This window comes from Humulus lupulus, chromosome 8 (genome assembly GCF_963169125.1).
Source record: "Humulus lupulus chromosome 8, drHumLupu1.1, whole genome shotgun sequence".
Lineage (NCBI taxonomy): Eukaryota > Viridiplantae > Streptophyta > Magnoliopsida > Rosales > Cannabaceae > Humulus > Humulus lupulus.
The window spans coordinates 5,086,801-5,158,889 of NC_084800.1; the positions used below are offsets into that span (position 1 = coordinate 5,086,801).

The 72,089-nt window shown below is 35.4% G+C and overlaps 5 protein-coding genes, 2 long non-coding RNA genes and 1 pseudogene across 8 annotated transcripts in view; 2 read left to right on the forward strand and 6 right to left on the reverse strand.

The window, feature by feature from the left end:
* LOC133794911 (cysteine-rich receptor-like protein kinase 10) overlaps window positions 1-281 on the reverse strand; it is a 1,085-nt gene extending 804 nt beyond the window's left edge. The window contains exon 1 of the mRNA XM_062232353.1: window positions 271-281. Within this exon, the coding sequence (XP_062088337.1) occupies window positions 271-281 (11 nt within the window). The remainder of the gene's footprint in view (window positions 1-270) is intronic.
* A 6,827-nt stretch (window positions 282-7,108) lies between these two features.
* LOC133794303 (uncharacterized) lies at window positions 7,109-9,331 on the forward strand. Its single transcript, XR_009875183.1, has 3 exons — window positions 7,109-7,190; window positions 8,413-8,527; window positions 8,800-9,331. It is a non-coding gene; the product is annotated as an uncharacterized LOC133794303 (long non-coding RNA).
* A 6,805-nt stretch (window positions 9,332-16,136) lies between these two features.
* Window positions 16,137-16,959, reverse strand: LOC133794912 (cysteine-rich receptor-like protein kinase 29). The gene is made up of 3 exons (XM_062232354.1): window positions 16,956-16,959; window positions 16,846-16,883; window positions 16,137-16,607 (listed from the first exon to the last, which is right to left on the reverse strand). Exons 1-3 carry the CDS (start codon window positions 16,957-16,959, stop codon window positions 16,137-16,139), a joined length of 513 nt encoding a protein of 170 aa, XP_062088338.1.
* Window positions 16,960-18,473: 1,514 nt separating this feature from the next.
* Window positions 18,474-21,836, reverse strand: LOC133794914 (cysteine-rich receptor-like protein kinase 29). The gene is made up of 6 exons (XM_062232355.1): window positions 20,664-21,836; window positions 20,375-20,506; window positions 19,795-20,076; window positions 19,416-19,653; window positions 19,032-19,182; window positions 18,474-18,955 (listed from the first exon to the last, which is right to left on the reverse strand). Exons 1-6 carry the CDS (start codon window positions 21,493-21,495, stop codon window positions 18,629-18,631), a joined length of 1,962 nt encoding a protein of 653 aa, XP_062088339.1. The 5' UTR covers window positions 21,496-21,836; the 3' UTR covers window positions 18,474-18,628.
* A 13,950-nt stretch (window positions 21,837-35,786) lies between these two features.
* LOC133794915 (cysteine-rich receptor-like protein kinase 10) lies at window positions 35,787-36,871 on the reverse strand. The gene is made up of 4 exons (XM_062232356.1): window positions 36,861-36,871; window positions 36,436-36,517; window positions 36,122-36,332; window positions 35,787-36,025 (listed from the first exon to the last, which is right to left on the reverse strand). The coding sequence occupies exons 1-4, from the start codon at window positions 36,869-36,871 to the stop codon at window positions 35,787-35,789; spliced, it is 543 nt and encodes a 180-aa protein (XP_062088340.1).
* Window positions 36,872-43,698: 6,827 nt separating this feature from the next.
* On the forward strand, window positions 43,699-45,921 carry LOC133794304 (uncharacterized). Its single transcript, XR_009875184.1, has 3 exons — window positions 43,699-43,780; window positions 45,003-45,117; window positions 45,390-45,921. It is a non-coding gene; the product is annotated as an uncharacterized LOC133794304 (long non-coding RNA).
* A 9,143-nt stretch (window positions 45,922-55,064) lies between these two features.
* On the reverse strand, window positions 55,065-58,425 carry LOC133794298 (cysteine-rich receptor-like protein kinase 29). 2 transcript variants are annotated; one of them, XM_062231501.1, is made up of 4 exons: window positions 57,261-58,420; window positions 56,968-57,099; window positions 56,009-56,246; window positions 55,065-55,548 (listed from the first exon to the last, which is right to left on the reverse strand). In XM_062231501.1, coding segments are annotated over exons 1-4 (1,203 nt in total). In that variant the 5' UTR covers window positions 58,093-58,420; the 3' UTR covers window positions 55,065-55,547. The 2 variants fall into 2 exon arrangements, with proteins under 2 accessions (XP_062087485.1, XP_062087484.1); XM_062231500.1 differs by lacking the exon at window positions 55,065-55,548 and adding an exon at window positions 55,591-55,775 and having other exon boundaries at window positions 57,261-58,425.
* A 1,648-nt stretch (window positions 58,426-60,073) lies between these two features.
* On the reverse strand, window positions 60,074-63,448 carry LOC133794296 (cysteine-rich receptor-like protein kinase 26; annotated as a pseudogene).
* Between the last annotated feature and the right edge of the window lie 8,641 nt (window positions 63,449-72,089).

The following is a 72,089-nucleotide window of genomic DNA, read 5'->3' on the forward strand; positions in this document are numbered from 1 at the left end:
AGCCAGAAAATTCCATTTCTATAAACCATCACTTTATAGTATGTACGTAATGATTGCAAGTTTTAAAAAATATAATACATAATATTATATTTGACTCTAGTAGGGCATATATCTATTTGTATTGAGATATTATTGAGATATTCTCTTAATGATTCTTATGGATAACTGTGAGTTTAGGAATTAGATTAGAATTACAGCTCTAGTTTCCTATTTTCTATTCTTTTGTATATATATACGGCTAAAATATATCAATAAGATCAAGCCGCTCACGATTTCTTCATTGTACCAGAGCCACACGGCTAAGAATCACGATCGGCAATGGCTGATGGTAACGATACCACTAAGCCTCCACCTCCACCTATCCCTTCTCGAAATGACCACACATCTCCTTTTTGCCTTGGCTCATAAGACAGGCCTGGAGATCTCATCACTCCGGTTCGTCTTCGACACGAAAATTATGATGAATGAGCAAGGACTGTGCGTCTTGCTCTGCTATCTCACCGGAAATACGGCTTCGCCAACGGCACGATTATGGAACCTCAAGCACCTTTCACAATGGAGGATTGGCTTACTATCCATTCGATGCTTGTTTCCTGGCTAATGAACACTATTGATCTAGAGGTTAAGTCTACTATTTCTTTTTATGATGATGCTAAACTTTTGTGGGATGAATTGCAGGCTCGTTTCTCAGTTGTTAATGGCCCCCGAATTTAGCAGTTAAAAACTGATTTGGCTAAGTGTGAGCAATCCAAGATCATATATGTTTCTTCATACTTTGGAAAGCTAAAGGTTTTATGGGAGGAATTGGCTAACCATGAACCCATTATTACCTGTAAGTGTGGCAAATGTGAATGTAATTTGGGTAAAGAACATGAAAAACAACGTAGTAATGAGCGTTTTCATCAATTTTTGATGGGTTTAAATTCTGATTATTATGCCCCATTACTTACTACTTTGTTGTCTCAAGAACCTCTGCCTTCTCTTGATCGTGCCTATCAACAAATTGCTCAAGAAAAACGTGTTCGTGGCATTACTCATGCTCGTGAATCTCTACCGGAAGTGGTGGGTTTTGCTATCCGTTCGGAAGGGCGTAGCCGAGCGAAACCAGATAAGATTGATAAATATGGGCTATTATGTCTCACTGTCACCGATCTGGTCATGATATTGTTACCTTTTTTCAGCTTCTTGGGTATCCATAATGGTGGGGCGATAGACCTCGCACTCAAGGAATCCCTCATGCTCGTAGCAAAGGAGGTGGTGGCCGTGGTATGGACTCACCCGCGGCTAGTCGTGGTCGAGGAGCCACTGTGCGAGCGGTGGCGGTAGAGGCAGCCACACTATGGTTGGATCTTCGGTCAATGGGCAAAGAAACTCTTCCAATGATGCAGCCACCACGTCAAACACTGTTGCCTCTCTTCCTCACCTAAGTGCAACACAATGGCAAACTATCGCTACTATGTTTGGTAATACTCATTCCTCTACCGACCGTTTACATGGTGAGTTTTCCAGGATTTCTTGGATTATTGATACTAGTGCTTCTAATCATGTGATGGGGGATGAATCTTGTTTGTTTAATGTTCATGATATTGCCGCATGTCCCGTCGGACTCCCTAATGGCCAAAAATTAATTGCTACTATGTAGAGTCCAAGAACTTTACTTAGCTAATTATTTAGTAGTATTATAGTATGTATAGTATTATCTTTGTTACTGTGGATTTTTGGTTCTGACCGGGAATTATTTGGACACTCATAGTAGTACTTGTAGATTTTCTAAGTTTAACCTATAGTTTAAGAATATTAATTTTAACCTAAGGATTGACTAATATGACTGATATTGAGGATAATATTTATTATACTATAAGGTTTAGATAAGAACCAATAGGATTTTAAGCACATGTTATGTATGGGTGATTAAGGATTAAGTATTTTGAGGATTAAATTTAATAAGGAGTAAAGTTTGAATGCATTAGGGTCAGTCAGCAGCTTTGAATACGTTGAGGGCTTAGTCAAGGCTGTTTACTTCATTCAAACTTAGCTAAAAATGTGTAATTTCGTGTTTAATTAATCAGCGTGTGCCGATATATCGTAGCACGTAGATACGGAAAACATGAGACGATGCACGACAGCCTCGGGCATACTGGCCCAGGCGATATATCGCCTACAGGGGGCGATATATCGCCTCCTTCAGCATATTTTGAAACATTTTGAATTTGTTTCCCATTCAGCCATTCAACCTCTTGATAAGTCCAGCACCTTTTTGAACGAGTCTTCAGCCTCTGCTGAACGATTATTCAAATTATTTTCACCTAAAAAGCTATTATTTTTATTCAAGTAAAATTAAGATCCTTTCATTCATAAACTCTATAAATAGGACCTAGTACCCAGCCATTATTCATCTTTTGCTCTAAGTTCAGAGGTTGCAAGTGCTAAGTGAGTGTGAGAGTGTAAACACCTGGGTTGGGGAATCATAAGCTTATCAAACACTTTGGGAAGTAAGGTTTTATAGTATTTCGGTTTGAGGTGTAGATTGGTCTTACAAGTCTTTGAGGTAAACCAAAAACTCTAGTTCATTTGTTTTATGTTATGTTTCCTTCTCTTAGTCTTCTACTTAGTCTCCTAACCTCATTCTATTTTGGTTAGGAAATCTAAATTCTTGAGCACATAAGTTTTGGTAAGTGTGACTTTCAATGGTTTAGTCTTTCCATCCCTTTCATTTCATCTCTTTTCTTCAAATCTACTAACCCTTTATATATGGTTTTAGGAGAGTTCCAAAAGTCCCAACTCAGTCCACATATCCCGGTAACTTTGGTAAGGAAAATAGGCTAGAATCAATATGTTATATGTTTATGTTATCTTATGTTTTATGTTACTAAATGTGTTATGATATGTATATATGTTTGTAGGCTTGGGCATATGACCCATATGACTAACTAGACCCCAAATGACATATGACCTACTTAGCTAGTAGGACCCCACTAACCCCATGGGCATATGACTTGTTTAGTCTATGGGACCCCAAGTAATAATGGCCATTATAATAAGTGTATGTAATATGTGTTATGATATATCTTTATGTTTATTACGAAATTTAAGTTTATGACTATGTGTTAGATTTTCCTTGCTGGGCATTAGGCTCATTCCTTTTTGTTTTATGTGCAGGAAAATATCATAAGAGGCGGTAAGATTCGTGGACGCTTGGAGAATGTGTATCGATGGTGAATGGAGTCAAGGAGCCGAGCGTTATTCGATTCGAGGATGTAGTTTTGTTTTATGTCTTTTTACATGTATTTTCCGCACTATTTATGTAATGTCTTTTTATTTTAAATTATGTTTTTTTTTAAGACAATGGGATCCCATATCCTACTTATTTTATGAAAGTAACTCTATTTTTACAAGTTACTTAATAAAATTTATGGTATTTTCGCAAATGTGAGTTCTATTAAGGATTGTATGTACAGTTTCGTTAATGGTCCAAAAGTCTAGATTAGTGGGTCACTACATACTAAAGAGGGAAGTGTGAGACTCTTGGAAGGATTATTTCTTAAAAATGTTCTTTATGTCCCTAAATTGCACTGCAACTTAATTTCGGTTACACAACTCATTGATGACATGCACTGTTTTGTACAATTTGCTTCTAATATGTGTGTTATATAGGACCGTCATTCGAGGAAGCTTATTGGAACGGGTGAACGGAGAGATGGACTTTACTACTTCCGGCCACCGTCTACAATGCAAGCTATCTCAGTGGATGGTTCTTCATCTTCGTTGGAACTTTGGCATCAACGTCTTGGACATCCTTCAAAGAAAGTAGTAAATTCATTACCTTTACTACGTAATTCTAGTGATAAATTAAATAAGGCATGTGATGTGTGTCCTCATGCCAAACAAACTCGTGATTCTTTTTCTCTTAGTGACCATAAGGCCTCTTGAATTTTTGAATTAGTACATTGTGACTTATGGGGTCCTGACAATACTGTTTCTTCATGTGGGGCTCGTTATTTTTTTACTATTGTGGATGATTTTTCCCGAGCTATATGGGTTTATTTGTTGATTGATAAATTGGAGGTGTTTAAAATGTTTATGTCAATTTTTGCTATGGTTGATCGACAATTTGGTCAAAAGGTTAAGATTGTTCGGAGTGATAATGGGACAGAATTTAATTGTTTGCAAGATTATTTTCTTTCAAACCTCTTGTGTGGGGACTCCACAACAAAATGGTAGAGTTGAACGTAAGCATCATCATATTTTAACAGTGGCAAGGGCCTTACGTTTTCAAAGTCATCTTCCTCTTTATTTTTGGGGTGAATGTGTCTTAATAACTTCTCATTTGATCAATCGAACACCCTCAAGTGTTCTTCAGAATAAAACACCTTATGAAATTTTATTTCATACTTTGCCAATTTTTGATGAATTGCGAGTGTTTGGTTCCTTGTGTTATGCCCATGATCAACGAGCAAAGAATGATAAATTTGCAAGTCGCAGTCGAAAAATGTATCTTTGTTGGGTATCCTTTTGGTAAGAAAGGGTGGAGACTTTTTGATCTAGAAAATAAAAGTTTTTTTGTTTCTAGGGATGTTAAGTTCTTTGAAAATCAATTTCCTTTTGCTGAAAATGATCCTTCTACTATTAGCTCTACATATAATTCTGGCAGCGTGAGTTTAGGTGATGATGACTTTGATTTTAATCTTTTTGGTGATTCTGAACCATTGTCTAATGAACCTGAACCCACAAATGAATCCTCCCCACTACATGTCACCACCCAAATTCCAACAACTACCACTTTAGAGCCTACTCTCCCTTTTCCTGTCGCACAGTCTAGCCCGACTGCTGCACAGAGTCCTGTTCAGTCCACATCTCCACTCCAACATCCATCTACAAGGGGGGTAGCAAGGGCTGCTCCGAATTCTATCAATGACACTCACATGGGACGTGGACTCCGTGAAAAGGTTCCATCCACTCGGCTTCATAACTGTATTACTAATACTGTTATCACACAAAGTCCATCTGCTATCTCTCTAAGTTCACCCGCGCCGTCAACTCCCTCTGGTACGCCCTTTCCTATAACACATTATATTAACTGTGCAAAATTTTCTGCTAGCCATCGGCAATTTCTTGCCGCTGTTACTGCAGGTTGTGAACCAAAATCATTTAAAGAAGCTATGATAGATGAAGGATGGCGTCATGCTATGCACACATAAATTCGTGCTTTAGAGGATAATGGTACTTGGACTATGGAAAAATTACCTCCTGGTAAACGTGCTCTTGGTAGTCAATGGGTCTATAAAATAAAGTACAACTCTGATGGCATGTTGAACGGCTTAAAGCCCGTTTGGTTGTTTTTGGTAATCATCAAATTGCCGGGATCGATTATAACGAAACTTTTGCACCTGTTGCAAAAATGGTCACCGTTCGTGCTTTCTTAGCAATTGCAGCATCTAAAAATTGGGAGCTGCATCAGATGGATGTGCATAATGCTTTTTTGCACGGGGATCTCAACGAAGTAGTCTATATGAAGCTTCCTCCTGGTTTTGGGTCTTCTCAACCTGATATGGTGTGTCGTCTTCGAAAGTCCTTATATGGCTTGAAACAAGCACCAAGGTGTTGGTTTTCCAAACTTGTCACTGCTTTAAAAGAGTATGGCTTTCTACAATCCTATGCTGATTATTCTCTCTTTACTTATACTAAGGGTGATACTCAAATCAATGTTTTGGTGTATGTTGATGATTCACTACTACAAAATACCTTTTACGGGACACTTTTTTAGGACACGCATATAAATGCAAGTCCTTAAAAATAATTATGGAGTTTTTAGGACTCTCAATGAGAGTCCTGAAAAAACACAATTTAGGACTCGCAATGAGTGTCCTAAAAAAATATGGGAGTCCTAAAAAAATCTAGGCTAAAAAATGAGTGTTTTACTTAACAATTTTAAGGACTTGTTTTGGAAGTCTTTAATACTCTTTTAGGCGAGTCCTAAAAAAATATCAAAGACTCTCAAAGCAAGTCCTTAAAATTATTGTTAAGTGAAAAAGCATAAAATTATTTTATGTAACAATTATTATAAGTTTTAAGAGAATTTGTATAATTTTGATTTTTAAAATTATTTTTTATAATATTATGAATATCACATTTTTTTTATTTGAATAATATACTCTTATTTGTATTTATAAAATAAATAAATAAATAAATAAAATATAAGTGCCAAAAATTCCTTTCTCTCTCCCACCCTACTCGATCCATACTTGCATTTCTCCATCTCACTCTGCTCTCCTAGGGCCGAACGGCTGCCCTCCGATGGTCGCCGGCGTGCAGACACCCGATCAGGAGTACCAGACGCCGCTGAAACTCCAGCTTCGCGAGCCCTTCGTTGTCGTTCTCCGCCGCGAGCAGAAGCCTCCAGCTGGTGGAGCGGTGGCCTCGCAGGGGTCGCGACGGTGGGGGCATTGAACAATCAGAGGTATGCCGTCACAGCTGGTGGAGCAGTGGCCTCGCAGGGGTCGCAACAGTGGTCTCTGCTCTAAGTATGCTTTCTTAAACAATTTTTTTTTCCATATGTATATAGATTTGAGAAATATATGTATAAATATTATATATATATGAATAGATTTATAATGCCTATATATTCTGTTTTGTAAGGTTTTGTATGAAGTTGTTTGGAGGCTTTGATGTATTCCAATTATTTGGCTTAGTGTATTTTGAGATTTGGGATTTAAATTTTTGCTTGTTTATCTTAAAATTTTCTTGTAACTCTAGGATATTTTCTGGTTAGTTTATGATTTTATCTTTTGGATGTTTTTTGTCTTGAGCTGGAAAGTAGTGTAAGGAAACCATGGCATATGGATCTCTTAAACTAATGGTTGATGCTCTTCAAGTGTTTGAGAAATTGATGCAAAGAAACTACAGAATATGATTTAATGAAACTATGAGTGATTCTAGTTTTTGTGTGCTCAAATTACTACTGCCTTTTGTTATTATTATTGTTAGATGATTAAATATAATATATATTTATAATTATATAACTCTTTCGTGGCCTCTCTTTATTATATTGAGCTTTTTCTTAGTATATAACATGGTAGCTACTTGTGTGTATATACTGTATATATATGCTATACTATACATATGCAGAAGTGCTTAAATGGAGAGTTTCTTCAAGTTGGTCTCAAGTTTGTTCCACTAGCTGGATATCACTGGTATCTACACATCTTTTCTTTTGATCATTTTATAAGTTGTATTAATCAAATTATAGGTAGTGAAAAAAAGTTGTTACCAATTTTTTAAGTTTTGGAGGCAATGCCACTGCCAAAGCCATTGCTTGAAGTCTTTTTCTTTTTTCTCATTTAATATAGCTTTTTCCCAAAACCCCAAATGTTGTTTATATTTTTTGTAATCCTTATAACGCTATTACACTATGTCATTCTCCATATTCTTATCCTTCTTTACTGTTTGTTGGGATATTATTACTAACTAGAACTAAAATAGAGTAATAATGGATTCGTGTTTCTCTACCTTGTTAACTGGAAAGAATTTGCTTCTTTGTCTTGGTATTGTATTTAATTGAGCCTATTGGTGAAGTTGGAATCCAGAACCTATAGAATAACAAAGAAATAAAGTTTGTTGACATTAGGAAGAAGGTTCTAATTTGTTTAATGTGTTTGTTTGTATTAAATGCTATCATTGTGTTTCCCTCTCGATTTTTCAACTATAAAGAATTTATATATTCAAGTAATACTATTTTTATTAGGTGATGAGGATGAGGTCACAGAAATGGAAAATAAACTCTATGTCTGACTGTTTTGTTCTCAATTGTGCTTGTTTAGTTTTGCTCTGTTTTCGCAGTGTGCTTCTGTTTTTGGTTTTAGGTATTTTAATAATTTTATTCATCACGTTTTGGTCTCTTGAAAACCATATTTTTGATAGATTTTGAGCTTAGTTTATTTTATTTCGAAGGGTCACATTTCTCTTTTTGTCATTTAACCTCCTTATTGGAAAAATCATAGCGTAATAATTTTTCAGAATAAATAAATAAATTAACTAGTTCAGATGTAAAACTATTATTAGGTGGTTGTCTGATAGTTGGAAACAAAAGATTTAACTTAACTGAAAGCAATAATAAAGAGAAAAGAGTAACAACAAGTCTTGAGCTTTCAAAACTCTCTCAATGATTTTCTTACTTTGAATAATGTAAAATGCTAGTCTACAGATAAGAAACTAATCTGGTTATTATACATGGGACTTAACCAAACTTACTAAAATTAGTAAACCTAGGACTAGTAACTGAATAGACAACCTTGTATTTTATATAAAAATAAAGTCTTCTTGAATTGAGTGTTGTCATCTTGATCATTTGAAACTAACTTGTATATTAGGTGTCGGATTTGGACACTGGTTTTGTTTCCTTTGCTCTGTGTGCAGGTTTGATGGAGATGGGTATATATATTGACTTCATTATTCTAAAAACTTATTTAATGATTATATATATTGACGTCTTCAACAAGAATAATACTTTGGAGCTCCCAAATTCATGAAGGTAATAATAACAAGAATTACTTAAGAATTTGATTAATTTTCAATCATCATTTAGGCTCAAGTTGTGAGGTGATTGAATATTCATGAAATCAAAGTTTTCTTCAAAATTATTGGCTCTCCCTTGTAATAATAATGCTTATGAAAGATTAATTAAAGTATCCAAAGTAATTCTGAGTTGTAAGATTACAAAATTTGGTTTAATTAATTGAGCTTAGATTTCAAATTAATGTTTATTAGTTTCAAACTTCATTTGATTTTAATGCAAACTTTCAGATTGGAGACCTGAAAGGGCATTTTGGATTACTCGCGGTGATCATGCAAATTCTGAGAGCAAAGCTCAAAGTATTAGATATTTCGTATGGAAATGGAACAGGTATAATTAAGCACAACTCAACTACACATCTGGTACTGAAATATCTGTCTTCACGTGAATGTAATTTTAGAAATTAGTCAATCCTAAATGTAGAATATAAATAAGGATTGGTAAAATAAAGTGAAGCCTAAGAATGCAAACTTCACGCCATTGAAGTTTGGTACACTCAATCTCTATTAACAATTTTATTATTTTTAAGTGAGTTATGTCGGCAAGGATAGGAATGTCCTATGGAGGCTTTATGAGTGATCTTTTTCATGCCATATTAGTAATCTCTTTAAACTGTATATTAGTCAAAATTTGAAACTTGTGTGCACAAAATGTTAGTTGTTATTCATATCTTGGCTTCCTTTGTAACTGTATAACATGAATTTGTTGAGGATTATGTAATTTTTCTTGAAATGTACAACTAGTAGTACTACTGTAAAACAATCACATATAGCTTCTTAAGTGGACTCAATCCTCCTTAGCTTAGCTATACTCAAAACTCAATTAATATTTAACTAATCTTTATGATTTGATTTACCTTAATTATTGTTGTGGTCTACAGACTACTCGTCTCTAAATTAATAAGTGTAATTATAAATAATTAATATAGGAATATCTTGGACCATGCCATGGCTATATTTTACTAATTTATATTTTGATGCTTTCATTAACTCATTATTTTGAGCAGCACGAGAACTAGAAGTTGTACAGTGTTGGAATTTTTTCTTTCTACATATGCATATGCAAAACAGCTACATCTACTTGTTGTAGTATCATAAGGAAGAATAAATTGTCAATTTCTTTTTCTTGTGTGATGGTTTTGATTGCTGGAGTCTTTTTTAGTAGTTCATGCTATTGTGGATTTTATTCCTGCACTGCAGCAATAACATTTAGAATATTTGTTTGCTTGAAATTGGTCTGTTATTATAAGCACTATGAATTGGTTTTGTAAATATTCTCACTGCCTTTACTTCTCACGTTTGCCACTGTTAATAGGATGATGTGGACGTCCATGATAGTTTAGCTGCTGAAGCTGAACATGGTGATGCTTTCAGAAAGGAAAGGTCCTCAGTTCAAGGTGTAGAACAGGTAATTAATACCAAACATGTTTCATGTAATTAGAAATTGATTGCAGTTTTACTTTCATAAATTTTAAAGATTTTTATTAGAGCTTATCTGAGTTTGAATTATAAAAAAAAATAGTTTCCTTGTTGAGTTAAGACTTCTTATTTATAGATATCTGTCAAATATTTTTGTACTTAGTGCAGTTTGAATATCTTAGATATTCATCCGTAGTGAAGTAGGTTCTGGGAATTCTGTGTGCTGCGGTGATAATGGAAGATTGAGAACTTGCATGTCTTAGTGAAGTAGGTTCTGATAATTTTGTGTGCTGCGGTGATATATGGATGAAAACCTGTGTGCTGTTTGATTTGTTTGACATGTTGGTGTTGATTGTGACAGATGGCTAGGCTAGTAAATTAGGGGATATGTTGTCCGATTTTCTATAGATTTTTTTGTACTTAGTTTTGTGTGGAAATATGAAAATGATAACTGCCACAATGATAAATTTGTGATCCGGATATTTAACATTTGACCGTCTAATTAATAATTAAGTTGAATTTCAATTTTGCTACTAATCACAAAATTTGCTTAATACGAGCCTCAAAAGAGTCGATTTAGTATATATTTTTTTTTTTTGGATTGATTACATATGTTTGCATACTTATATATTAATTATTGTTTTAAGTTGTGTACAAAATTTGATAGTAAGATACTAAGTATATATGTGAGTGAAATTATATGATACCAAAAATTTATATCTTTGTCCTATTAAAAATTTAGAATTATTTTATTATTTTACTATTACATTAAATTTGGTAATCACATTCTAGTTGGTATATATGTGATTGATTGGATCTTAAAATCCAAATCACTCATTGTGATTTGGATCCTATTTTTTACAAAATTTTGATGATTTCATGCATTGCATGGTAAAAACATAATAAAAAAAATTGGATTTGGATTTGATTAGGTAATATTATGAGATCATTCATTATTAGTATATATACCAAGAGAAGAGAGATCAAGGATCTATATTTTATCACATCAAGGAAATTTCTTTAAGTGTTTGCTTTGTTTAATTTAAGTGGAATAATGATGAAGCTAAAGTAACTTATGTCTTACATTTATTCATCTTTCTAGTATTGTTGAAATCAATGCATATAAACACAAACCATTATTATTAACAAACCATTAGTATTGTTGAAATCAATGAAATCAGTGGCTTTAATCTTTCTTGTGTTACGTGTCGATGTAGCTAGGATTTAAGTTTAAGGGCTTCTTATTTGATGGATTCTTGGCATTCTGTGATGGAAGGATGCTCTAAATTTAAGGTGCCAAATGCCTAGTAGTATTAAACCGGGATGTATTGGCATGCATTGTGGTTCCTATGTCTGTTTTCATGCATTGGCATTTTGTTGGAATCCGGGATGTAATTTTTTCATATTTTGGTTACAAGTAAGTGTTATTGACAATTATCCCCATATTATTTGGCATGTGTTAGAATGTAGATCCTTATAAAGTATTTCATGTTTTTATGTTAGTGATCGATACTAGCTCTTTATTTCTCTTCTATAGTAACTAGAATGAAAAGTGAACTTCATTGGATTCAATAGTCATTACGTTATGAGGATGATGAAGAATGTACTTATCAATGCCCCTCATATCAAGCATTTCTTGTCGAAACAGGTACCAAACAATATACAACTACATAGTATTAATCTAGTATATATGCTTTGAATTTATTACCACTAGTATAATGATAATTAAATTTTTGTTTTCTTTTCTTTTCAGTTCACCTCCGACAAACCATATACTACTCAAGAAATTGACGAAGTTAGAGAAGAATGGGCAATGTCATATTTACAATTGGTTAGAGCAAAATGAATGATATTATAGCTAGCTAATTACAATACATGTTTAGAAATTTTAAATTTATTTCGTAAAATTTTTTTGCCATTTTTTTAGTATTTTCTTTTCAAAATTCTTTTGATACATATTCGACACTCAAATGGATATATATTTTTAAATCAAAATTAAAATTGTAACTGTATTTTTTTTTTAAAAATTACTTTTAAGGGCATGCAAAGCGAATCCTAAAAAATTACCTGTGAGTCCTAAAAAATCTGGTTGAGTGCCTATAATTAAGCTTTTAGGACTCCCTTTGCGAGTCCTAAAAAATTTGGTTGAGTGCCTTTAATTAAGTTTTTAGGACTCGCAATGCGAGTCCTAAAAAGAATGTTTTGAGGACTCGCAATGGGAGTCCTAAAAACTTAATTAAAGGCACTCAACCAGATTTTTTAGGACTCGCAACTTAATTATAGGCACTCAACCAGATTTTTTAGGACTCGCACAGATTTTTTAGCGCTCTCAAATAGAGGACTCGCAATGCTAGTCCTAAAAAACCTTTTTTGTAGTAGTGATTCAATTATATCTGGGAATGATTCCGCTGCTTTGAAGATCTTTAAGAACTATTTGAGCACGTGTTTTCATATGAAGGATCTCGGGGTTCTTAAATATTTCCTCGGGATTGAGGTAGCTCGAAGTCCTGATGGTATATTTCTTTGTCAACGAAAGTATTCTCTTGACATCATTTCTGAGACTGGTGTTCTGGGTGCTAAGCCCGCATCTTTTGTAATGACCCACTACTCTAGACTCTTGGACCATTATCGAACTATACATACAAATTCTTACTAAAACATACATTTGCGAAAATACCATAATTTATTATAAACTTGTAGAAACAAAGGTTACTTTCATAGAAATAAGTAGGATATGGGTACCCATTGTCTTTAAAACAAAAATAACTTAAAAACTAAAAAGAGTTACATAGAAAATGCGGAAAATACATTTAAAACCATAAAAACATAAACAAGACTACATCCTCGAATCGAATAACGCTCGGCCCCTTGACTCCATTCACCATCGATACACATCCTCTAAGCGTCACGAATCTTTCCGCCTCTAAAGCTTATTTCCTGCACATAAAACAGAAAGGAATGAGCCTAATGCCCAGCAAGGAAAAATCTAACACATAGTCATAAACATAAACATAATTTCATAATAACGTAAAGACATATCATAGCACATAATACACTTATTATAATGGCCATTATTACTTGGAGTCCCATAGACTAAACAAGCTTATGCCCATGAGATTAGTGGGGTCCTACCAGCTAAATAGGCTTATGCCCACAATCTTTTTGGGGTCTTGTTAGTCAAATAGGGCATATGCCCCTACAACATACACATCAATAACATATTCATAACATATGAAAACATAACACATAAGATAACATAAACATAAACATATAGATTCTAGCCTATTTTCCTTACCAAAGTTACCGGGATATAATGGACTGAGTTGGGACTTTTGGAACACTCCTAAAACCATAATGAACAAGAGTGAGTTGAAAGAAGGAAAGAGATGAAATGAAAGAGAATAGGAAGACTAAACCATTAAAAGAAAATATGCTTACCACAACTTAAGTGCTTAAGAACTTGGATTCCCTAACCAAAATAAGAATGAGGTTAGGAAATTGAGTAGAAGACTAAGAGAAAGGAAACATAATACAGAAAGGAACTAGAGTTTTGGTTACCTCAAAGATTTGCAAGATCAATCTAACCTCCACCGAAATACTATAGAACTCACTTCCCAAAGTGTTTGATAAGCTTATGATTTCCCAAACCCAGGTGTTTAACTCTCACACTCTCCTAACACTTGCAGCTTCTGATCTTAGAGTAAAAGGTGAATAATGGCTGGGTACTAGGTCCTATTTATAGAGTTTTGGAATGAAAGTATCTTGATTTTACTTGAATAAAAATAATGGCTTTTTAAGTGAAAATCATTTGAATAATCGTTCAGCAGAGGTTGAAGACTCGTTCAAAAGATGCTGGACTTATGGAGGAGTTTGAATGGCTGAAAGGAAAAGAATTCAAAAACAATTGAACATATGCTGAAGGAGGCGATATATCGCCCCCTGTAGGCGATATATCGCCTGGGCCAGTATGCCCGAGGCGACCGTGCATCATCTCGTGTTTTCCGTATCTACGTGCTGCGATATATCGCCCCCTATAGCTGTGATATATCGGCATACGCTGAATAATTAAACACGAAATTACACACTTTTAGCTAAGTTTGAATGGGGTAAACAGCCTTGACTAAGCCCTCAACGTATTCAAAGCTGCTGACTGACCTTAGGGGATTCAAACTTTACTCTTTATTAAATTAAATCCTCAAAAATACTTAATCCTTAATTACCATTCATAACATGTGCTTAAAATCCTATTGGTTGATGTCTAAACCTTATAATATAATAAATATAATCCTTAATATCAGTCACTTTAATCAAACCTTAGGTTATACTTAATATTCTTAAACTATAGATTAAACTTAGAAAATCTATAAGTACTACTATGAGTGTCCAAATAATTCCCGGTCTGAACCAAAAATCCACAGTTACAAAGATAATGCTATAAATACTATCATACTATTATCTATCTTAGCTAATTAAAGTTCTTGGACTCTACATCTTTTCCCATTGAGCAAAACCATCGACTTGCTCATGCTTCAGGAGATTCTTTGTCCAATCCGGAACCTTATCGTCGTTTGGTTGGTTGTTTGATTTACTTAACGGTCACTCGTCCTGATTTGGCATACTCTGTTCACGTTTTATCACAGTTCCTACAAGAACCAAGACAGGAACATTGGGAAGTCGCCTTGCATGTTGTTTGCTATTTGAAAGGCTCTCCTGGACAAGGTATCTTACTTCGTGCTAATAGCTTTCTTTCCTTGACTGGTTGGTGTGATTCTGATTGGGTAGCTTGTCCTCTTACTCGTCGCTCTCTCACGGGTTGGCTTGTGTTTCTTGGTCATTCCCCGATTTCCTGGAAAACCAAGAAACAACCTACTGTGGCACGTTCTTCGGCAAAGGCTGAATATCGCACTATGGCTTCTCTTACTTGTGAATTGAAATGGTTGAAGGGTCTTCTCTTTAGCTTGGGGATTCAACATACTGATGCTAGTGGGCTATATTGTGATAGCCAGTCGGCTTTACATATTGCTCGGAATCCAGTCTTCCATGACCGAACAAAGCACATTGAAGCAGACTGTCACTTTGTTCGTGATGCTATCCAAGACGGCACTATTCTTCCTTCTTATGTTCCTACAACTGTTCAACTTGCGGACATCTTTACCAAGCCTTTGGGGACCCGTCAATTTCAGTTTTTTCTTTCCAAGTTGGGCATTTATGATCCTCATGCTCCAACATGAGGTGGGGTATTGAGATATTATTGAGATATTCTCTTAATGTTTTGTATATATGGATAACTGTGAGTTTAGGAATTAGATTAGAATTATAGCTCTAGTTTCCTGTTTTCTATTCTTTTATATATATATACGACTAAAATATATCAATAAGATCAAGCCATTCACGATTTCTTCAATTTGGCACCTCATTTTAAATTCAGTTTTTCAAAATAAAAAATCAGGCCACACTAGATTACCAAATTTTAATCACGTGCCTAGGAAAAAAGAGTCAAATTAACTAAGGTCAAGTTAAATACTTTATAAAATGTCTAATACTAAATTTATCCCGGATTAATTTTAAAAACTACTATATATAAGGCTTTTTGAATAAAAGAAATTGACCATGATTCTTTAATGCCTCTCTTCGGTTATAAATTAATTTTTGGCTTTAAGATAAGAAAAGAATAGCTTTGAAGACATGAAGATATGTAAATATTGGTCTGGTCAAATACATACTTTGAGCTATTTTCTTTTTGCTCCTCAGTCTAAAACACACACATGTGGTTGCGAAGATGATTATACCCAGAAAAACAACAGTAGACACAGCAACAATAGCGATTGTTCTCGCTGGTGTGTTACTCTTCGTTTCTGCAAAATTCAAAAATTGACGACACATGAGTTTTATAAAGTAAGTAGTCTCACAAAGAAAACATATTCTACGTAAATAAGATGACAATAAAAATGTTATACATAAACAAAGTTAAGAGTAAATAATTATATATGTGTTCCTTTGTGTACCGGCGTTTTTCGGTGGCGGAGGAGGAGATTTTGTTGGTGGTAGTGTCGGTATGGATGGTGGCAGAGCATCAGCGGCCGTAGAATTATAGAAAAGGTAATCCTCATATCTAATTATACAACTGCTGCCGAGGTGTACTTGTGCCCCTAATTCCCATTACAACATCCCAGAATGATCCCAAATAATGTATCCAAACAATTGTTGCAGTCCATCTGGGACAGGTCAGGTGTGCACTGCATAAGTCCATATATGGTTTTAAACCCTGGAGCTGTTACATTATCTACAGAAAATTTTCGAAGAGAACCACCAGTCATAGCTATGCTTTTCAAATTATCTAACAAGCTCCTAAGAGCTTGGAAATATGCCTCCACAGTACCGGAATCGGATGACACGTTTTGGGTGTTAGAGAGAATAAGTGGTGGATTAGTTTCCATGACTCCAAAGTAGGAGCGATCAGAGTAGCGCAACATACAATTGTCGTACCATGCGACTGCCCCCTTCTTATTGGGGCAGCGCTCTAGATGATCAATCCAATCTTCATCCAAAGCCTCCTTAGCCTCCTTTCTCAGTCCAGATATCAAAAAGTTCCTCCTTCCCTCTCCTTTATCGTCATTTACCTAATTAGTGTTTTATTAAACATGAAATGACTAAAGCACCCTTAATTAAAAATCTGCATTTTTTCCATTTGTAGACGTATCATGCGGTCGCAGGATGTCATTCTTGCGGTCGCAGGAATGCTCTAGAATTGCAGAAAACCCTCTGGAGTTGCGGCCGCAAGACACACTTCCTGCGGTCGCAGGAAGTGCTCCGAAACACATTTTCCACCAATTTTTGTCATTTTGTCTATGTTTCTACCATGTTTCCACACCTAAGTCGCCTAAGTCCTTCGACACCTGAAAAACATACAAAAACAAACGTAAAATAGAACAAAACAGAACAAACACCTAATATTTTTCCTAAAATACCCATAGATAAATGAGTCTAAAACTCATTTATCACCTATGGTCAACGTTGTGGCATTGATTATTTTCGATAACAACGATACTTATTTATCAATCAATAATCAATATCGGTCCAAGTCCGATGTAATCAAATACATCCAATCATATCTACTTGGCCAATGCCTTGGACAAGACATCACACTCCTAATGTGTAAGTAAATCATATCGTAGATTTCCTAATCAGTGAAAATCCAATGCACTGATCTAATCTTAGGACTCGTTCTTTTGAACATATAATTACAACTATAATCCACTGTGACCTAGTCACTATAATTGTAACTATCCATATGTTCGAGATTTTATGAATGTTTGTATTAATTGAATAAACATGTAATAAAACAAGCGAACAATGCAATTTAATAAACAAAACGATTTCTACTTCTTTTATTGATAATAATAACATGCTACATAAGAAATATGATTTTATTAAGGGCATAAAACCCAACACCTATATCAAACAATAATATATGTAAATGTAGTATTAGTTTGAGAATGTATACCTGCCTGAGAGTAAGAGACAGACCGAGCCGGAGCCACTGCTGACAGTGGTGGTGGTGGTCCTATCCGAGTCTGACTTGCCTGAGAGTAAGAGACAGAGAGAGTCGGAGCTGAGTGTGAAAGTGAGAGAGGTGAGGGGAAGATAGGAGAGGGGTGGCTGGGCTGGGGTGTGAGAGATAGAGATAGTCGAGATGAGAGAGATGAGATGGACGAAGAGGAGAAGGGCCAAGGCAGAGGGGGGTTGGCTCAGGCTGGAGGTTCGACTGGGGACTTGGGGTGGGGTGGCCAGCTAGGCGTTGCCACTGGGGTCGGGGAAGAGAAGAGAAGATCACGATAGAGGGAGAGAGAAAGATAGAGGGGTCGGAGGAGAGGGGCGGCTGGGTTAGGGGTTCGAGGAAGAGAGGTCACGAGCGAGAAGAGAGAGAGAGAGAGGGATTTAGGTTTAGGGAAAAAATACTAAAAAAAATTTGGGCTTTTTTCGGTATACTTTTCGGGTTTAACCCGAACTCGCACACAACCTAAACTCTAAACCTGAACTCGAACCCGAATGTCTTTGGATCGGTTCGGGTGCACCCGAAAATTTCAGATTTGGGCTAAAACTAGGTTTTGCGGGCTCGGGTCGATCAGGTTCGTCGAGTTTTCGGGTTTTGCGGGTTAAATGTTCAGCCCTATAGAAAAGATAAGGCTCAAGGAAAATAGACTTTATTTGATTTGTATATACATTTGCTATACAACCACATATATATAGTGGTTAAGGTCGGTGATAACAAATCGACTTTTACAAAAATATTTCTATATTAATCTAGTTACTTTTCATTCTAAACATATCTAGATTTTTCTAATTCTTTAGTTTAGAAAAAAATTTAACTAGAATTTTCTAGAAAAAATAACTTCTATAAATATGTAGCATTTTTCATCACTTTTTATGAGTAAACATTTACATTAATGAATATTCTCCTTTAAAAAACATTTACATCAATTAAATAGTTTAATTCACATGTTAAAATGTTATTGGTTGAACAATAAATATGAGACAGAAATTGTGGTTCTAGACCGAGAAAATGATACAAACTTAGAGGAATAATGATAACAAAGACCATGCATGTTGTAACTTTAAGTTATATATATTCAACAACACACTAGCGAGGGAAAAGTTCACTGATTGATGCTTCATTTATAGACGCTCTCTCAGGCTGATTTATTCTTGAATTGAAATCTGATGGTAATGACATATCTGATCCCATGTTGCTATACATAAAGAAAGCCGGTTTTGAGGGTAATGGGAGAGAAACAGAGCTGCTATTTAACATGAGAGCAATAGTATTCATGGTTGGTCTGTTAACTAAATTTTCCTGTACACACAATAGTCCTATGTGAATACACCTCATTATTTCACTTGCTGACCCAACTTTCATCAATGGATCTACTATATTTGTAGCATTTTTTTTCCTCCAATGTTTCCATGTCTGCAACAATAATGATATTTATTTTAAAGTTCTTTCATTAATATATATAGTACTCTTAATTCTTAGTAAATTATACATAGCTTAAAAGGTCTTCTGTTTCTTCTCCTTGACAGAAACAATTTCTTTTCTGTCCGCTTATTATTTCTAAAAATAATACACCAAAACTAAATACATCGGATTTGACAGAATATTGTCCATACATGACATATTCTGGAACCATATATCCACTACAAATATAATAAATTAAAAATTAGTATTGGTATTTATTCGACATGGAAATCGTCTAAATGATCTATAATTGTGCTATTACTAGTTGCATCAAACTTTATTAAGATGTGGAAGTTGATAATAATTATGCCAAACAAATAATTATTAGAAAGGAAACTAATATTATAAGATGGCATTATTAGTCGAAGAACAATAAGTAGCCTTGTTAGTTTTAGATATTATGTTTACTTACTATGTTCCAACTATTCGACTGGTACTTTTTTGAGTTCGATCAACAACAAAAAGTCTCGCGGTTCCAAAATCTGATATCTTAGGATGCATTTCATCATCTAAAAGAATGTTACTAGCTTTGAGATCTCGATGGATAATTCTCAAACGAGCATCTTCATGAAGGTAAAGGAGTCCTCGAACCACACCTTTTATTATTTTGTAACGACTATCCCAATCCAAATTTGCACGCTTCCTTGGATCTGCATATTCATATACACAAGTATGATTTTTTCAAGGATAAATATATAAATAAAGTGCATATTAATCAATATGTGTTTATTTTCTATGATTATTAATTATGCTTTGAATCATAATTATCATAGGAATTAATGCAATTGTACCAAATATGAAATGATCTAGACTTCCATTTTGGACAAACTCATAGATAAGAAGTCTTTCACTTCCTTCCAAGCTGAAACCAAGAAGCCTAACAAGATTGCGGTGTTGAAGCTTGGCAACTAACATGACCTCATTCTTGAATTCGAGATCACCTTGGGCTGCTCCTCTAGACAAAATATTATCTCTCATATTAACATTATTAATGTTCAACAAAGTCTTCAAGTTCTCCCCCAAATTCATCTTAATTTTCAACAGGGCATGCATATATCTGCATATTTTGCAATTAATTTTAAATTCAGTTTGTCAAAATAAAAAATCAGGCCACTCTAGATTACCAAATTTTAATCACGTCCCTAGGAAAACAAAATCAAATTAACCAAAGTTAAATACTTTATAAAATATCAAATACTAAATTTATGCCGGATTCATTTTAAAAACTACTACAGGCTTTTTAGTAAAAGAAATGGACCATGATTCTCTTAATACCACTCCGGTTATAAATTAATTTTTGGCTTTAAGATAAGAAAAGAATAGCTTTGAACACGTGAAAATATATAAATATTGGTCTGATCAAATACTTACTTTGAGCCATTTTCTTTTCCCTCCTCAGTCTTAAACACACGCATGTGTTTGCGAAGATGATTAGACCCAGAAACACAACAGTAGTCACAGTAACAATAATGATTGTTCTCGCTGGTGTGTTACTCTTCGTTCCTGCAAGAGAAATTCAAAAATTGATGACACCTGAGTTTTATAAAGTAAGTAGTCTCACAAAGAAAACATATGCTACGAACTTAATAAAATGACAATAAAAATGTTATACATAAACAAAGTTAAGAGAAAATAATTATATATGTGCTCCTTTGTGTACCGGCGTTTTTCGGTGGCGGAGGAGGAGATCTTGTTGGTGGTAGTGTCGGTATGGATGGTGGCGGAGCATCAGCGGCCGTAGAATTAGAGAAAAGGTAATCCTCATATCTAAATTTACAACTGCTGCCGAGGTGTACTTGTGCCCCTATTTTCCCATTACAACATCCCGGAATGATCCCAAATGCTGTATCCAAACAATTGTTGCAGTCCATCTGGGACAGGTCAGGTGTGCACTGCACAAGTCCATATATGGTTTTAAACCCTGGAGCTGTTACATTATCTACAGAAAATTTTCGAAGAGAACCACCAGTCATAGCTCGGCTTTTCAAATTATCATACAAGCTCCTAAGAGCTTGGAAATATGCCTCCACAGTACCGGAATCGGATGACACGTTTTGGGTGTTAGAGAGAATAAGTGGTGGATTAGTTTCCATGACTCCAAAGTAGGAGCGATCAGAGTAGCGCAACATACAATTGTCGTACCATGCGACTGCCTCCTTCTGATTGGGGCAGCGCTCTTGGAGAAGATGTGTGGACTCATTAAGACAGCTCTGGCATACGTTGGGCATGATATCTCCGCGGCATAGTCCAATTGCGTAAACTTGATTGGGTGAGTTGCCGTAAGAGAGATTGTAAAAGCCAAAGCCGTTGTCGTTTTGGGAGCTTGGAAGAGTTGAGAGGAGGTAATTGAGGTTGTCATGGTAGGTACTGTTAAGGGTGTAGTTACCTTTGTCATCAACACAAGCGGGGCTCTGAGCTGTGGCTTGTTGAGCGACGAGAATAATGAAGATGTAACAAAGGAGGGGAAAAACTACTGATGTCGCCATCGCCATCGATCGTGGTATATAGCTAGAGATATGATCTAGTACTCAATATTGTGATTTTATTAAGGTAAGGGCCTAAAAAATTACAAGCTTTATCTCTTCATATAGTTTTACGTATATGGAATTTTTTAAAGTACGGATTTACTTGAACTTTATTTAAATGTAAAATTCCCATAATTTAGTTAAAAGTTCAACAAGAATATTATTCTTGTATTTTAATGAAGTTCTACTTGCATAGCTTAAAAGAACAAAGAATTGTTATTCGTACGCGTTCCACGCCGAAAACAATTGTCTTTCTGTTAGACTTCTATTAAAAGTAACACACCAAGACTACTAATGAATTCGATCCATACCATTAAGTCCAACAGAGGACCACTTAATTCAACATAAATATTGTATAATCACTATGGGGATACATAGAACAGACTTATATCAACGTGTGAAACACGGGACATTTATGGACCAAGTTGATTAGCAGAGCCCAATAATGCAGGATATTATAAATGAGTTGGACAAAGAAGAGAGAAAAATCAGTACCCTTACCAATATATTGTGAAATAATGCACAATAATGCAGATAATGCTGACTTTTCTCTTCTCTTTATTGACTGCAAGTGAGGCACGTTATCTTTTTTTGTTTACAATAATGCAGAGTTTTGTGTGTATATTTTTCTGCCAAATTATTACAAATAAGTATTATATCACTAATAACACCGCGCTACGCGCGAGCCAGACAGGCTTTTATTCATAATAATAGCATTAATTAATAACTGGAGCACTAATACTGATATTTTTCTACCTTTCCTTTGTCTCTTTGAGCAATTCAAATATAATAATATATAATAGCTAGTCCTCTAGCTTTTCAACTTGCATGGTTACAAACCTAGTTCTAAATATTTCACTAGGTTTGTCTAGTTTATCTATCATTCCTAATGAAATATACGAATGAGTGGCTCCCGAATCAAATAATACATGACATAAATTATTGAGGATGGAAACCTGACCTATGACCACCTTGTTGCTAGCATCCGCCTCTCCTTGGGTTAAAGCAAAAACCCGAGCAGGAACCATCTTTTCATCCTTCTTTGCTTCTGGCTTTTGCTGAGGACACTCTTTCTTGCGATGCCCCTCTTGGCCACAAGTGAAACACTCCTTGGTGTTGGCGCGGCATTCTCCGGGGTGCTTCTTCTGACATTTGGCACATGGCGGGTATTCCACGTAGCCCGACCTATTTCCCCCATTATTTGGTCGTGCTCTTTTATTGTTGTCAGATTGCTTGTTGTCAGGATGCCTTCTCTTCTGTCTGTTACCGTTGTTGTTGGATGGATTGTTGCCGCTATTGCTAGACTGATTGTTGTTCCGACTGGCCTGAGGTTGGCTCTGCTGTCTGGGTTCCGGCTTACTGGCTTCTTCTTTGCTTACGTTGGCCTGTAACCTTTCTACTTCAATTTCCATCTCAAGAATGTCGGCATATGAAGTGTTTCCCGGGTTTGCTAGCTTCACCCCCATCTCGATCTTCGGTCGGAGTCCTCTCACGAATTTGTTCACCCTCAGATAATCGGTAGGAACTAACTCTGCTGCAAACTTTGCTAAGCGGTCGAACTGACGAGCATATTCTGCCACTGTTAAATTCCCTTGCTTTAGGTTGGTGAACTCCTCAATTCTCGTAGCAAGTACCGCTGAATTGTAGTACTTTTTGTGGAACAGCTCCACAAATCGGGTCCATGTCATGGTGGCAGCATCATGGGATTGCTGGACCAAGTCCCACCATATCCTGGCATCCTTCTTGAGCAAGGACGAGACGCAGGATATGCGATCCGCATTACTGAGATTCATGTGGGCTAGGATCGGCTCAACATTCCTTAACCATTCTTCTGCTTCAAAGGGGTCCGTAGTCCCTTCGAAGTTCGAAGCGTGCTGCTTGCGGAACCTCTCGTACACTGGCTCCATGTACTGTACTGGGTACGGCGCGTAATTCGTCATAGGTCATCCCCCATACGGACCAACTTGCTGGGGTGCTGGGGCCATTTGCTGTGGCTGCTGTTGTGGCTGTGGCGGAGGCTGAGGCTGAGATTGAGCCTGTTGGCGTTGTTGCTGCAGAAGTTCCTCGACTTGCTGTCGCAGTCTGGCAATCTCTGTAGTGTTGTCAGCTGGCTGTGCCAGCGTGTTGCGGCGAGCAGTAGCACGCACTCCCCTTCGGCGAACAGTAGGGACCGCATTGGTCGCTGGAACATCGTTGGAGGCGTTTCCGTTGGTGCGTGCAGATCTTCGGAGAGACATCGTAGCAGAGTTCTAACAGTTGAAAGAAACATGTTAGAACTTGACCTAATAGGCTCTAAGGCAAAAACTTATTCTAAAACAAACATAACTCGGACCTATTTATTATGACTTTTTATGAAAAGTTATATAAGTCTTTATTAGTTAGAGTGGGTTTCTATACTTAGAAAACAAGTCATCTTTATTTTCTAAGTGTGTTTCCAATCATCCTATATGACTTAATTCTCAGGCTCGAAACTTATCTTTGTTCCAAAGTTAACCATATTGAGGGAGGGCTGGGATCAGTAAAATCGTTCCCACTACTATGGCCCCCTAACTCTCAATAAGGAAACCAGGTTCATTGATTTGTATCCACCCTCACCGAACTCAGTCATTATTCATTTTATTTAGTATTTATTATGATTGAGAATATAGAATCAAACTCACACATGATATTCAAATAGCATGTTATTCATTTGGAAAAACAATTTCACTTATTACAATCAAAAGTAAATAAAACAAATAAAAACTACTAATCTAAAAATCGGGATCTTCAACATCCGATCCGTCATCTAGCATATCATCATCTATTTGTTCATAATCATCATTGTCATGAGCATCAAAACGTCCTATAGGAAGGTTGGTGAGAATCCTATGTTTTTGCTCATTTGTGAATTGAAACTCAAATTTTGCGGTAAACCTAACTAAGAGGAAATAGTATCTCATCGCTAATGGTAATTCATCCTCCTCATGCATTTCTTCCCATATTTCTTCTAAAGCTGCTATTACAGGATGGAAATCTTTAAACAACCTAATTACTAATACATATTGTTCCGTTGATGTTAGCATTATTTGTTTAGCTTCTTGAAGGCCACCTATCTCTTGGTGAAACAAAAGCAACCTTCGAGTGATCCTTTCTAGGGCTCCTACGGTGTTTCTTGGCTCCCTTATTCTTTTTAAGGCCTTAATGGCTCGGATATCTTGGTAGGTTAAAGCTCCGTTCATTCTTAACAGAAACATAAACACTAAAGTTGTTAGCTATACACATAGGCAAAGTAACTTGTAACTTAAATACTTACTTGGCGGTTAGATTCGGAGCTTTGAGCGTGTGTATCGAGGAGAACTTCATGCAAAGGAACCGTTTACTCTGATACCAACTGTAATGACCCACTAATCTAGACTCTTGGACCATTATCGAACTATACATATAAATTCTTACTAAAACATACATTTGCGAAAATACCATAATTTATTATAAACTTGTAGAAACAAAGGTCACTTTCATAAAAATAAGTAGGATATGGGTACCCATTGTCTTTACAACAAAAATAACTTAAAATGAAAAGAGTTACATAGAAAATGCGGAAAATACATGTAAAACCATAAAAGATAAAATGAGACTACATCCTCGAATCGAATAACGCTCGGCCCCTTGACTCCATTCACCATCGATACACATCCTCTAAGCGTCATGAATCTTACCGCCTCTAAAGCTATTTTCCTGCACATAAAACAAAAAGGAATGAGCCTAATGCCCAGCAAGGAAAATCTAACACATAGTCATACACATAAATTTCATAATAAACGTAAAGACATATCATAACACTTAATACATACACTTATTATAATGGCCATTATTACTTGGGGTCCCATAGACTAAACAAGCTTATGCCCTTGAGATTAGTGGGGTCCTACTAGCTAAGTAGGCATATGCCCATAATCTTTTTGGGGTCTTGTTAGTCAAATAGGGCATAAGCCCAAGCCTACGAACATACATATTCATAACACATTTAATAACATAAAACATAAGATAACATAAGCATATAACATATTGATTCTAGCCTATTTTCCTTACCAAAGTTACCAGGATATGTGGACTGAGTTGGGACATTTTGGAACACTCCTAATAACCATTAAAAAGAGTGAGTCCAAAGAAGAAAAGAGATGAAATGAAAGGGATGGAAAGACTAAACCAATGAAAGTTACACTTACCAAAACTTATGTGCTCAAGAGCTTAGATTTCCTAACCAAAATAAAATGGGGTTAGGAGACTGAATAGAAGATTTTAAGAGAAGGGAAAATAACTTAAAACAAATGAACTAGAGTTTTGGTTACCTCAAAGACTTGTAAGATCAAATTACACCACAAGCGAAATACTATAGAACCTCACTTCCCAAAGTGTTTGATAAGCTTATGATTTCCCAAACCAGGTGTTTACACTCTCACACTCACTTAGCACTAGCAGCTTCTGAACTTAGAGCAAAAGGTGAATAATGGATGGGTACCAGGTCCTATTTATAGAGTTTGGGAATGAAAGTATCTTGATTTTACTTGAATAAAAGTAATGGCTTTTTAGGTGAAAATCATTTGAATAATCGTTCAGCAGAGGCTGAAGACTCGTTCAAAAGATGCTGGACTTTTGAAGATGTTTGAATGGCTGAAAGGAAAAGAATTCAAAAATGTTTGAATTTATGCTGGAGGAGGTGATATATCACCCCCTGTAGGCGATATATCGCCTGGGCCAGTATGCCCGAGGCGACCGTGCATCGTCTCGTGTTTTCCGTATCTACGTGCTGCGATATATCGCCCCCTATAGCTGCGATATATCGGCACACGCTGAATATTTAAACACGAAATTACACATTTTTAGCTAAGTTTGAATGGAGTAAACAACCTTGACTAAGCCTTCAACGTATTCAAAGCTGCTGACTGACCCTATAACATTCAAACTTTACCCTTATTTAATTTAATCCTCAAAAATACTTAATCCTTAATTACCCATTCATAACATGTGCTTAAAATCCTATTGGTTGATATCTAAACCTTATAGTACAATAAATATAATCCTTAATATCAGTCATATTAATCAACCTTAGGTTAAAATTAATATTCTTAAACTATAGGTTAAACTTAGAAAATCTATAAGTACTACTATGAGTGTCCAAATAATTCCCGGTCTGAACCAAAAATCCACAATACCAAAGATAATACTAAACATACTATAATACTACTAAACAATTAGCTAAGTAAAGTTCTTGGACTTTACACAAAGAATTTCAACAATTGATGTTTTCACTTTCTCCAAATCAGAAACAATCAGAGTTCTAGTACAAATAATCTTGAAGAAAGTGCACAAGTCAATAATGGTCTTGGCAATAGGTTTTTCTAGGAATGAATGAACACCAATTGGCAAAAGACGTTTCAATATGACATGACAATCGTGGGATTTCAACCCAGTAATCTTATTGTCATATTTTTCAATCACATTCTTCCTTAGATTAGATGCAAACCCATCTGGAAATTTGACTGATTTCAAAAATCGACAAAACTTATGCCGATTTTCAGGAATAAATGTGTATTTCACTGCCGGCTTTTCCATTCAACCATTTCCCATTCTCAGATGCAATTCTGGCCTTATCTTCATCTTCTCCAAATCTGCTTTAGCGCTAATTGTATCTTTGGTCTTATTTTCCAACCCGACTATTGTGCCAACTAAGCTGTCGCATACATTTTTCTCAACATGCATGACGTCTAGGTTGTGTCGCAACTTCATATTGGCCCAATATGGGAGCTCAAAGAAAATGCTTTTTTTATGCCAACCAACTTGCTCTTTTGTGCGTTTACTTTTTTGTCCACCGTAGCTAACATGCTTATCAGGAAGAGATTCAGGCATAAAATTCATTTATGTGAAAATAGCTTCAGTGCTAAATTCCTCTAGAGGTGGTCTTTTCTCAACTGAACCATATAACTTCTTCTTTTTTCTAATTTGGTGTCCCATTGGTAAAAAATGCCTGTGACCGTAAAATGCAACCTTATTTTGCAAACGAACTGATGGTGTTGATACATTGCAAGTAGGACAAGCAGTGTAACCTTGACCACTCCATCTAGAAAGACTACTCCTCGCTGGAAAATCATTTATAGTCCACAATAAAGCTGCTCGAAGCTTAAAAAATCTACCATCAACAACATCCCGAGTCTGAACACTGTTCACCCATAATTCCTTCAACTCATCAACCAATGGCCTTAAGAAAACATCAAAATCTTTTCATGGTGAATGTGGACCAGGAATTAATAAATTCAACATAAAGTTAGTCTCTTTCATGCATAACCACGGTGGCAAGTTGTAAGTCGTTAACACAATAGGCCACATGTTATAAGACAAACTCATATTTCCAAAAAGATTGAATCCATCAGTAGCCAATCCAAGGCGCACATTCCTAGGTTCCATTGCAAACGCTGGATTGCTACGGTCAAAATCCTTCCATGCTTTCCCATCTGCAGGATGACACATGATTCCATCTTCTTTAACATGCCCTTCATGATGCCATCTCATATGTTGAGAAATGTGCCTTGACGCGTATTTTTGCATCAACCGAGGGGTCAATAGAAAATAACGCATAACTTTTTGGGGCACTTTCTTCCCTTTGGTATTTTTATCCACCCAACGATCCTCCCCACAAATTGGACACTTGTGTTGTAACACCCCAAGTTGCTAATAAGGTTTAGGACCTTGATTAGCGTGCCTGGAGGGGAATAAGTGAATTAACATGATAATATATGAATTTGAATGAATATATGATTAGAATGCATGTTTAGGTGGTATAAATATGCATGTGGGCCCCGTTTGCATGATAGGGGTAAATTGGTAATTTTAGCCCGCTGAGGGCATAAATGTGATAATTGTATTATGTGATTTGTACCATGTGAGTATGGTGATATTAGTGTGATGCATGTGCCAAGACGGTCCTAGAGAGCTAGTTAACTTAAAAGTCACAACGGGATTTTATACCTGCCTCGGGAGGAGCCTAAGGGTACTTTGGGAATCTTGTAAATTCGAGAGTTAGTGGTTAATGGTTATTGGTGATTGAGTAACCTGGGTAACCATTAGTAACTGCTGAGAGTAACAAGGTTAGATAGAAAATGGTAGAATTGTAAAATAGGTGAAAGGACAAGAGTGCCCTTGAGGTTTAGTTAGGAAGGAATTCTTATGAAAGGGTAAAGTGGCCATTAGGCAAGGATTTAGATTACTTCAGCTGAAGGAAAAGGGAATACGTATTACATTTAGTCATATGTTGGTTTATGCTGAAATTGGAAGAAAATCAAAAGGAAAGGGGAAAATAAGAAGGGGCTGAAGTTGGGAGACCTAGGAGGAAATTCAAGAGGGATTGGAGAGACAACCAAGGTCAAATTTAAGTTAGGACTACTCAGAGGTAAGGATTATGTTCTGTTATTGCTTGAGTTCAAGGTTGATTTTCAAGGATTGTGTGTTGGAACCTAAAGGAAAGATGGCTGGTTTTACTTGGAATTTAGTTAGGATAATCAAGAGGAAAGAGGTTGGAAGCTAGAATTGAGAGGAGTTCAAGCTGAATTTTGATTGAGGTAAGAATCCTTAGCATGTTTAATTTTCGTATTTGATGTGGTTTAAGATTTTAGAGGCATGATTTATAGTTTTCAAGCTCTGGTTTAAGTCTTGGAAGCCATGGTTTAAGTTTCAGGAATTTGGGACTCAAGAATGGATTTTGGAGTGGGATTGTATAATTGAGTTTGTTTTGATGTTTATAGGTTGTTAAAGGGTTCATTTGGGGTTTTAAATTGATTTTGGGGCTTAGGTACTTGTTTGGGATGATTTGGGGTTGTTTTGGCTCGGGAAAAATGCAGGAGAAAACCCAGAAATCTGGGTTCGCGTAGGGGCGCCGCGGCGCAGGCTTGCATCAGGATCAGGAAAAGTTTCTGGGCGCCTAGGCCCTTGATGGGAGCGCCTAGGCCCTAGGCAAATTTTGACAGTGTAATTTTGCATTTTTAGGGATTTTTCCCGGGGGCTCGGGGGATGGTTCCAATACATTGTTTTAGGAAATTAGAGGTCCCGAGAGTACGGGATTGGTCCCGGGAAGTAGTTTCAGAATTGGTTAGTATTAAAAGTATTTTATATGTGCTTTGACTAGGATTTTGGAGAGGCTCGTAGTAGAAGACCGTGCTTGTGGCCTTGGTGCATCGGAAAGCTCGGGATACAGGTAAGAAAACTGTAGCACCCGTAGAGCGGGGCTTGGGCCCATAGTATTGTTGCAGGGCGCGGCCCTAGATTGTATCACTGCTAGGGTGTAGCTTTAAATGAATGATTATATATTTGATTGTTATTTGAGAATGCTAAATGTGGTAATAACAGAGCGAACGGAAAAGGGGCCGGGAACGGCGAAGGGCCGAGAACGGCAGTGGGGCCGGGAATACCACTTAGCACATGGAGTGCTTGTGGTTAGGGTGAGACCCCAAATGATACATGGGATATCCTTACGGTGTAGATCAAGATCCCAGGCTTTCGTAACGCTTCTGGGACGGCATGGCCGTATATGTGTTTTAATCTTGTGGACTGCCTGATTAACTGTGAGTTATCTGCTATAGTGATTGTGTGGTATGCATATGTTATGTGATGTATGAGTTTTCTTGCTGGGCTTCGGCTCACAGGTGCTCTGTGTTGCAGGTAAGGGCAAAGAGAAAGTCAACCAGCCATGAGTACGGAGAGCGTGGGTGCGGCGCGTACATGTTTGGCCTGCCCGACTGCTTTGGGTTGGGGCATTTTGAGAAATGGCTGTATTAAACTATGTTTTTTTTATGATTAGTTATCTGTAAACCCATTTTGAATTGTAAATATTTTTCAAACCTCGCTTTGGGATCCCGAATGTTAAATTTTTGAACTTTAATGAAATCAAGTACTTTTAAAAGATTACAGCCTTGATTATCTGTTTAATCACACTTTTGTTCTAAAATCTCGCTTAGCGAGTTAATTTCACTTTATAAACTCACTTAGTAACGGCTCTAAGGTAGTAGGGCGTTACATGTGTTTTCCTGCATTTTCCTTCCAAAACAATGCACAATCATGCTTACAAACATGGATTGACTCGTAACCCAAACCCAATTTCCTCATCAACCTCTTCGCCGCATAATGTGACTTTGGTATCTTATTTGGAGATGGTAATGCATCTTCTAACAACTCCAAGATTCCATCAAAAATTTTGTTAGGAATTTTCCCCAACACTTTGAAATGCATCAACTTAGCTACGAAATTTAAAGATGTGTATTTTTCACACCCTGGGAATAACGGAGACTCCATCTCGGCAAATAAGTCATTATAGTATTGGCTAGTACCTCTGCATTCTGATGCTGGTGGTATCTCATCATCAACCTCATTCTCATAATCTTCACAATTGTTAGGTTGTGCTATATCATTAAGAACATCCATCATCTCGTCCTCGTGACATTGGTGGACCACTCTATTGGTTGGTATTATTTCCTCCTCTCCATGCCAGTACCAATTTGTATAACTTCGTAGAAAACCATTCTAAAAAAGATGACTTTCTAGCACACCAATCGTTTGCAATTCGATATTAAGACACTTGTTACAAGGACACTTCACTAGTCCCCTTGTATCCACAAATTGCTGAGTTCTCTCAACAAATGCAAACGCTCCAGCAACATACTCATCAGAAAATTTATTTGAATTATTAATCCCAGTCTTGTCGATCGAAATTTTATAGGACACTACACAATGTAAGAAATTATTATTTGAATTATTATTTTTTCAATGAATTATCATGTTTTACAAATAAATCATCAATAACTTATTAGATTAAAGTTTATTAATTAATAAATTAAGTGAGTAATTAATAATCAATTTAATTTCAATTTTATATATAATTTAGTAATTACTTTTATTTGATTTAATTATTTGTTTTATTATACTTATTTTATTAATTATTACTTTTATTGGTTATTAAATTTAGTAAAAAATTTATAAGTTTATGCATATTGACCATTTATAAAAGATTTATGAAAGAGAAAACCACAAAATGAATAACATAAATCTTATGGTTATTATTTATTGTATAATTTTATAAATTCACTCATTACTACTTTTTTCTTTCTATTTTTTTTAATGAACGCAAATTGCTTGCTCAGAGTTGATGTATGGTACATATATACATAAATTTCCCTAAAAAAAACACACACATGTACCATACATCTTAATTAGAAATATATCATATTTTTTCTTGGGTAAACCTGACTATTACAATAGTTGCATCAAGAAAATGGATAAACTATTACAAAAGGATGGGAAGTAATTAAAGAAAAATAACATCACAAAGAACAACAAATATACATATTATTCTGAGAAACTCAAAACTTGTAAAAATAGTAAGACTTCTTTTTCTTGATAAAAAACAAATATACTATTGTTATACCCAAAAATTGGAGAATGCATCCTAGGAGGCTAAGGAGAATGCATCTAGGAGAGTGCCTCCTAGGAGAGCTAAGGGGAGTGGTCCTAGGAGACTCCAAGGAGGATGTGGTCCTAGGAGACCCCAAGGAGGATGTGGTCCTAGGAGACCCCTAGGGTGTGTAGGAGGTAAGCCTCCCAAGGTTTTCTAAGTGTTGGCTCGAACGTGTCCAAAGAAGTAGCTAAGGAGGAGGAGTCTCAGGCAAGAGAATGGAGACTTAGATTTTGATAAGGAGAGCCTATACAATGTTCGATCAGACATGTTTGGGAGATGCTAAAGGAGGTTGCCTCAATGTTGTCCAAAGTGAGGTTGCCTCAATGTTGTCCAAGGTGAGGTTCCCTCAATGTTGTCCAAGGTGAGGTTCCCTCAATGTTGTCCAAGGTGAGGTGCCAAGGAGGTTGCCTCGGACCACCTTGGTCCGAGGAGAAGCCAAGGAGATTGGTTCAAGGAGGAACATGGCATGCTAGAGGAGAGTACATGTCCGAGGAGAACCATGCACGTTCAACCCACCAAAAGCATGTCCTACCACCATGCATGTTCAACCAGCACTTGCGTGGGTAGTGAGTAGGAGGTGGACCAACTAGCTAGAGGAGACTAAGTCAGACACAACTTCAACAACATGCGCGGGAATCTCTCATTCTTCCCACAAATGGGGAGTTTGTTACATTTTGAATTTTGAATGTTTATTTGTAATATAAATGTAATAAATATAATAAAATATCCCTATTATAAGGGGATATCAGTTGAGGATCCCATCTCTATAAATAAAGAGCTTATGAGATGAGAGAGGGGTCTTCTTCAGCTTCTTCTTTCTAGAGAGAGGAAATTGGGACTGTCTATTCTAGAGAGAGAAAGTGCTGAAATTAGAGAGAATTCTTGTATTTTCACAATCTGTACTGAAGAAACTCAGTTGGCTCAGTCCATCTGATCTTGAGTACAGGTTTATAAATCACATCTCTAAGTGGATTAGGCTATTACCGACAATCGGGGCTGAACCACTATAAAAATCTCATGTGTTCTTTATTTTTCTTGCTTATACCGTCTGTTGTCGTTTTGATTTCTCTTGAAGGCTTGTCGTATTTGACGTTCTCACGTCGTTGGCTAAAAACGCAGTCAACAACTATTTTAAATAGGAGTGAATATGTGTAAATATCAATCTAGTTATAGGTAGCTATAACTTAAACATATTGTATTAATTACATGGAATTGGACTAATCTCCACTTGACTCTATATTGGGTTCTATTAGAACAACATATATTTTTCTACATACATTAAAGTTTTACAAAAATTCAGTTGAAACATGTATTCTCTTCAACTTATACCACATAATGAAAAAAAAACCAAAATAAACAATCCTAAATACAGAGAATAAACACATTGGAAGAGTAAATACCTCATTAAATCAATCAAAATCCAAAGTCCTTCGTTATAGAAAATCCTGCAAAACCAAGCGGGCCCCTGCTCAAATTACAATCAACAATTAATCATGAAAATTAAAAATGCAGTGGTTAGTCAACAGAGTACAAATTAATAAAAAGAAGAATAATGCAGTAGTGATTTATTATGTGGTTTGGATATAAAGACACATCAAATACAACAATATCAACAAGTGCATATGAGCCATACCACAACTAGAGGCAAAACAAACTTTCACATTTCATTAAAAAAAAATAAACTTAATATATATATATATATTATAGGATACCTGTGAGAAATAATTGCATTAAGAAAATGGATAACACAAAAAAACACTACATTAAGAAATAGAGGAATAAATAAATTTCATATTATAAAATCAACCATAAAAACACTATATATTGGAGGCCTAACACAGTGCATAACAATAAAAACACAGTACACATAACACATAAAAACATGGGCATCAACAAATGATCAACCAATAAACCCCATTAAAAAAGAAAATCACTAAAAACCTTAAAAATAAAAAATAAATAAAAAAACTACTTCTGTTAATTGCAGCATCTAGCTGAAACAAAAGTATATTGTTTAAAGTTAATTGCAACACCAATTTATAGCAAAAACCATATAGTGCATAATATAAGAAGAGGGTTTATATGTATGTACCCAGTGGTCCTTGGAATCCAAGGAAAAATTTCAGCAAATGCCCGAGAGTGGTCCCTAAAATTTCAGCAAATTCCAGCAAGATTCAAAACACTTAACAGAAAACACAGAGCAAAAGTAAAAGCATATATTTTTAAATCCTGATATTAACACAAAACAGAACAAGCAAGAGCACAAAACCAGAAAGTAAAACTTAAAGCAAACATAAAAGCTACAGAAAAGTAAAACAAGGATAAATCTCAAGTACCAACATGATGAGGAAGATTAAATTGTGCCAATATAACTTCTGCAGACTTTAGAGTATTATCTGCAATAGAATGAGCAAACCCAATAAAAACTCCATAAACGGCAATATCGGAGCTATGAAATAAAACAAACAAAACAACACAACATTTGCCAAGATCTATAATTTTATTGCAAAGAAATCAGTGTAGAAAGGAAAAAAGAACAAACGATTTGAAAGACCCATATTTTTTGTCCGAAATCAGTCGAAACCAGTCATAATCCTCCCAAACAATTAAGGGGAATTTGAATATTTAACCTCCAATGAAATGCAAAAATTAAAAAATGTGAGTACAAATTATAAAATGCATATGCATATATTTATATGCAAAATAGAGAGAGCTGAAAACATTACCCAAACAAGTCCAAAATAAGACATATACATACATATATGCAAGATAGAGAGGGAGTCGAGAGATCCCATCACTATCACAAAAGAATATATATATATATATATATAATTAACTGAACAATACTAATAATAAAAAACTAAATATTTATATATATATAAATATATGTACCGTAGATGGAGAGGAAGATCGTCAGAACAGTCTCTGATGGAGCTTGGAGGAACCGTATGTCTTCGGCGGAGCTTGGAAGAGCCACAGATGGAGCTTGGAGGATGCTCGAGAGGATGGGGTTCTCATGGTTTGGGGTTTAAGGTCTGAGAGAAGAGAGAGGGAGACTTACAAAGGAGAGAGAGGAGTTTGGGTCTGAGAGGAGAGAGTGGGGTTTGAGGTTTGGGGTCTGAGAGGAGAAGGGTTTGGGGTTTGGGGTCTGAGAGGAGAAAGGCTTCGGTCTGAGAGGATAGAGAAAGGGGTTTGGGGTATATATGGGTCTGAGGGAAAAAAAAACCAGGGAAAAGAAAAAATTGGTGGGTCTTTTTATTTGGGTTCGCGCTAAATAGGGGAGACGTGGGCGGCTATGTCTGAAAGTACCTCTAGCGACGAAAATTGGAATTTCGTCGCTAGATGTGTCGTCGCTAGAACCCAATTTTCCTGTAGTGAATTATAAACAAAAGTTAAAACTTTTTTTCAGAAAAATAAGTAAAGGTTACTCTTGGGTCACAGTAAATATGTACTTACATAACTTATAAGATCTTATGTATGTTCTTCTTGACGAAAATAATTATTTTTCTGTCCACTTATTATTTCTAAAAGTAATACACCAAAACTATATATATATATCAGATTTGACTGAAAATAGTTCATACAAAATGTATTATGGAGCCATATATCCACTGTAAATACAACAAAACATTAATATAATTAGTGTTTATTAATAATTATGATTATTATTTTAATTACGTCAAAATATTGATTTTTGGAAATTGACTATACAATTAAAATGACTAGAAGGAAACAATTTTTTTTTTAAAAAAAAGATAGCATGATTATAGATATATACTTGCTATGTTCCCACTACACGATTTGTATTGCCTTGAGTTTGATCAATAACAAAAAGCTTTGCAGTTCCAAAATCTGAAATTTTAGGATTCATTTCTTCATCTAACAAGATGTTACTTGCTTTGAGATCTCGGTGGATAATTCTCAAACGAGAATCTTCATGAAGGTAAAGAAGTCCTCGAGCCATGCCTCCTATTATTTTGTAACGCCTATCCCAATCCAAATTTGCACGCTTTCTTGGATCTACATATTCATAAATACAAGTACATGATTTTAACAACGATAAAACCACAAAATGAAGCATCTTACAAAACAAAAGCGAGGAATATGCAACCGTACCAAATATGAAATTATCAAGACTTGCGTTTTGAACAAACTCATAGATAAGGAGCTTTTCACTTCCTTCCAAGTTGAAACCGAGGAGTCTAACAAGATTACGATGTTGAAGCTTTGCAATTAGCATTACCTCATTTTTAAATTCGATATCACCTTGGGCTAATCCCATAGACAATCTTTTCACTGCTATATCTTGTCCATTAGAGAGCCTACCCTGAAACATATCAAAAAAGATAAAGAATCATACAAATGAATTGGACATAGAAAATTTATGTCAAATAGATGATGAATAATTTAATACTTTCAAATTGACTTACCTTGTAAACGGCACCAAATCCACCCTCTCCAATCTTATTTCCTTCACAAAAATTATCCGTAGCAAGTTTGATAGTCTCAAAACTGTATTGCAAGGATTCTTCGCTTTCAATTTATTCCACAGGTTCGTCTGTGGGGTGAATGTCTGGAACAACCAAGCCAGAAAATTCCATTTCTATAAACCATCACTTTATAGTATGTACGTAATGATTGCAAGTTTTAAAAAATATAATACATAATATTATATTTGACTCTAGTAGGGCATATATCTATTTGTATTGAGATATTATTGAGATATTCTCTTAATGATTCTTATGGATAACTGTGAGTTTAGGAATTAGATTAGAATTACAGCTCTAGTTTCCTATTTTCTATTCTTTTGTATATATATACGGCTAAAATATATCAATAAGATCAAGCCGCTCACGATTTCTTCATTGTACCAGAGCCACACGGCTAAGAATCACGATCGGCAATGGCTGATGGTAACGATACCACTAAGCCTCCACCTCCACCTATCCCTTCTCGAAATGACCACACATCTCCTTTTTGCCTTGGCTCATAAGACAGGCCTGGAGATCTCATCACTCCGGTTCGTCTTCGACACGAAAATTATGATGAATGAGCAAGGACTGTGCGTCTTGCTCTGCTATCTCACCGGAAATACGGCTTCGCCAACGGCACGATTATGGAACCTCAAGCACCTTTCACAATGGAGGATTGGCTTACTATCCATTCGATGCTTGTTTCCTGGCTAATGAACACTATTGATCTAGAGGTTAAGTATACTATTTCTTTTTATGATGATGCTAAACTTTTGTGGGATGAATTGCAGGCTCGTTTCTCAGTTGTTAATGGCCCCCGAATTTAGCAGTTAAAAACTGATTTGGCTAAGTGTGAGCAATCCAAGATCATATATGTTTCTTCATACTTTGGAAAGCTAAAGGTTTTATGGGAGGAATTGGCTAACCATGAACCCATTATTACCTGTAAGTGTGGCAAATGTGAATGTAATTTGGGTAAAGAACATGAAAAACAACGTAGTAATGAGCGTTTTCATCAATTTTTGATGGGTTTAAATTCTGATTATTATGCCCCATTACTTACTACTTTGTTGTCTCAAGAACCTCTGCCTTCTCTTGATCGTGCCTATCAACAAATTGCTCAAGAAAAACGTGTTCGTGGCATTACTCATGCTCGTGAATCTCTACCGGAAGTGGTGGGTTTTGCTATCCGTTCGGAAGGGCGTAGCCGAGCGAAACCAGATAAGATTGATAAATATGGGCTATTATGTCTCACTGTCACCGATCTGGTCATGATATTGTTACCTTTTTTCAGCTTCTTGGGTATCCATAATGGTGGGGCGATAGACCTCGCACTCAAGGAATCCCTCATGCTCGTAGCAAAGGAGGTGGTGGCCGTGGTATGGACTCACCCGCGGCTAGTCGTGGTCGAGGAGCCACTGTGCGAGCGGTGGCGGTAGAGGCAGCCACACTATGGTTGGATCTTCGGTCAATGGGCAAAGAAACTCTTCCAATGATGCAGCCACCACGTCAAACACTGTTGCCTCTCTTCCTCACCTAAGTGCAACACAATGGCAAACTATCGCTACTATGTTTGGTAATACTCATTCCTCTACCGACCGTTTACATGGTGAGTTTTCCAGGATTTCTTGGATTATTGATACTAGTGCTTCTAATCATGTGATGGGGGATGAATCTTGTTTGTTTAATGTTCATGATATTGCCGCATGTCCCGTCGGACTCCCTAATGGCCAAAAATTAATTGCTACTATGTAGAGTCCAAGAACTTTACTTAGCTAATTATTTAGTAGTATTATAGTATGTATAGTATTATCTTTGTTACTGTGGATTTTTGGTTCTGACCGGGAATTATTTGGACACTCATAGTAGTACTTGTAGATTTTCTAAGTTTAACCTATAGTTTAAGAATATTAATTTTAACCTAAGGATTGACTAATATGACTGATATTGAGGATAATATTTATTATACTATAAGGTTTAGATAAGAACCAATAGGATTTTAAGCACATGTTATGTATGGGTGATTAAGGATTAAGTATTTTGAGGATTAAATTTAATAAGGAGTAAAGTTTGAATGCATTAGGGTCAGTCAGCAGCTTTGAATACGTTGAGGGCTTAGTCAAGGCTGTTTACTTCATTCAAACTTAGCTAAAAATGTGTAATTTCGTGTTTAATTAATCAGCGTGTGCCGATATATCGTAGCACGTAGATACGGAAAACATGAGACGATGCACGACAGCCTCGGGCATACTGGCCCAGGCGATATATCGCCTACAGGGGGCGATATATCGCCTCCTTCAGCATATTTTGAAACATTTTGAATTTGTTTCCCATTCAGCCATTCAACCTCTTAATAAGTCCAGCACCTTTTTGAACGAGTCTTCAGCCTCTGCTGAACGATTATTCAAATTATTTTCACCTAAAAAGCTATTATTTTTATTCAAGTAAAATTAAGATCCTTTCATTCATAAACTCTATAAATAGGACCTAGTACCCAGCCATTATTCATCTTTTGCTCTAAGTTCAGAGGTTGCAAGTGCTAAGTGAGTGTGAGAGTGTAAACACCTGGGTTGGGGAATCATAAGCTTATCAAACACTTTGGGAAGTAAGGTTTTATAGTATTTCGGTTTGAGGTGTAGATTGGTCTTACAAGTCTTTGAGGTAAACCAAAAACTCTAGTTCATTTGTTTTATGTTATGTTTCCTTCTCTTAGTCTTCTACTTAGTCTCCTAACCTCATTCTATTTTGGTTAGGAAATCTAAATTCTTGAGCACATAAGTTTTGGTAAGTGTGACTTTCAATGGTTTAGTCTTTCCATCCCTTTCATTTCATCTCTTTTCTTCAAATCTACTAACCCTTTATATATGGTTTTAGGAGAGTTCCAAAAGTCCCAACTCAGTCCACATATCCCGGTAACTTTGGTAAGGAAAATAGGCTAGAATCAATATGTTATATGTTTATGTTATCTTATGTTTTATGTTACTAAATGTGTTATGATATGTATATATGTTTGTAGGCTTGGGCATATGACCCATATGACTAACTAGACCCCAAATGACATATGACCTACTTAGCTAGTAGGACCCCACTAACCCCATGGGCATATGACTTGTTTAGTCTATGGGACCCCAAGTAATAATGGCCATTATAATAAGTGTATGTAATATGTGTTATGATATATCTTTATGTTTATTACGAAATTTAAGTTTATGACTATGTGTTAGATTTTCCTTGCTGGGCATTAGGCTCATTCCTTTTTGTTTTATGTGCAGGAAAATATCATAAGAGGCGGTAAGATTCGTGGACGCTTGGAGAATGTGTATCGATGGTGAATGGAGTCAAGGAGCCGAGCGTTATTCGATTCGAGGATGTAGTTTTGTTTTATGTCTTTTTACATGTATTTTCCGCACTATTTATGTAATGTCTTTTTATTTTAAATTATGTTTTTTTTTAAGACAATGGGATCCCATATCCTACTTATTTTATGAAAGTAACTCTATTTTTACAAGTTACTTAATAAAATTTATGGTATTTTCGCAAATGTGAGTTCTATTAAGGATTGTATGTACAGTTTCGTTAATGGTCCAAAAGTCTAGATTAGTGGGTCACTACATACTAAAGAGGGAAGTGTGAGACTCTTGGAAGGATTATTTCTTAAAAATGTTCTTTATGTCCCTAAATTGCACTGCAACTTAATTTCGGTTACACAACTCATTGATGACATGCACTGTTTTGTACAATTTGCTTCTAATATGTGTGTTATATAGGACCGTCATTCGAGGAAGCTTATTGGAACGGGTGAACGGAGAGATGGACTTTACTACTTCCGGCCACCGTCTACAATGCAAGCTATCTCAGTGGATGGTTCTTCATCTTCGTTGGAACTTTGGCATCAACGTCTTGGACATCCTTCAAAGAAAGTAGTAAATTCATTACCTTTACTACGTAATTCTAGTGATAAATTAAATAAGGCATGTGATGTGTGTCCTCATGCCAAACAAACTCGTGATTCTTTTTCTCTTAGTGACCATAAGGCCTCTTGAATTTTTGAATTAGTACATTGTGACTTATGGGGTCCTGACAATACTGTTTCTTCATGTGGGGCTCGTTATTTTTTTACTATTGTGGATGATTTTTCCCGAGCTATATGGGTTTATTTGTTGATTGATAAATTGGAGGTGTTTAAAATGTTTATGTCAATTTTTGCTATGGTTGATCGACAATTTGGTCAAAAGGTTAAGATTGTTCGGAGTGATAATGGGACAGAATTTAATTGTTTGCAAGATTATTTTCTTTCAAACCTCTTGTGTGGGGACTCCACAACAAAATGGTAGAGTTGAACGTAAGCATCATCATATTTTAACAGTGGCAAGGGCCTTACGTTTTCAAAGTCATCTTCCTCTTTATTTTTGGGGTGAATGTGTCTTAATAACTTCTCATTTGATCAATCGAACACCCTCAAGTGTTCTTCAGAATAAAACACCTTATGAAATTTTATTTCATACTTTGCCAATTTTTGATGAATTGCGAGTGTTTGGTTCCTTGTGTTATGCCCATGATCAACGAGCAAAGAATGATAAATTTGCAAGTCGCAGTCGAAAAATGTATCTTTGTTGGGTATCCTTTTGGTAAGAAAGGGTGGAGACTTTTTGATCTAGAAAATAAAAGTTTTTTTGTTTCTAGGGATGTTAAGTTCTTTGAAAATCAATTTCCTTTTGCTGAAAATGATCCTTCTACTATTAGCTCTACATATAATTCTGGCAGCGTGAGTTTAGGTGATGATGACTTTGATTTTAATCTTTTTGGTGATTCTGAACCATTGTCTAATGAACCTGAACCCACAAATGAATCCTCCCCACTACATGTCACCACCCAAATTCCAACAACTACCACTTTAGAGCCTACTCTCCCTTTTCCTGTCGCACAGTCTAGCCCGACTGCTGCACAGAGTCCTGTTCAGTCCACATCTCCACTCCAACATCCATCTACAAGGGGGGTAGCAAGGGCTGCTCCGAATTCTATCAATGACACTCACATGGGACGTGGACTCCGTGAAAAGGTTCCATCCACTCGGCTTCATAACTGTATTACTAATACTGTTATCACACAAAGTCCATCTGCTATCTCTCTAAGTTCACCCGCGCCGTCAACTCCCTCTGGTACGCCCTTTCCTATAACACATTATATTAACTGTGCAAAATTTTCTGCTAGCCATCGGCAATTTCTTGCCGCTGTTACTGCAGGTTGTGAACCAAAATCATTTAAAGAAGCTATGACAGATGAAGGATGGCGTCATGCTATGCACACATAAATTCGTGCTTTAGAGGATAATGGTACTTGGACTATGGAAAAATTACCTCCTGGTAAACGTGCTCTTGGTAGTCAATGGGTCTATAAAATAAAGTACAACTCTGATGGCATGTTGAACGGCTTAAAGCCCGTTTGGTTGTTTTTGGTAATCATCAAATTGCCGGGATCGATTATAACGAAACTTTTGCACCTGTTGCAAAAATGGTCACCGTTCGTGCTTTCTTAGCAATTGCAGCATCTAAAAATTGGGAGCTGCATCAGATGGATGTGCATAATGCTTTTTTGCACGGGGATCTCAACGAAGTAGTCTATATGAAGCTTCCTCCTGGTTTTGGGTCTTCTCAACCTGATATGGTGTGTCGTCTTCGAAAGTCCTTATATGGCTTGAAACAAGCACCAAGGTGTTGGTTTTCCAAACTTGTCACTGCTTTAAAAGAGTATGGCTTTCTACAATCCTATGCTGATTATTCTCTCTTTACTTATACTAAGGGTGATACTCAAATCAATGTTTTGGTGTATGTTGATGATTCACTACTACAAAATACCTTTTACGGGACACTTTTTTAGGACACGCATATAAATGCAAGTCCTTAAAAATAATTATGGAGTTTTTAGGACTCTCAATGAGAGTCCTGAAAAAACACAATTTAGGACTCGCAATGAGTGTCCTAAAAAAATATGGGAGTCCTAAAAAAATCTAGGCTAAAAAATGAGTGTTTTACTTAACAATTTTAAGGACTTGTTTTGGAAGTCTTTAATACTCTTTTAGGCGAGTCCAAAAAAAATATCAAAGACTCTCAAAGCAAGTCCTTAAAATTATTGTTAAGTGAAAAAGCATAAAATTATTTTATGTAACAATTATTATAAGTTTTAAGAGAATTTGTATAATTTTGATTTTTAAAATTATTTTTTATAATATTATGAATATCACATTTTTTTTATTTGAATAATATACTCTTATTTGTATTTATAAAATAAATAAATAAATAAATAAAATATAAGTGCCAAAAATTCCTTTCTCTCTCCCACCCTACTCGATCCATACTTGCATTTCTCCATCTCACTCTGCTCTCCTAGGGCCGAACGGCTGCCCTCCGATGGTCGCCGGCGTGCAGACACCCGATCAGGAGTACCAGACGCCGCTGAAACTCCAGCTTCGCGAGCCCTTCGTTGTCGTTCTCCGCCGCGAGCAGAAGCCTCCAGCTGGTGGAGCGGTGGCCTCGCAGGGGTCGCGACGGTGGGGGCATTGAACAATCAGAGGTATGCCGTCACAGCTGGTGGAGCAGTGGCCTCGCAGGGGTCGCAACAGTGGTCTCTGCTCTAAGTATGCTTTCTTAAACAATTTTTTTTTCCATATGTATATAGATTTGAGAAATATATGTATAAATATTATATATATATGAATAGATTTATAATGCCTATATATTCTGTTTTGTAAGGTTTTGTATGAAGTTGTTTGGAGGCTTTGATGTATTCCAATTATTTGGCTTAGTGTATTTTGAGATTTGGGATTTAAATTTTTGCTTGTTTATCTTAAAATTTTCTTGTAACTCTAGGATATTTTCTGGTTAGTTTATGATTTTATCTTTTGGATGTTTTTTGTCTTGAGCTGGAAAGTAGTGTAAGGAAACCATGGCATATGGATCTCTTAAACTAATGGTTGATGCTCTTCAAGTGTTTGAGAAATTGATGCAAAGAAACTACAGAATATGATTTAATGAAACTATGAGTGATTCTAGTTTTTGTGTGCTCAAATTACTACTGCCTTTTGTTATTATTATTGTTAGATGATTAAATATAATATATATTTATAATTATATAACTCTTTCGTGGCCTCTCTTTATTATATTGAGCTTTTTCTTAGTATATAACATGGTAGCTACTTGTGTGTATATACTGTATATATATGCTATACTATACATATGCAGAAGTGCTTAAATGGAGAGTTTCTTCAAGTTGGTCTCAAGTTTGTTCCACTAGCTGGATATCACTGGTATCTACACATCTTTTCTTTTGATCATTTTATAAGTTGTATTAATCAAATTATAGGTAGTGAAAAAAAGTTGTTACCAATTTTTTAAGTTTTGGAGGCAATGCCACTGCCAAAGCCATTGCTTGAAGTCTTTTTCTTTTTTCTCATTTAATATAGCTTTTTCCCAAAACCCCAAATGTTGTTTATATTTTTTGTAATCCTTATAACGCTATTACACTATGTCATTCTCCATATTCTTATCCTTCTTTACTGTTTGTTGGGATATTATTACTAACTAGAACTAAAATAGAGTAATAATGGATTCGTGTTTCTCTACCTTGTTAACTGGAAAGAATTTGCTTCTTTGTCTTGGTATTGTATTTAATTGAGCCTATTGGTGAAGTTGGAATCCAGAACCTATAGAATAACAAAGAAATAAAGTTTGTTGACATTAGGAAGAAGGTTCTAATTTGTTTAATGTGTTTGTTTGTATTAAATGCTATCATTGTGTTTCCCTCTCGATTTTTCAACTATAAAGAATTTATATATTCAAGTAATACTATTTTTATTAGGTGATGAGGATGAGGTCACAGAAATGGAAAATAAACTCTATGTCTGACTGTTTTGTTCTCAATTGTGCTTGTTTAGTTTTGCTCTGTTTTCGCAGTGTGCTTCTGTTTTTGGTTTTAGGTATTTTAATAATTTTATTCATCACGTTTTGGTCTCTTGAAAACCATATTTTTGATAGATTTTGAGCTTAGTTTATTTTATTTCGAAGGGTCACATTTCTCTTTTTGTCATTTAACCTCCTTATTGGAAAAATCATAGCGTAATAATTTTTCAGAATAAATAAATAAATTAACTAGTTCAGATGTAAAACTATTATTAGGTGGTTGTCTGATAGTTGGAAACAAAAGATTTAACTTAACTGAAAGCAATAATAAAGAGAAAAGAGTAACAACAAGTCTTGAGCTTTCAAAACTCTCTCAATGATTTTCTTACTTTGAATAATGTAAAATGCTAGTCTACAGATAAGAAACTAATCTGGTTATTATACATGGGACTTAACCAAACTTACTAAAATTAGTAAACCTAGGACTAGTAACTGAATAGACAACCTTGTATTTTATATAAAAATAAAGTCTTCTTGAATTGAGTGTTGTCATCTTGATCATTTGAAACTAACTTGTATATTAGGTGTCGGATTTGGACACTGGTTTTGTTTCCTTTGCTCTGTGTGCAGGTTTGATGGAGATGGGTATATATATTGACTTCATTATTCTAAAAACTTATTTAATGATTATATATATTGACGTCTTCAACAAGAATAATACTTTGGAGCTCCCAAATTCATGAAGGTAATAATAACAAGAATTACTTAAGAATTTGATTAATTTTCAATCATCATTTAGGCTCAAGTTGTGAGGTGATTGAATATTCATGAAATCAAAGTTTTCTTCAAAATTATTGGCTCTCCCTTGTAATAATAATGCTTATGAAAGATTAATTAAAGTATCCAAAGTAATTCTGAGTTGTAAGATTACAAAATTTGGTTTAATTAATTGAGCTTAGATTTCAAATTAATGTTTATTAGTTTCAAACTTCATTTGATTTTAATGCAAACTTTCAGATTGGAGACCTGAAAGGGCATTTTGGATTACTCGCGGTGATCATGCAAATTCTGAGAGCAAAGCTCAAAGTATTAGATATTTCGTATGGAAATGGAACAGGTATAATTAAGCACAACTCAACTACACATCTGGTACTGAAATATCTGTCTTCACGTGAATGTAATTTTAGAAATTAGTCAATCCTAAATGTAGAATATAAATAAGGATTGGTAAAATAAAGTGAAGCCTAAGAATGCAAACTTCACGCCATTGAAGTTTGGTACACTCAATCTCTATTAACAATTTTATTATTTTTAAGTGAGTTATGTCGGCAAGGATAGGAATGTCCTATGGAGGCTTTATGAGTGATCTTTTTCATGCCATATTAGTAATCTCTTTAAACTGTATATTAGTCAAAATTTGAAACTTGTGTGCACAAAATGTTAGTTGTTATTCATATCTTGGCTTCCTTTGTAACTGTATAACATGAATTTGTTGAGGATTATGTAATTTTTCTTGAAATGTACAACTAGTAGTACTACTGTAAAACAATCACATATAGCTTCTTAAGTGGACTCAATCCTCCTTAGCTTAGCTATACTCAAAACTCAATTAATATTTAACTAATCTTTATGATTTGATTTACCTTAATTATTGTTGTGGTCTACAGACTACTCGTCTCTAAATTAATAAGTGTAATTATAAATAATTAATATAGGAATATCTTGGACCATGCCATGGCTATATTTTACTAATTTATATTTTGATGCTTTCATTAACTCATTATTTTGAGCAGCACGAGAACTAGAAGTTGTACAGTGTTGGAATTTTTTCTTTCTACATATGCATATGCAAAACAGCTACATCTACTTGTTGTAGTATCATAAGGAAGAATAAATTGTCAATTTCTTTTTCTTGTGTGATGGTTTTGATTGCTGGAGTCTTTTTTAGTAGTTCATGCTATTGTGGATTTTATTCCTGCACTGCAGCAATAACATTTAGAATATTTGTTTGCTTGAAATTGGTCTGTTATTATAAGCACTATGAATTGGTTTTGTAAATATTCTCACTGCCTTTACTTCTCACGTTTGCCACTGTTAATAGGATGATGTGGACGTCCATGATAGTTTAGCTGCTGAAGCTGAACATGGTGATGCTTTCAGAAAGGAAAGGTCCTCAGTTCAAGGTGTAGAACAGGTAATTAATACCAAACATGTTTCATGTAATTAGAAATTGATTGCAGTTTTACTTTCATAAATTTTAAAGATTTTTATTAGAGCTTATCTGAGTTTGAATTATAAAAAAAAATAGTTTCCTTGTTGAGTTAAGACTTCTTATTTATAGATATCTGTCAAATATTTTTGTACTTAGTGCAGTTTGAATATCTTAGATATTCATCCGTAGTGAAGTAGGTTCTGGGAATTCTGTGTGCTGCGGTGATAATGGAAGATTGAGAACTTGCATGTCTTAGTGAAGTAGGTTCTGATAATTTTGTGTGCTGCGGTGATATATGGATGAAAACCTGTGTGCTGTTTGATTTGTTTGACATGTTGGTGTTGATTGTGACAGATGGCTAGGCTAGTAAATTAGGGGATATGTTGTCCGATTTTCTATAGATTTTTTTGTACTTAGTTTTGTGTGGAAATATGAAAATGATAACTGCCACAATGATAAATTTGTGATCCGGATATTTAACATTTGACCGTCTAATTAATAATTAAGTTGAATTTCAATTTTGCTACTAATCACAAAATTTGCTTAATACGAGCCTCAAAAGAGTCGATTTAGTATATATTATTTTTTTTTGGATTGATTACATATGTTTGCATACTTATATATTAATTATTGTTTTAAGTTGTGTACAAAATTTGATAGTAAGATACTAAGTATATATGTGAGTGAAATTATATGATACCAAAAATTTATATCTTTGTCCTATTAAAAATTTAGAATTATTTTATTATTTTACTATTACATTAAATTTGGTAATCACATTCTAGTTGGTATATATGTGATTGATTGGATCTTAAAATCCAAATCACTCATTGTGATTTGGATCCTATTTTTTACAAAATTTTGATGATTTCATGCATTGCATGGTAAAAACATAATAAAAAAAATTGGATTTGGATTTGATTAGGTAATATTATGAGATCATTCATTATTAGTATATATACCAAGAGAAGAGAGATCAAGGATCTATATTTTATCACATCAAGGAAATTTCTTTAAGTGTTTGCTTTGTTTAATTTAAGTGGAATAATGATGAAGCTAAAGTAACTTATGTCTTACATTTATTCATCTTTCTAGTATTGTTGAAATCAATGCATATAAACACAAACCATTATTATTAACAAACCATTAGTATTGTTGAAATCAATGAAATCAGTGGCTTTAATCTTTCTTGTGTTACGTGTCGATGTAGCTAGGATTTAAGTTTAAGGGCTTCTTATTTGATGGATTCTTGGCATTCTGTGATGGAAGGATGCTCTAAATTTAAGGTGCCAAATGCCTAGTAGTATTAAACCGGGATGTATTGGCATGCATTGTGGTTCCTATGTCTGTTTTCATGCATTGGCATTTTGTTGGAATCCGGGATGTAATTTTTTCATATTTTGGTTACAAGTAAGTGTTATTGACAATTATCCCCATATTATTTGGCATGTGTTAGAATGTAGATCCTTATAAAGTATTTCATGTTTTTATGTTAGTGATCGATACTAGCTCTTTATTTCTCTTCTATAGTAACTAGAATGAAAAGTGAACTTCATTGGATTCAATAGTCATTACGTTATGAGGATGATGAAGAATGTACTTATCAATGCCCCTCATATCAAGCATTTCTTGTCGAAACAGGTACCAAACAATATACAACTACATAGTATTAATCTAGTATATATGCTTTGAATTTATTACCACTAGTATAATGATAATTAAATTTTTGTTTTCTTTTCTTTTCAGTTCACCTCCGACAAACCATATACTACTCAAGAAATTGACGAAGTTAGAGAAGAATGGGCAATGTCATATTTACAATTGGTTAGAGCAAAATGAATGATATTATAGCTAGCTAATTACAATACATGTTTAGAAATTTTAAATTTATTTCGTAAAATTTTTTTGCCATTTTTTTAGTATTTTCTTTTCAAAATTCTTTTGATACATATTCGACACTCAAATGGATATATATTTTTAAATCAAAATTAAAATTGTAACTGTATTTTTTTTTTTAAAAATTACTTTTAAGGGCATGCAAAGCGAATCCTAAAAAATTACCTGTGAGTCCTAAAAAATCTGGTTGAGTGCCTATAATTAAGCTTTTAGGACTCCCTTTGCGAGTCCTAAAAAATTTGGTTGAGTGCCTTTAATTAAGTTTTTAGGACTCGCAATGCGAGTCCTAAAAAGAATGTTTTGAGGACTCGCAATGGGAGTCCTAAAAACTTAATTAAAGGCACTCAACCAGATTTTTTAGGACTCGCAACTTAATTATAGGCACTCAACCAGATTTTTTAGGACTCGCACAGATTTTTTAGCGCTCTCAAATAGAGGACTCGCAATGCTAGTCCTAAAAAACCTTTTTTGTAGTAGTGATTCAATTATATCTGGGAATGATTCCGCTGCTTTGAAGATCTTTAAGAACTATTTGAGCACGTGTTTTCATATGAAGGATCTCGGGGTTCTTAAATATTTCCTCGGGATTGAGGTAGCTCGAAGTCCTGATGGTATATTTCTTTGTCAACGAAAGTATTCTCTTGACATCATTTCTGAGACTGGTGTTCTGGGTGCTAAGCCCGCATCTTTTGTAATGACCCACTACTCTAGACTCTTGGACCATTATCGAACTATACATACAAATTCTTACTAAAACATACATTTGCGAAAATACCATAATTTATTATAAACTTGTAGAAACAAAGGTTACTTTCATAGAAATAAGTAGGATATGGGTACCCATTGTCTTTAAAACAAAAATAACTTAAAAACTAAAAAGAGTTACATAGAAAATGCGGAAAATACATTTAAAACCATAAAAACATAAACAAGACTACATCCTCGAATCGAATAACGCTCGGCCCCTTGACTCCATTCACCATCGATACACATCCTCTAAGCGTCACGAATCTTTCCGCCTCTAAAGCTTATTTCCTGCACATAAAACAGAAAGGAATGAGCCTAATGCCCAGCAAGGAAAAATCTAACACATAGTCATAAACATAAACATAATTTCATAATAACGTAAAGACATATCATAGCACATAATACACTTATTATAATGGCCATTATTACTTGGAGTCCCATAGACTAAACAAGCTTATGCCCATGAGATTAGTGGGGTCCTACCAGCTAAATAGGCTTATGCCCACAATCTTTTTGGGGTCTTGTTAGTCAAATAGGGCATATGCCCCTACAACATACACATCAATAACATATTCATAACATATGAAAACATAACACATAAGATAACATAAACATAAACATATAGATTCTAGCCTATTTTCCTTACCAAAGTTACCGGGATATAATGGACTGAGTTGGGACTTTTGGAACACTCCTAAAACCATAATGAACAAGAGTGAGTTGAAAGAAGGAAAGAGATGAAATGAAAGAGAATAGGAAGACTAAACCATTAAAAGAAAATATGCTTACCACAACTTAAGTGCTTAAGAACTTGGATTCCCTAACCAAAATAAGAATGAGGTTAGGAAATTGAGTAGAAGACTAAGAGAAAGGAAACATAATACAGAAAGGAACTAGAGTTTTGGTTACCTCAAAGATTTGCAAGATCAATCTAACCTCCACCGAAATACTATAGAACTCACTTCCCAAAGTGTTTGATAAGCTTATGATTTCCCAAACCCAGGTGTTTAACTCTCACACTCTCCTAACACTTGCAGCTTCTGATCTTAGAGTAAAAGGTGAATAATGGCTGGGTACTAGGTCCTATTTATAGAGTTTTGGAATGAAAGTATCTTGATTTTACTTGAATAAAAATAATGGCTTTTTAAGTGAAAATCATTTGAATAATCGTTCAGCAGAGGTTGAAGACTCGTTCAAAAGATGCTGGACTTATGGAGGAGTTTGAATGGCTGAAAGGAAAAGAATTCAAAAACAATTGAACATATGCTGAAGGAGGCGATATATCGCCCCCTGTAGGCGATATATCGCCTGGGCCAGTATGCCCGAGGCGACCGTGCATCATCTCGTGTTTTCCGTATCTACGTGCTGCGATATATCGCCCCCTATAGCTGTGATATATCGGCATACGCTGAATAATTAAACACGAAATTACACACTTTTAGCTAAGTTTGAATGGGGTAAACAGCCTTGACTAAGCCCTCAACGTATTCAAAGCTGCTGACTGACCTTAGGGGATTCAAACTTTACTCTTTATTAAATTAAATCCTCAAAAATACTTAATCCTTAATTACCATTCATAACATGTGCTTAAAATCCTATTGGTTGATGTCTAAACCTTATAATATAATAAATATAATCCTTAATATCAGTCACTTTAATCAAACCTTAGGTTATACTTAATATTCTTAAACTATAGATTAAACTTAGAAAATCTATAAGTACTACTATGAGTGTCCAAATAATTCCCGGTCTGAACCAAAAATCCACAGTTACAAAGATAATGCTATAAATACTATCATACTATTATCTATCTTAGCTAATTAAAGTTCTTGGACTCTACATCTTTTCCCATTGAGCAAAACCATCGACTTGCTCATGCTTCAGGAGATTCTTTGTCCAATCCGGAACCTTATCGTCGTTTGGTTGGTTGTTTGATTTACTTAACGGTCACTCGTCCTGATTTGGCATACTCTGTTCACGTTTTATCACAGTTCCTACAAGAACCAAGACAGGAACATTGGGAAGTCGCCTTGCATGTTGTTTGCTATTTGAAAGGCTCTCCTGGACAAGGTATCTTACTTCGTGCTAATAGCTTTCTTTCCTTGACTGGTTGGTGTGATTCTGATTGGGTAGCTTGTCCTCTTACTCGTCGCTCTCTCACGGGTTGGCTTGTGTTTCTTGGTCATTCCCCGATTTCCTGGAAAACCAAGAAACAACCTACTGTGGCACGTTCTTCGGCAAAGGCTGAATATCGCACTATGGCTTCTCTTACTTGTGAATTGAAATGGTTGAAGGGTCTTCTCTTTAGCTTGGGGATTCAACATACTGATGCTAGTGGGCTATATTGTGATAGCCAGTCGGCTTTACATATTGCTCGGAATCCAGTCTTCCATGACCGAACAAAGCACATTGAAGCAGACTGTCACTTTGTTCGTGATGCTATCCAAGACGGCACTATTCTTCCTTCTTATGTTCCTACAACTGTTCAACTTGCGGACATCTTTACCAAGCCTTTGGGGACCCGTCAATTTCAGTTTTTTCTTTCCAAGTTGGGCATTTATGATCCTCATGCTCCAACATGAGGTGGGGTATTGAGATATTATTGAGATATTCTCTTAATGTTTTGTATATATGGATAACTGTGAGTTTAGGAATTAGATTAGAATTATAGCTCTAGTTTCCTGTTTTCTATTCTTTTATATATATATACGACTAAAATATATCAATAAGATCAAGCCATTCACGATTTCTTCAATTTGGCACCTCATTTTAAATTCAGTTTTTCAAAATAAAAAATCAGGCCACACTAGATTACCAAATTTTAATCACGTGCCTAGGAAAAAAGAGTCAAATTAACTAAGGTCAAGTTAAATACTTTATAAAATGTCTAATACTAAATTTATCCCGGATTAATTTTAAAAACTACTATATATAAGGCTTTTTGAATAAAAGAAATTGACCATGATTCTTTAATGCCTCTCTTCGGTTATAAATTAATTTTTGGCTTTAAGATAAGAAAAGAATAGCTTTGAAGACATGAAGATATGTAAATATTGGTCTGGTCAAATACATACTTTGAGCTATTTTCTTTTTGCTCCTCAGTCTAAAACACACACATGTGGTTGCGAAGATGATTAGACCCAGAAAAACAACAGTAGACACAGCAACAATAGCGATTGTTCTCGCTGGTGTGTTACTCTTCGTTTCTGCAAAATTCAAAAATTGACGACACATGAGTTTTATAAAGTAAGTAGTCTCACAAAGAAAACATATTCTACGTAAATAAGATGACAATAAAAATGTTATACATAAACAAAGTTAAGAGTAAATAATTATATATGTGTTCCTTTGTGTACCGGCGTTTTTCGGTGGCGGAGGAGGAGATTTTGTTGGTGGTAGTGTCGGTATGGATGGTGGCAGAGCATCAGCGGCCGTAGAATTATAGAAAAGGTAATCCTCATATCTAATTATACAACTGCTGCCGAGGTGTACTTGTGCCCCTAATTCCCATTACAACATCCCAGAATGATCCCAAATAATGTATCCAAACAATTGTTGCAGTCCATCTGGGACAGGTCAGGTGTGCACTGCATAAGTCCATATATGGTTTTAAACCCTGGAGCTGTTACATTATCTACAGAAAATTTTCGAAGAGAACCACCAGTCATAGCTATGCTTTTCAAATTATCTAACAAGCTCCTAAGAGCTTGGAAATATGCCTCCACAGTACCGGAATCGGATGACACGTTTTGGGTGTTAGAGAGAATAAGTGGTGGATTAGTTTCCATGACTCCAAAGTAGGAGCGATCAGAGTAGCGCAACATACAATTGTCGTACCATGCGACTGCCCCCTTCTTATTGGGGCAGCGCTCTAGATGATCAATCCAATCTTCATCCAAAGCCTCCTTAGCCTCCTTTCTCAGTCCAGATATCAAAAAGTTCCTCCTTCCCTCTCCTTTATCGTCATTTACCTAATTAGTGTTTTATTAAACATGAAATGACTAAAGCACCCTTAATTAAAAATCTGCATTTTTTCCATTTGTAGACGTATCATGCGGTCGCAGGATGTCATTCTTGCGGTCGCAGGAATGCTCTAGAATTGCAGAAAACCCTCTGGAGTTGCGGCCGCAAGACACACTTCCTGCGGTCGCAGGAAGTGCTCCGAAACACATTTTCCACCAATTTTTGTCATTTTGTCTATGTTTCTACCATGTTTCCACACCTAAGTCGCCTAAGTCCTTCGACACCTGAAAAACATACAAAAACAAACGTAAAATAGAACAAAACAGAACAAACACCTAATATTTTTCCTAAAATACCCATAGATAAATGAGTCTAAAACTCATTTATCACCTATGGTCAACGTTGTGGCATTGATTATTTTCGATAACAACGATACTTATTTATCAATCAATAATCAATATCGGTCCAAGTCCGATGTAATCAAATACATCCAATCATATCTACTTGGCCAATGCCTTGGACAAGACATCACACTCCTAATGTGTAAGTAAATCATATCGTAGATTTCCTAATCAGTGAAAATCCAATGCACTGATCTAATCTTAGGACTCGTTCTTTTGAACATATAATTACAACTATAATCCACTGTGACCTAGTCACTATAATTGTAACTATCCATATGTTCGAGATTTTATGAATGTTTGTATTAATTGAATAAACATGTAATAAAACAAGCGAACAATGCAATTTAATAAACAAAACGATTTCTACTTCTTTTATTGATAATAATAACATGCTACATAAGAAATATGATTTTATTAAGGGCATAAAACCCAACACCTATATCAAACAATAATATATGTAAATGTAGTATTAGTTTGAGAATGTATACCTGCCTGAGAGTAAGAGACAGACCGAGCCGGAGCCACTGCTGACAGTGGTGGTGGTGGTCCTATCCGAGTCTGACTTGCCTGAGAGTAAGAGACAGAGAGAGTCGGAGCTGAGTGTGAAAGTGAGAGAGGTGAGGGGAAGATAGGAGAGGGGTGGCTGGGCTGGGGTGTGAGAGATAGAGATAGTCGAGATGAGAGAGATGAGATGGACGAAGAGGAGAAGGGCCGAGGCAGAGGGGGGTTGGCTCAGGCTGGAGGTTCGACTGGGGACTTGGGGTGGGGTGGCCAGCTAGGCGTTGCCACTGGGGTCGGGGAAGAGAAGAGAAGATCACGATAGAGGGAGAGAGAAAGATAGAGGGGTCGGAGGAGAGGGGCGGCTGGGTTAGGGGTTCGAGGAAGAGAGGTCACGAGCGAGAAGAGAGAGAGAGAGAGGGATTTAGGTTTAGGGAAAAAATACTAAAAAAAATTTGGGCTTTTTTCGGTATACTTTTCGGGTTTAACCCGAACTCGCACACAACCTAAACTCTAAACCTGAACTCGAACCCGAATGTCTTTGGATCGGTTCGGGTGCACCCGAAAATTTCAGATTTGGGCTAAAACTAGGTTTTGCGGGCTCGGGTCGATCAGGTTCGTCGAGTTTTCGGGTTTTGCGGGTTAAATGTTCAGCCCTATAGAAAAGATAAGGCTCAAGGAAAATAGACTTTATTTGATTTGTATATACATTTGCTATACAACCACATATATATAGTGGTTAAGGTCGGTGATAACAAATCGACTTTTACAAAAATATTTCTATATTAATCTAGTTACTTTTCATTCTAAACATATCTAGATTTTTCTAATTCTTTAGTTTAGAAAAAAATTTAACTAGAATTTTCTAGAAAAAATAACTTCTATAAATATGTAGCATTTTTCATCACTTTTTATGAGTAAACATTTACATTAATGAATATTCTCCTTTAAAAAACATTTACATCAATTAAATAGTTTAATTCACATGTTAAAATGTTATTGGTTGAACAATAAATATGAGACAGAAATTGTGGTTCTAGACCGAGAAAATGATACAAACTTAGAGGAATAATGATAACAAAGACCATGCATGTTGTAACTTTAAGTTATATATATTCAACAACACACTAGCGAGGGAAAAGTTCACTGATTGATGCTTCATTTATAGACGCTCTCTCAGGCTGATTTATTCTTGAATTGAAATCTGATGGTAATGACATATCTGATCCCATGTTGCTATACATAAAGAAAGCCGGTTTTGAGGGTAATGGGAGAGAAACAGAGCTGCTATTTAACATGAGAGCAATAGTATTCATGGTTGGTCTGTTAACTAAATTTTCCTGTACACACAATAGTCCTATGTGAATACACCTCATTATTTCACTTGCTGACCCAACTTTCATCAATGGATCTACTATATTTGTAGCATATTTTTTTTCCTCCAATGTTTCCATGTCTGCAACAATAATGATATTTATTTTAAAGTTCTTTCATTAATATATATAGTACTCTTAATTCTTAGTAAATTATACATAGCTTAAAAGGTCTTCTGTTTCTTCTCCTTGACAGAAACAATTTCTTTTCTGTCCGCTTATTATTTCTAAAAATAATACACCAAAACTAAATACATCGGATTTGACAGAATATTGTCCATACATGACATATTCTGGAGCCATATATCCACTACAAATATAATAAATTAAAAATTAGTATTGGTATTTATTCGACATGGAAATCGTCTAAATGATCTATAATTGTGCTATTACTAGTTGCATCAAACTTTATTAAGATGTGGAAGTTGATAATAATTATGCCAAACAAATAATTATTAGAAAGGAAACTAATATTATAAGATGGCATTATTAGTCGAAGAACAATAAGTAGCCTTGTTAGTTTTAGATATTATGTTTACTTACTATGTTCCAACTATTCGACTGGTACTTTTTTGAGTTCGATCAACAACAAAAAGTCTCGCGGTTCCAAAATCTGATATCTTAGGATGCATTTCATCATCTAAAAGAATGTTACTAGCTTTGAGATCTCGATGGATAATTCTCAAACGAGCATCTTCATGAAGGTAAAGGAGTCCTCGAACCACACCTTTTATTATTTTGTAACGACTATCCCAATCCAAATTTGCACGCTTCCTTGGATCTGCATATTCATATACACAAGTATGATTTTTTCAAGGATAAATATATAAATAAAGTGCATATTAATCAATATGTGTTTATTTTCTATGATTATTAATTATGCTTTGAATCATAATTATCATAGGAATTAATGCAATTGTACCAAATATGAAATGATCTAGACTTCCATTTTGGACAAACTCATAGATAAGAAGTCTTTCACTTCCTTCCAAGCTGAAACCAAGAAGCCTAACAAGATTGCGGTGTTGAAGCTTGGCAACTAACATGACCTCATTCTTGAATTCGAGATCACCTTGGGCTGCTCCTCTAGACAAAATATTATCTCTCATATTAACATTATTAATGTTCAACAAAGTCTTCAAGTTCTCCCCCAAATTCATCTTAATTTTCAACAGGGCATGCATATATCTGCATATTTTGCAATTAATTTTAAATTCAGTTTGTCAAAATAAAAAATCAGGCCACTCTAGATTACCAAATTTTAATCACGTCCCTAGGAAAACAAAATCAAATTAACCAAAGTTAAATACTTTATAAAATATCAAATACTAAATTTATGCCGGATTCATTTTAAAAACTACTACAGGCTTTTTAGTAAAAGAAATGGACCATGATTCTCTTAATACCACTCCGGTTATAAATTAATTTTTGGCTTTAAGATAAGAAAAGAATAGCTTTGAACACGTGAAAATATATAAATATTGGTCTGATCAAATACTTACTTTGAGCCATTTTCTTTTCCCTCCTCAGTCTTAAACACACGCATGTGTTTGCGAAGATGATTAGACCCAGAAACACAACAGTAGTCACAGTAACAATAATGATTGTTCTCGCTGGTGTGTTACTCTTCGTTCCTGCAAGAGAAATTCAAAAATTGATGACACCTGAGTTTTATAAAGTAAGTAGTCTCACAAAGAAAACATATGCTACGAACTTAATAAAATGACAATAAAAATGTTATACATAAACAAAGTTAAGAGAAAATAATTATATATATATGTGCTCCTTTGTGTACCGGCGTTTTTCGGTGGCGGAGGAGGAGATCTTGTTGGTGGTAGTGTCGGTATGGATGGTGGCGGAGCATCAGCGGCCGTAGAATTAGAGAAAAGGTAATCCTCATATCTAAATTTACAACTGCTGCCGAGGTGTACTTGTGCCCCTATTTTCCCATTACAACATCCCGGAATGATCCCAAATGCTGTATCCAAACAATTGTTGCAGTCCATCTGGGACAGGTCAGGTGTGCACTGCACAAGTCCATATATGGTTTTAAACCCTGGAGCTGTTACATTATCTACAGAAAATTTTCGAAGAGAACCACCAGTCATAGCTCGGCTTTTCAAATTATCATACAAGCTCCTAAGAGCTTGGAAATATGCCTCCACAGTACCGGAATCGGATGACACGTTTTGGGTGTTAGAGAGAATAAGTGGTGGATTAGTTTCCATGACTCCAAAGTAGGAGCGATCAGAGTAGCGCAACATACAATTGTCGTACCATGCGACTGCCTCCTTCTGATTGGGGCAGCGCTCTTGGAGAAGATGTGTGGACTCATTAAGACAGCTCTGGCATACGTTGGGCATGATATCTCCGCGGCATAGTCCAATTGCGTAAACTTGATTGGGTGAGTTGCCGTAAGAGAGATTGTAAAAGCCAAAGCCGTTGTCGTTTTGGGAGCTTGGAAGAGTTGAGAGGAGGTAATTGAGGTTGTCATGGTAGGTACTGTTAAGGGTGTAGTTACCTTTGTCATCAACACAAGCGGGGCTCTGAGCTGTGGCTTGTTGAGCGACGAGAATAATGAAGATGTAACAAAGGAGGGGAAAAACTACTGATGTCGCCATCGCCATCGATCGTGGTATATAGCTAGAGATATGATCTAGTACTCAATATTGTGATTTTATTAAGGTAAGGGCCTAAAAAATTACAAGCTTTATCTCTTCATATAGTTTTACGTATATGGAATTTTTTAAAGTACGGATTTACTTGAACTTTATTTAAATGTAAAATTCCCATAATTTAGTTAAAAGTTCAACAAGAATATTATTCTTGTATTTTAATGAAGTTCTACTTGCATAGCTTAAAAGAACAAAGAATTGTTATTCGTACGCGTTCCACGCCGAAAACAATTGTCTTTCTGTTAGACTTCTATTAAAAGTAACACACCAAGACTACTAATGAATTCGATCCATACCATTAAGTCCAACAGAGGACCACTTAATTCAACATAAATATTGTATAATCACTATGGGGATACATAGAACAGACTTATATCAACGTGTGAAACACGGGACATTTATGGACCAAGTTGATTAGCAGAGCCCAATAATGCAGGATATTATAAATGAGTTGGACAAAGAAGAGAGAAAAATCAGTACCCTTACCAATATATTGTGAAATAATGCACAATAATGCAGATAATGCTGACTTTTCTCTTCTCTTTATTGACTGCAAGTGAGGCACGTTATCTTTTTTTGTTTACAATAATGCAGAGTTTTGTGTGTATATTTTTCTGCCAAATTATTACAAATAAGTATTATATCACTAATAACACCGCGCTACGCGCGAGCCAGACAGGCTTTTATTCATAATAATAGCATTAATTAATAACTGGAGCACTAATACTGATATTTTTCTACCTTTCCTTTGTCTCTTTGAGCAATTCAAATATAATAATATATAATAGCTAGTCCTCTAGCTTTTCAACTTGCATGGTCCATACGCTCATATATAGCAAGTTAATTTGGAGGTTTTTCGAAGTCAATGTAAATTAAAGTCCTGCGTTCACGTTGGTATAAGTATTGTATAGTGCTTGACCAATTGATCGATCTTGAACCAAACGCATGGAAAATCAATTTTGGTCAAGTTTGGAAGATTTTTCGAGTTAGGATTATTTCCATTTATTGTACAATACTGAGTGATCTCTAATTAAGAATGAATGGTGTGGATCGAATTGAGTGAGCTTGTTTCGTACGTTGGTTTAGTTCTCACGAGTACACCAAGTCTCTGATAATATAATAATTAGTAGCTTTGACGTGTTTCTTTCAATAAAAGTCATCAGAAAGAAAAGTCCATTTATAAGTATGAAAGGGAATGTAAAATGAAAAAGTTTGGAGGCACTTGTCTTATAAAACATAGTGTATCACATTATTAATTGGACCATATCTCTAGCAATATCCCAGCCACCGCGATTGATGGAGACGATGAAATCACTATTGTTTTTTTCTTTCGATATATACTTTGTTCATTTTCATATCATCGTCGCTCAACAAGCCACAGCCCGGGACTATTATTGTTTTAACAACAAAAGGTAACTACACCCTTAACAGCACCTACCATGATAATCTCAATCACCCCCTCTCCACCCTTCCCATACCCCAAAATGACAATGGCAACTAATACTCCAAATGCATATTTTAATTTTTTTTTTAAATATATATATTTGATTATGACATGTACATATTTCAAATAAAAATATAGATTAATGTATAATTATATTATAAAAGTATTAAATAATTAATCAATTTTTTTTTGTTAAAATATATGTGTAACTTATATATTTATTAGATATATTAAAAATATTGTTTAAATTAGATATATACATAATAGCAATGTCCAAGCATATTTGCCTAAAAGATTCTGATCGATGCAGGATTCCACAGTTATTTATGATATATGATCTTCGGCATGAGTAAATTAAAATAAGACAGTTATAAGTTGTACTCTTTATTAGAAGCCTTAATCTTATGTTGCAATAATTATAGATACACCATTAGTTGCAATAACTGTTACAAAAATAGAAAAACATATGATGTTCCAAACAATTTTATTTTCAAATTTTCACTATACTTCATAAAAAAGAATTACAAGAAAAAAAAAATGTAGTGAACATTTAAGCTCGTACAACCATTCTCATAATATATGTATACATGTATTATCGTTATATTGAGGGTAGAGTTCAGTAATTAAAGTGTCAAAAGAAATTTTTAATAGACTCATCAATTTTTGAATGATTTGCTCATTCAGTTACAGAACTAGAAATGACATCGGATGGCAGTGGCATTTCTGATCCACTGTTAGTATGCATAAAGAAAGCTGGCTCTGAGGGCACTGGCAGAGAAAGAGAGTTACTGTTTAGCATAAGAACAATAGCCTTCATCGTTGGTCTGTCTGTTACATTTTCTTGGACACATAATAATCCAATGTGGATGCATCTTATTATTTCAGATCCCGACCCAACTCCCATAAGTGGATCTGTTATATTTAAAGCATTTCCTTCTCTCCAATTTCTCCATGCCTGTAGCAATAATAAACAAAAGTTAAAACTTTTTTTCAGAAAAATAACTAAGGGTTACTCTTGAGTCGCAGTAAACATGTACTTACATAATTTATAAGATCTTCCGTATGCTCTCCTTGGCGAATATAATTGTTTTTCTGTCCACTTATTATTTCTAAAAGTAATACACCAAAACTATATATATCAGATTTGACTGAAAATTGTCCATACAAGATGTATTCTGGAGCCATATATCCACTGTAAATACAACAAAACATTAATATAATTAGTGTTTATTAATAATTATGATTATTATTTTAATTACGTCAAAATATTGATTTTTGGAAGCTGGCTATACAATTAAAATGACTAGAAGGAAACTAATTTTAAACAAAGATAGCATGATTATAGATATATACTTACTATGTTCCTACTACACGACTTGTATTGCCTTGAGTTTGGTCAATAACAAAAAGCTTTGCAGTTCCAAAATCTGAAATTTTAGGATTCATTTTTTCATCTAACAAGATATTACTTGTTTTGAGATCTCGATGGATAATTCTCAAACGAGAATCTTCATGAAGATAAAGGAGTCCTCGAGCCATGCCTTCTATTATTTTGTAACGACTATTCCAATCCAAATTTGCACGCTTTCTTGGATCTACATATTCATAAATACAAGTACATGATTTTAACAACGATAAAACCACAAAATGAAGCATCTTACAAAACAAAAGTGAGGAATATGCAACCGTACCAAATATGAAATTATCAAGACTTGCGTTTTGAACAAACTCATAGATAAGGAGCTTTTCACTTCCTTCCAAGCTGAAACCGAGGAGTCTAACAAGATTACGATGTTGAAGCTTTGCAATTAGCATTACCTCATTTTTAAATTCAATATCACCTTGGGCTGATCCCATAGACAATCTTTTCACTGCTATATCTTGTCCATATTAGAGAGCCTACCCTGAAACATATCAAAAAAGATAAAGAATCATACAAATGAATTGGACATAGAAAATTTATGTCAAATAGATGATGTATAATTTAATACTTGCAAATTGCCTTACCTTGTAAACGGCACCAAATCCACCCTCTCCAATCTTATTTCCTTCAGAAAAATTATCCGTAGCAAGTTTGATAGTCTCAAAACTGTATTGCAAGGATTCTTCGCTTTCAATTTCGTCCACAGGTTCGTCTGTGGGGTGATTGTCTGGAACAACCAAGCCAGAAAATTCCATTTCTATAAACCATCACTTTATAGTATGTACGTAATGATTGCAAGTTTTAAAAAATATAATACATAATATTATATTTGACTCTAGTAGGGCATATATCTATTTGGCACCTCATTTTAAATTCAGTTTTTCAAAATAAAAAATCAGGCCACACTAGATTACCAAATTTTAATCACGTGCCTAGGAAAAAAGAGTCAAATTAACTAAGGTCAAGTTAAATACTTTATAAAATGTCTAATACTAAATTTATCCCGGATTAATTTTAAAAACTACTATATATATTTCTTTTTGAATAAAAGAAATTGACCATGATTCTTTAATGCCTCTCTTCGGTTATAAATTAATTTTTGGTTTTAAGATAAGAAAAGAATAGCTTTGAAAACATGAAGATATGTAAATATTGGTCTGGTCAAATACTTACTTTGAGCTATTTTCTTTTTCCTCCTCAGTCTTAAACACACACATGTGGTTGCGAAGATGATTAGACCCAGAAAAACAACAGTAGACACAGCAACAATAGCGATTGTTCTCGCTGGTGTGTTACTCTTCGTTTCTGCAAAATTCAAAAATTGACGACACATGAGTTTTATAAAGTAAGTAGTCTCACAAAGAAAACATATTCTACGTAAATAAGATGACAATAAAAATGTTACACATAAACAAAGTTAAGAGTAAATAATTATATATGTGCTCCTTTGTGTACCGGCGTTTTTCGGTGGCGGAGGAGGAGATTTCGTTGGTGGTAGTGTCGGTATGGATGGTGGCGGAGCGTCAGCGGCCGTAGAATTATAGAAAAGGTAATCCTCATATCTAATTATACAACTGCTGCCGAGGTGTACTTGTGCCCCTATTTTCCCATTACAACATCCCGGAATGATCCCAAATGCTGTATCCAAACAATTGTTGCAGTCCATCTGGGACAGGTCAGGTGTGCACTGCACAAGTCCATATATGGTTTTAAACGCTGGAGCTGTAACATTATCAACAGAAAATTTTCGAAGAGAACCACCAGTCATAGCTCGGTTTTTCAAATCATCTAATAAGCTCCTAAGAGCTTGGGAATATGCCTCCACAGTACCGGAATCGGATGACACGTTTTGGGTGTTACGGAGAATAAGCTGTGGACTAGTTTCCATGACTCCAAAGTAGGAGCGATCAGAGTAGCGCAACATACAATTGTCGTACCATGCCAGTGCCTCCTTCTGATTGGGGCAGCGCTCTCGGAGAAGATGTGTGGACTCGTTAAGACAGCTCTGGCAGGCGTTGGGCATGATATCTCCGCGGCATAGTCCAATTGCGTAAACTTGATTGGGTGAGTTGCCGTAAGAGAGATTGTAAAAGCCGTAGCCGTTGTCGTTTTGGGAGCTTGGAAGAGTTGAGAGGAGGTGATTGAGGTTGTCATGGTAGGTACTGTTAAGGGTGTAGTTACCTTTGTCATCAACACAAGCGGTTCTCTGAGCTGTGGCTTGTTGAGCGACGAGAATAATGAAGATGTAACAAAGGAGGGGAAAAACTACTGATGTCGCCATCGCCATCAATCGTGGTATATAGCTAGAGATATGGTCTAGTACTCAATATTGTGATTTAAGTAGTTACCTTTTTCGTTTTGGCAATTGTTGTTTAGAAAGATTTGCTGGGCTGTGGTTTGAAGAGCTAGGAGAAAGAAGGAAAAACTAGTGATGATGTCGCCCTCGCCATCAATCGCAGTTGCCGTTGATGTAGCCAGAGATATGGTCTATTTAATATTGTGATATTATGTTTTATTAGGAAAGATCCTATTCGACGTACTAATAATGAAATTGATCAACTTTTTGACTTTATGAATTTAATATAGCTGTGTATTTTCTTTTTTTTTTCTTGGCGTGCTATAGTTTACCTCATCTTTGACTAATACAATAAATTGAATCGTTAATAATAAAAGATTGAAAAAACCATAGATTGGAACAGGAGTAGTAAACGACAAACATTGTGCACTTTTGATAGATAAAAATGAAAAAGAGATAATTAAGAAAGAATAATGGTAGAGATTTGATTTATTTTAATAGTTCCATTAACTAATCTTTCAGGTTGGTTCACTTTAATATAAAAACGAGGCAATGGACGTCGTAAAATAATATATGGTCTGAGTGTGTTTCTTTGCACTGCCACGGTACTCATTTTCATCAGTTTGTAAAATATATAATACAAAAGTTTTCTGTATTGACTTGGTCGTCTGTAAAATGAAACACGAATTGGCCTATTGGTTTCATCATATTAGAGAAATCTGAGGTATAGAATTAGAGCCAGTACGCGTTCAATGACGAAAAGTCAAACATCAACAAAAGTGCCATGTGATACTATATATATAAGATGGAAAAGACTGACACGCGCTAACCATACATATGTGGGGTGTTTGGCATTATAATTCTGGAAACAATCACATATATAATTTATTATTAGAAAATTACCTGGTTGACCAAGCTCATCACTTAATTTAACTCTGAAAATCTAAAATAAAAATAAAAATAAAACATAACCTCTTTATTTTTATTTTTTTTTTAACATAACCTCTTTATTTTAAATAGTAAAGAATATCCCTTCTCCTTGCTCTGTTCTCAGCTCAAGGGCTGGTGCTATGGCGAAGACAAGGGTTAAGGTGCAGGGGAAGCCTAAATCGACTTAGAAGAAGAGGAAAAAACGTGGTCCTGTCTCCACATCTGATGTTCAAAAAACGAAATCCATCGCTGCAATTCTTGGAATTGAACCAATTCATTTCTCTGATGAAGAAACTGGCATTGAGGAGAATGAAGTTGAGCGGGAGATAGACATTGATGATCTACAGAAGGAAGGTGTTGCTCCACTCTCTCCCAGATCGACTCTGAGAGATCTTCAGCAGCAGCAGGAGATACGAGAGGTTTTTTCAAATTTCTTGGCTGCTTCAACGAAGTGTTCACGGGAGGTTAATCAAGGTAAGTCTCCGACCCCACCCATTCTGAGATCTGGAAAAATTGTTCAGGATCTAAATCCTAAATTTGCTGGTACTGATTCGGGTGGTAAGAAACTGAATGGGAATGGTAAGGGGATCAAAATTACTATGGATGATATTGAGGATGAAGTGACTTTTTGGAATTCTTCCATAGTGTGTTATGTTTTGGGAGCAAATCCACCTCTAGCTGTCATAGATGGTTTTGTTCGCCGAATATGGAAGAACAAGGGAGTTGATAAAGTGGGTGTACTGACTCATGGGGTTTTCATAGTTCGCTTTTTATCCATAACTGAGAGAGATGATGTTCTTAATGGTGGATTTTACTTCTTTGATAAGAAGCCTTTGATTATGAAGCCGTGGGACTCTGTTACAGACTTTAAGAAAGAAGACATTAGAAGAGTGCCCACATGGATTCACCTAAATGACTTGGAGCTGAAGTACTAGGGAGAAAGATCTCTCTTCAAGATTGTGAGTCAAATAGGAAAGCCCCTAATGGTGGATCCTATTACCAGGGACAGAGATAAGCTAAGTTTTCCCAAGGGTGTTAATAGAGGTCTCAATTTCACAAGATTTTCCTGAGTATATATACTTTGAGAATGAGTTAGACATTGAAGTTTCAGTAGCTGTTTCGTATGAATGGAAGCCTATAGTGTGTGCTCATTGTAAAGGAATGGGGCATATTACTAAAGATTGCAAGAAGAGTGTAGGCAAGAAACAAGAATGGGTAGTCAAACAAGTTCCTAAGCAGTCAGCATCTACAACTGAGCAGGGTATAACAATTGATAGTGAGGGCTTTCAAGCAGTTTTAAAGAACAGATGGACTAAGGATAAAGCAAAGAAGTGCCCAGCTGTACCCCTCATTACAACTGTTAGTAATACTTTCCAAGCGTTAGTTAGTGAGGAAGGGGAGAGTTCCGTGGGGTTGGTAGATGAGGAGATTAAAGGAGGAGGGGGAGTACCTCCTCTTTCAAATGGATAGGATATTGAGTTGGAATGTCAGGGGGATCAACAGCCAGCATAAGCAATCAGCAGTTAAAAATTTAATTTGTTCCAGGCGGCTTGGTTTGGTGGGTCTCCTTGAAACGAAGGTTAAGGCTGCTAATTTAGGAGCTCTTTATCTTCGGGTGTTCTCCGGTTGGTGCTTTACTTCGAATAATGAGTGGCATGAGAATGGCCGTATTGTAGTTAGCTGGAATCCATTCATGTTTACTGTAGATATTTTACAGTGTTCTAGTCAGATGATTCATTTACATGTCAGTTCAACCTCTACTAAGGACAACTTTCATGTTACTTTTGTCTATGGTATGAATGATGAGGGAGGAAGGAGCATATTGTGGAAGGAATTACAGGATCTGGCCATGACTTCTCCTTGGATCGTTTTGGGTGATTTTAATGACATTTTATCTAAGGAGGAAAGGATTGGTGCTCGGGTTAAGTATAAATCTTCTCAAGCTTTACAGAGATGCATTGCGGCTTGCTATTTAGAGGATATAAAGTATAGTGGGAACTTGTATACTTGGAGCAATAAACAAAAGGGTCAAGATAGAATTTATTCGAAATTAGACCGAATTTTGGCCAATCAACAGTGGTTGGACGCTTTCCCTGTAGCGGAGGTTCATTTTTTGAATGAGGGAATTTTTGATCACTCTCCAGCTATCTTAACAGTGTACCCTGATCTGATTTCAGGTAGGAAACCTTTCAAGTATTTTCGAATGTGGAAGTCTTTTTCTGGTTATCAAAATCTGGTTCATGCTGATTAGAGTAGGCCTATTGATGGCACGATGATGTATAGGGCAGTTCAGAAGCTCAAGCGTCTTAAGGACACATTATGGACAATTAATAAACAAGGTTTTTCAGATATTCATGTTGCAGAGATGGCAGCTTTCCAATCTCTTACTGACTGTCAAACCAGGCTGAGTAAGGACCCCCTCAATACAGATTTAATGCAGATGGAAAGTGAAGCTCGACATAAGTATTCTAACATACACAGGTCTTATTGTTCTTTTTTGTATCAAAAAACTAAGATCAAATGGAGTCAAGAAGGAGATTCTAACACTGCTTTTTTCATGCAAGCATAAGAGAGAGGAGTAGGCAGAATAGAATCTATTCTATAACTTCAGAATCTGGAGATTGGCTTGATAAACCTGATCAAGTTTCGGCTGCCTTTTTAGAGTATTATCAGAATTTACTAGGCAGCAAGTTGGTGATGAGGACAAAGGTAATTAAAAAGGTGGTTCAGCACGGTGCTATTCTCTCGACTGAACAAGCTAATGCTCTTCTCGTGCCTTATAGTAAAGAGGAAGTGAAGAAAGTTGTTTGGGAAATTTTTGGTACAAAGGCCCCGGGCCCGGATGGATTTGGTAGTTATTTTTTTCAAGATAACTGGGATTTGGTTGGATCTGAAATAAGTGATGCTATCTTGTCATTTCTGCATTCTGGGAAAATTTTAAAGGAATTAAACAGTACCATTCTGACTCTAATTCCGAAAAGTAGCTGTCCAAAATTTGTGAGTGATTTTCGGCCTATTGCTTGCTGCAATGTTCTGTATAAGGTGGCCACAAAGATGATTTGTTCTAGATTGAGCACTATTTTGCCTATGATTATTGCTCAGAATCAAGGAGGCTTTGTCAAAGGGAGGTTCATTGCGCATAATATTATGATCTGTCAAGATCTTGTTTGTCATTATGGGAGGAGGAATGGTAAGCCGAAATGTATGATTAAGTTAGACTTGAGGAAAGCCTATGATACGATTGAATGGGACTTTATTGAGGAAATGCTTGAAGCATTTAATTTTCCAAATCATTTCATTCAACTGGTTATGCAGTGTGTTAGAACACCGAAATTTTCTATCATGTTCAATGGGACCATACATGGCTTTTTTGGCTCCAAGAGGGGGCTGCGGCAGGGAGATCCCTTATCTCCTTTATTGTTTGTGTTGGGAATGGAATACCTCACCAGAATTTTGCATAGAGTTGGAAGAAAGCAAGACTTTAAATTCCATCACAAATGTGAAGGGCTGCAACTTAATCATCTCAGTTTTGCTGATGATGTTTTACTATTTTGTCATGGTGATTTCAGATCCATATACTATTTGTTGCAAGGGCTTCAGTTATTTTCTAATACTTCAGGCCTTTTTCCAAATAAATCCAAGTCAGCCATATACTGTTGCGGTATGAATGAAGATGAGTTTCAGAGGGTTCTTGATGCTTCGGGCTACACCAGAAGTAATCTCCCTTTTAAATATCTTGGAGTGCCTATTTGTTCTCAGAGAATCTCAGCTAAAGATTGTCAAATCCTTCTTGATAAAATGCTAGCTAGGCTGAAATGTTGGAGTTCTAGACATATCTCTTTTGCTGGCCGTGTTATTTTGATCAACTCTGTTCTGCTTTCAATACATTCTTATTGGAATCAGATCATGATTCTTCCAGCTAGGATTTTGAAAGAGATTTCTGCTATGTGTAGAGCTTTTCTTTGGAGTGGGCAAGCTTCCATGGCAGGTTCGGGTCGAATAGCTTGGAAGGCTGTTTGTCAATCGAAGAAAGCTGGTGGGTTGGGTTTTAAAAATAGCATTGTTTGGAATATTGCAGCTATTGGAAAACATGTTTGGGTTGTTGCTGAGAAGAAGGATAACCTTTGGGTTAAATGGGTTCATCATGTCTACTTAAAGCAAGAAAATTGGTGGAATTATTCGGCTCCTGTTAACAGTAGTTGGTATTGGAGGAAAATTGCTGAAGTCAAAGGGAAATTTAGAAGTTTAATAGAAAGATTGCAAGTGCACAAAGAAGAGTATCAGATTAATACAGGTTATTCTTTTATTCATCCTCCTATTGATAAAGTGCATTGGAGTAAGGAGGTGTGGGGAAGATTGAATACTCCTAAGCACAGTTTTATATTTTGGCTGTCTATTCATAACAGATTAAATACCAAAGATAGACTTAAAAGACATGGAGTTATAGAGCATTCAGACTGTCTGTTTTGTGGTGAGGTTGAAGAATCATGTGACCATCTTTTTTCAATTGTCATTTCAGTTCATTTTGCTACCATCAGATATTACAGTGGCTGAAGTGGGAAACTAAGCTAACCACTTTGAGGAAAGTTGTTAGGTGGATTGAAAGAGCTTCTAATAGCAAATTTCAGAAGCAAGTGTTTTCGGCTGCTATAGCAGCTTTACTCTATCACATTTGGAAGGCCAGAAATGATATTTTGTGGCTTGGGAAGAGTACAACCTGAGTTAATTGTTCATAATACTAAAGTTAGTGTTAAAAATAGAATTTCGTATAGTTTACCAAAGAAAATTAGTCAAAATGATAGAGATTGGTTTGGGGCTTTGTAATGGGGCATTGTTTTTTATTTGTTTTCCCCTGTTTTGAGGTGTTATTGGAGTTTGTATGATTCTGTTAGAAGTAATGAATTTTCTTGATTTATCAAAAAAAAAAAAGAATATCCCTTCTCCTTTTTACTCATTTTTTTTTTTCAAAAATAATATTCCCACTTAAAATATATTAATATATTACGAAAATGAGTCTTACTGTTAGACATATAGGAAGAAAGAGAAGACCAAAACTGGGTGGTCCAAATCATTCTCCGATCCACATGCTAAATTGAAGAGTTGGAATAAAAATAGTAACTATCAGGTAAAAGGAAAAATCACATGAGAAATCCATACGTGACAGAACTTGTTTTAATTTTATTTTGAAATAAATAAATAAAAAATACTAAAACACAAAAATCCAAATATTTTATGATAATTAATATTCTTTATAATAATAATAATAAAGGGCAATTTGTGTCATAACTCATGATGATGTAGTTGTATTTGTTACACTTAATTATCTAAGCAAAAAATTTAGAGGCATAACTCACTACCTAGTTAATATTTTAGTGTGGCCGTTAACCATGTTTTCAAAACATGGGGCCGGACCAAATTAGATATAAAATTCAAGGGAATTTTGAAACATAATTGCGTTCAAAGTGCCTAAGTATCCCATAGAAAAAAGATCTAACAACTTGTCCTTGCATGTGAGCATTTTTTAATACCAATTTGTTACAAGAGAAAAGACCGATGATGAGAGAGCATGTGTCACACATATACAAGCAAATGAACAACTTTTGCCAAGATGTCACTTATGATTGATTCATCTTTTTCCCAAAAAAATGTAATTGGTTAGAAAAGAAATATGAGACAAGGAGAAACTAGAAGCTGCAGAGATGTTGTTGATTGTCGTTAACGCTTTATAATTTTCAAAACTCAAAAGGAATCAATTAAGGTAGCAGCCTATTAGAGTATAAACTATTTATAATGATTATTCCACTTGTTACTAATTAGTTTTAATATGAAACCGTGATTCACTACAACAAATAATAATTTTCATAATGCATGATTATAAGCTTTTTGAAAGAGTATTATAATAATTAAGAGTTTTCATAAATTGGGCTGCAAATTAAAAGTCTTTTTAAAGCCCAGTACGCATGCTTTAGTATTACAAGAAAAGTAGGCCCAATATAATATGTCCCAATAATGAAGGACTCTCTAGCTTCCTCTGCGTACTGAAATTTTGATGGGAATACTTCTAGAAATAGCGATAGCAATGGAAATTTGGTCTGTGGATGTGCTCAGGTGATTGGCTCCGGTGATGTGCTCCGATGACATGCTTAGGTGAATTGATCTAGCATTTTTACGATTGCTCCGACGAGTTTACGGTTGTTCTTCTAACTTTGACGATTACTCCGACGATTTTACGATTGCTCTCCACCGACTTTGATGATTGCCTCGGCGATTTAACAATAGCTCCATCAATTCCCTTGGATTGCTACTACCTTTCTATAATTGTGAGTATGGAATCTCTCTTTATTTTTCTTTCTAAACACTCGTTAGTCTAACGTAGCCATAACCATACTTTTATTTTTGAGTTCCTTGTTTCAGCTTGGTTTATGGACTGAGAATGATAATGCTTTAGGGGACCGTTTGGTATGTAGAGTTCAAAATTTTCACTTTGCTGGGAAAGCTGAGCAAAGTCATCTGATTGTCTAGGAAGCTACATTACTGTGTTTGGTTGTGTACTGAAATCATGTCCTGATTTCTGGGAATATTAGTTTTCTGTGTTTGGTTTGTGCACTGGAATGTTACCTTGATTTTTAATGATATTTGCTTTTTATATGTTTTGTTAGACAAAATAATTAAATTTATAAAATTTGTACAAAATTAATAATAGATATAATAGTAAGATTAAATTTTATTTTTACAATATTATAAAATACATTATTTAATCTAATGATAACTTTTTATTTTTATAAAAGTCGTATTCCATGTTTATTTATATAAAGTTAGTTACTATAAACACTGATATTATACCGTTGATGATATAAGACTACACCCAAAGTATATATATATATTTATATATATATAAACAAAATAATAACTTGTGATATTCCATAACAACCTACCAAACGTCATTCATAAGGGTACTTTATAACATATAGTTCACCCAAACCATACATATAACAAAATGAATCACAAAATATTTCCTAGCTAGGCCGCCATTCATTTGGCAAAGTAGTTTCTAAAGCATGTGCAAGTATGATAAAGTGCTATACAAAAAGTGTCCTAGCTAACACACCATTCATTTCGCAAAGTAATTTGAAATGAATATGACAAAATGCTACACAAAAAATTTCATATACGTAGCCCACAGTCAGCTTGTTCAGAATCATTCTTGCAGCCCCAAAAGGAATTCAAGCTTGAATTCTTCATCTAAAGTGAAGAAGTAGTCAGTATTAGCTTGATTTTGGACAAGAATTCTTCCACAAGTAACTCGTTGTTCATTTGTTAGCCCATCAACCTTTTTAAGTTCATCAAAAACTGACATCCTTCTAGCAGCACCATCAGCCTCAAATTGAAAACAATTGTGGTAATCCCTGCTAACACAATTAAACAGCAAGCACAACTACAAACTAATGCTAAATGTTAGCAATAATAAAACTGATGCACAAGAACACAGTAAAGCCAATCAAATAGTCGAATGATAAAGTATTGCTACAGCAATTCTCTGAGCAAAACAGAAAAGAAAATAAAGCAAGAAACACAAACAGTTTTATACTGGTTCGGTCAAATGGTAGTTCCTACTTCCAGTTTCTCCCCTTTATTGATCTTGATACAATGTGTATACAACTCTTGATTACAGCAGCTCAATCTCTCAATGATCAAAACACCATGATCATGAACAAATACAAAAAATACTCTCGGGAAAACTTTTGCCTCTCAAATCACTTGAGAACAAGAAAAGTGATTCTTGTTCAGACTTTAATCTCCTTAGCTATGATTCAGTATGAATCAATCTCACTAACTCATAATACTCTATCCTCTAA

Bases quoted from the DNA above. Each gene is read 5' to 3' on its own strand.
- LOC133794912 (XM_062232354.1), bottom strand. The intron at 16,608-16,845 runs GTAGAAACATAG...AACACTAATTAG, and splicing joins GACTTAGGTGTGGAAACATG to GTAAATGACGATAAAGGAGA.
- LOC133794914 (XM_062232355.1), bottom strand. From the start codon at position 21,495: ATGGCGATGGCGACATCAGTAGTTTTTCCCCTCCTTTGTTACATCTTC. The intron at 20,507-20,663 runs GTACACAAAGGA...TTTCTCTTGCAG, and splicing joins TCCGCCACCGAAAAACGCCG to GAACGAAGAGTAACACACCA. The intron at 18,956-19,031 runs GTATAATTTACT...TTATTGTTGCAG, and splicing joins CAGAAGACCTTTTAAGCTAT to ACATGGAAACATTGGAGGAA.
- LOC133794915 (XM_062232356.1), bottom strand. The intron at 36,333-36,435 runs GTAAGTCAATTT...GATATGTTTCAG, and splicing joins GATTTGGTGCCGTTTACAAG to GGTAGGCTCTCTAATGGACA. The intron at 36,026-36,121 runs GTACGGTTGCAT...ATGAATATGTAG, and splicing joins TCTTGATAATTTCATATTTG to ATCCAAGAAAGCGTGCAAAT.
- LOC133794298 (XM_062231500.1), bottom strand. From the start codon at position 58,092: ATGGCGATGGCGACATCAGTAGTTTTTCCCCTCCTTTGTTACATCTTC. The intron at 57,100-57,260 runs GTACACAAAGGA...TTTCTCTTGCAG, and splicing joins TCCGCCACCGAAAAACGCCG to GAACGAAGAGTAACACACCA. The intron at 55,776-56,008 runs GTAAGTAAACAT...TTATATTTGTAG, and splicing joins AGTCGAATAGTTGGAACATA to TGGATATATGGCTCCAGAAT.